The 72,089-nt window shown below is 33.3% G+C and overlaps 1 protein-coding gene across 1 annotated transcript; it reads right to left on the reverse strand.

Moving 5' to 3' along the window:
• Positions 1-5,992: 5,992 nt before the first annotated feature.
• LOC149544303 (protein NRT1/ PTR FAMILY 8.1-like) lies at positions 5,993-26,803 on the reverse strand. Its single transcript, XM_089798776.1, has 5 exons — positions 26,691-26,803; positions 10,038-10,176; positions 9,630-9,847; positions 8,899-9,455; positions 5,993-7,065 (listed from the first exon to the last, which is right to left on the reverse strand). The coding sequence occupies exons 1-5, from the start codon at positions 26,715-26,717 to the stop codon at positions 6,228-6,230; spliced, it is 1,779 nt and encodes a 592-aa protein (XP_089654902.1). The 5' UTR covers positions 26,718-26,803; the 3' UTR covers positions 5,993-6,227.
• Positions 26,804-72,089: the final 45,286 nt, after the last annotated feature.

Raw genomic sequence — 72,089 nt, forward strand, 5'->3', positions numbered from 1 at the left:
CTTGAGAACTCCGTACTCAGCAGATTTCAACTCCTATTAACTTTTCTTAATCTTTTCTTTATCTTTTTCATGCACGTTTATTGAATTATTAAATTACTTTATTTACTTTTTACTTGACTCCTCTTTTAATTAATTTATTTTAATCTCATGCATGCATTATGCAACTCTTATTAAATTCACTTGTTTTATCTTTTTAATTAATTTCTTATATTTTCATCTCATGCATAAATCATACGAACTTAAAACTTTTTCATAAATTAATATATTTTCACTTTCTAATTTACTTTCGAAACTTAAATGATAAAATATTTATTAACTTAAATAATAATAATAATAATTAGCATTTATTTAAAAATGAAATCTAAATATATTGTTATTAAATTAAATAAATATTATCATGTTCTAAATTATTCTTATAACTTTTATCTTCAAATTTAATTCTTTTTATTTAATTAATTTCTAAATTAATTAAATATAATTAAATATTAAAATATCATAATAATTTTCTATTAAATTAAATCATTAATTTAATCTTTTAATTAGATTTAATTAATAGAAAATTCACCAAAGACTCATAAAGTAAAATACAAAAACGCATCATAGAAAAACACATACAAAATTAAAACTAAAGAGTTATAATCACAAATTGACGTCATCTGATGCATTCAGAGGGTACACAATTCGAATACTTGTCATAATTATCTAGGATAAATGGCTTAAAGGTTTGGGATTTGGACAAAATAATTTATCTCCCCTCTCTTACCATTGAGATAATGTGATAAGGTACACTCATCCTGGCAATTCAAGGAAGTCGATACTTAGTACCTGCAACCTGCATAAAATCCATGCATGTACAACACAATATTCTAAGCTAAACAAGCAATGGCAGGAAGTGGTGTATCGTGTAGATCCTGACTAACAGGTGACTACGATTCCCTTCCTTAACCACATCAAAAATGTCATACATAAATAAACAAACACACACACCATACACATACAGTATGAGGTAAGTATCCATAAGAAAACACATAATAATCCATCTAACTAATCATCATCAATAACTGAAAACACTGTAATAATCATCATGCATACCTGAAGTATAGAGTATCAAGTAATCTCATCATATAATCAACTAAATCTAAAACAATATCTGATAATCTAAAAGTAATGCTACTAAACATCAAGCATAAAACTAGCCTAAAAGAGTTTGCAATGATAACAAAAATGTAACTTATGGGCAAGCACTACACTTGGACAAGCAAGAAGAAAAATTGTAATTCTCAATCCATAGCAGAGGTAGAATATGTAGCAGTAGCAGTCAATTGCTCTAACATTGTATGGTTCAAACAACTATTGGGAGGACTGAAGGTAGAGATCAAAGATCCAATTGTCATACATTGTGATAACACTAGTGCAATTAACATATCAAAGAATCTAGTAATGCATTCCAAAACAAATCATATTGCCATAAAATATCATTTCGTAAGAGAATTGGTGCAAGATAAAGAAGTTAGATTGGAATATGTGAATACAAAGGAACATATTGTAGACATATTCACCAAGTCATTACCTAAGGATGCATTTTTGTATCTAAGAGGTAAGCTAGGGGTCATTCCCCTATCTAAAATTCACTAAATAAAGTTTAGTGAATGCATCAACCAAAACCTATTGAAGATCAATTAGTTGGTGCAAAATTGGCAAGGGCATATAGCAGATGAATCAGTACTTAAGGTACATTGGAATTTACAAAGTTATTATCTTTGGCATGTGTTGTCAAAGAGGGAGAAGTTTACTGTCATATCTCTAAGAAATGTTTGAAACTAGAATAAAGTTAGAAACCAGAGAGGGATAAGTCTTCTAAAGATGAAGTATTTTGAAAGAGGGAGAATGTTTTGAATGAACTTGGTAACAAGCATTGCAAACAGAATTCAGTGAAAGGAAGAGCTCATATTGATAGAGAGAGTTCTCAAATCCAAAATCCAAAATTTCATTATGCTATGACATGTTGTATTGCCATCAATGCCAGAGAGGGAGATTGTTGGATACAATTAATTAATTGTGTGTTGTCTTTGATGTTACACAAATGTCATAATCATTATCAATCAGTATATGTCAAGCTTACTCGAGCAGTGAAGACAATTCTCAGTGTCTACCAAGCATTCCTATGTTTGCCCAGTTCATAAGGCAGTGCCTATCGAGTTCACTCAGGCATTGAAGGAAAAGTTGTAGAAAGTGAGTGTTAATCGAGCTTACTCAGGTAATGAAGGAAAGTTGGATGGAACTAGTGCTAACCGAGCTTACTCGGTTGCCAAAGGATTTTCGTAAGTTTGTAGTGTTAACCAAGCTTCTATTGGTTAACAAAGGAAATTGTTTCAAAATTAGTTTCTACTGAGCAATGTCAGTTAACAAAAGATTTTCTTATTTTGTTGTATTAAGCTTAATTGAACTGTCTATTGATTCCAGCCAACTAAGGTGATGAATATTGATTATTGTAAGTTGTATTTAAGCTGACTTGACAAAGTGGAAAGTATAAGTATAAGGTCAAGTTGTGATTTCAAGTGTGTGAAAAAGAGAATATGCAAATTATATTGAAGTGATTGAAGATCTATTGATGAGCAGAGGAAGCGAATTTGAAGGATAAGCAAAAAATCTTTGTGGTGTAGCAAAGCCATATTCGATCAGGAAGGATCAAGTACCAGCCAAAATAGACATCTGAAATCAGCAAATCAGTTGCAGTCAAATTAGGTCATCTCATTGTTACTCTCTAACCATTGTAACAGTGATCTAAACCTCTTAACAAGAGTTGGCTTGATAGCTATTTGAAAATCCTCTAACAGGGTGGCAATTCCATTGAATTGTTCTCAAGACCCCTAACGAGGGCATTCCTAACAAGGTGATTAAATCTTTTAATAAGGTCACACCCAGCAGTGTGTTCTGTAACTTTTAATAGGGTTGGCTCCTAATAGGGCTCACTTCAGAAGAGTGAAAATTAGTAACTAGTTGCTATTGGTGGTTTTTCCCAGATTGGGTTTTCACGTTAAATCCTAGTGTCAAATGTGTTCATGCTATTTCCTTTATGTGTTTGCAACAAAGTTAAAGTAATGGTAATCACAGACAATATCTAATGGTTTATATGTTAATCTTTTATCGAGCTAATCCAATTATTATCAAGTTACAACATTCTATGCGTTTACCGAGCTTTCTTATATTTCCAATAATTGTCGGCTTATGCGATTAAATAACCTGCACAAATAATGATTTATGTTCACAAATCTTAATTGGTTATACATATTGACAGCTTATGTGATTGAATAACCTACACAAATAATGGTTTATGCTCATGAAAAATATATGCATAATTGGCTACAATGGGGATTATTGTTATTAGCTAACCCAATCCATCAAGATTTGGCTTGGAAGGATAGTGATGGTGCAGGCACAGAACATGGTATCCCAAGTTTGGTTATGTTATTATCCGACTAATTAATATTGGTTTAGAATGCAAACCGATTTGAAGTCTCCTTTTTATATGCTTTAAATGTTAGTTTTTTATTTTAAGGAAACTGGTTTCATATCAGTTTAATTGTAAGTAGTTTCAAGTTTTGGAATATGCTTTCAAACATTTTTTTTTGTTTAATAGTTAACTATGAAGAATCAATTATTTAATTCAACTTTTATATGTTTTATTTTTGAGGTTAAATATATAACATAATTGAGATGTGATTTACCTAAAACTATTATTCAGTTATGCTTATTTGATTTTTAAATTGATTACATCTCTTCTACTTTGATTTCACTCTCTATTTAAACTCTAAATCCAAACTCTCTTCTACTTTAGTTTCTATGTGAAATGATTTGTATGACAAAAAAAAAAACAAGTTTAATTTTTATATTTATTTTAATTAATTAATTAATTAATTGTTGATTAGTTTAAATGAACATGTAAAATATTCATTTTATTTTTCTACAATTACTATAATCTATATATATATATATATATATATATATATATATATATATATATATATATATATATATATATATATATATATATATATTGATACATTTATGCATTATTAAAATTTAATTCTAAATTATAATTTAGTGTTTATTTATTGTTTTGAATTTTAAATTTGTTCTTTTATTCACTAGGAAAACTTTAATTTTTGAATTACAAATGATATATTTAAGTTCCTTTTTAGAAATGTTTGAAATTAATCTATTTATTATATGTTATATGTAATTTTAAAATACATATATCTTTACATTAAAATAGTTTATTTTAAAATATAATCATGTTATTTTTTTCTCATGTATCGAGTTCAATGTATACTTTTCTTCTATATTAATGCATGCCGGAAACAATTTAAAAATCTTGTCAAAATAATTTATCTTTAATATTGACAAGAAAAATCATTAATTTTTTTCTTTTTCATTTCTATTGTTTTATTTTCAAAACAAAATCTTCTATTTGGTGAAGAATTTTTAAGTGATCTACAGCTAACAAAAACACAAGGCAGGGACTCCAGCTCAACAGAGCTCTTGTTTAATCGGGTCTCCAGAAAACAACGTCTATGCTGAATAGTAGACTTATCATGTAAGTCCTAAATAATTCAAAGATTTTGTGACTAAAAGCAGTATTGTATAGAATAATTTGAGGTCTAGGTTGGAAACCTGGATGAGTGTCCTCAATACCAGTCAAACAGGCTCCAATGGTAGGTACCACTTTACCTCCCTTTTCCCTATATCTTTGCATTCGTTCGCTTGCTCCATTTCCTTGTTGATCAAATCACTATTCTTCCCATGCCAACAAATTTCAGCATCTTCCCCTTAACTTCAGCTACTCATTTCCTCTTTTTGCCGGCATTTTTAACAACCTCCTCTTTTATCGCTTCATGATTGTGTTTCCTGTTTATAGGACGGAGGGTTTGTGGTTGTGTCTATCGGTTCGTGCATCCCACAGCTGTGTAATTATACTTTGGTAATACTAATTTGTATAATTGTTTCCATTTATCTCAAGTCCTTGGAGATTCGACCGTTATCTTTGCTTTATACTTCATTTGAACTTTTAGCCAGTAATGACTGTTCATTCATAATACCAATTGCTTTTCTGAGTTTTCTCCCTTGTCACTACTACATACTACTAATAGTTATTGTTTCTGTGTAAATAATGTGCTCAGCATAATGCTTCCTGTGATCAAGTCCTCTAGAAGAAATATAAGATTTAGGTATATGTTGTAATAGCAACAACAATGGCTTTCAAGGAAGCAAAGGTGAAAAGTTTATGCTATTAGGAGTAGAGCTCTCATTTTTACAACCAAAAAAATCATGTTGGCGGTCGACCTAGCAGCATGGATTGATGAAAGAGAATACCATGAAGGTGGATTCAGTAGAGGTAATGTTTTCTAGTTCAGTAACAGATTCAGAATATTGAGGTTGTAACAAAGGAAAACAAAGAGGCATTTGAAAGGATCTAAAGGCTTACTATACCTAAGAGAACGGCATAAGAGTGATGGAAGTATAATAAAGCAATGGGGACTTACAAGATGCAAGAGATTGTAAGAAAAGTTATAAATCCTCCTCCACAGATTTTGAATCGTCTTGTTCATTGAGGTGACAAGCTGACAATTTTTTCCTAGTTTTCTAGGTGTTATGGCTGTGGACTTCTATGATCATGGAATTTAATACCTACGTTGAGACAGTATATAATGTAACAAATAGAAGGGCAAAGTGAAGTAAATCAATCAAATTCTCAGTTAACTAAAGCATGAATTCTAGCTGGCTGTGAACATATCCTTTACACATGATCGATATCATTAATTTGCAGACGATGCCTGCATTACATCAGCTTCACACCCAGCCTACCAACATTTCCTGCACACCCCTAGAAAAGAAAGATCTCTTGATAATTCTTACAGTAATTATTTTCATCATGCATTAATATAAAAATGTCAATCAATTACATCTTGACAGAAATTTGAAGGCAGGGAGCTTGTCACCAACAAAATGAAATAAATTATATATTGTCTGCTTACAAGATTACTTTGCCACACTACCAAATATCTCATTGACAATGAGAAGAAGTTCAAAGAAAAGCACTCATAACATATTACAAAGCTTGCTAGACATAAAGGAATAGGATGCTGCATTTGCATTTTAACAACTTTCTATGTACAGTGATTTTACCACACCAGAGTTGGCTGTGCGACTTCTCCTGCAGACCTACCTTATTTTTCAAGCCGTGTTCCTACAGGCATCTTGTATGTGTACCAATGTGAAATGGCAAGATAAATCAGAAAGTTCAGAGCACTGAGGATGGCAAGGAGCCAAAAGAAGTAGTCGATATGCCCATAATTCAAGTTATCGGGAATCCATCCCACTTTTCCATGCTTTGTTGTAGTGTGGGTTACAATTGTAACAAGCAGACTGCTAAGATAATTCCCTAAAGCCACAGTAGTCAGTGAGAGTGCACTACATAAACTTCTCATAGCATCAGGTGCTTGGTCATAGAAAAACTCTAATTGTCCTATAAAGGTGAAAACTTCAGCAGCACCTATTAGGAAATACTGAGGCACCTGCCAAAAAATACTCATGGGTATATTCTCCAGCTTATAGTAGTTGTGTTTTTTGACCATGTCAAGTCTCTTTATCTCAACAACTGCTGCAGCCACCATGGAAAAAATAGAAATGACCAAACCAATCCCCATACGTTGCAGTTGGGTAAAGCCCCTTTGATGCCCAGTAAATTTACGTGCAACTGGAACAATTAGACGATCATAAACTGGAACCCAGAATATGACACTGAGAGTATCAAATATAGATAAGGATGCTGGTGGAATTTTGAAACTACCAATGCTGATATCCATCGTATCTCCCTGTTCCACAAACAATGTACTCATTTGACTGTAGACAGTGGCAAATATGATCCCACTGGCCCAAATTGGAAGTAGGCGGATGATTGCTTTGAACTCCTCGACTTGAGTCACAGTGCAGCGTCTCCATGGACTAATGGAACCTGCTACACTTATATCGTTTCTTGTCTCTGTTGCAGCTTTGTCTAGAAAGCTGCACCAATCAACACTCTATTAGTATCATTCATGACACAAATTGTTGCCAATAGCACAAAATCGCTCTTAATTACTTGGCACTCATAAGATACCAAAGGTTCAGAAAAAATAAAGAAAATAATTCGCAGAAATGCAAGGATGAAATGTTAAATACCATTATTAGATTATGTTGTTCACAATAACTGTCAAATACAGCTAGATTTATTTATGCATTTTCTTGCCCTATTTAAACATTTATCCAGAAAATGCAAAATGCATGGTTTCTATGACAATTATAAAGGTAGAGATGTTTTTTCTGTATTTTGTAACAATCATTGTATCTTCCTGTTTGTCTTTCTTTTAAGCCCCCTTTCTATGGACCCTTCGATTTAGACATTCAACTGATCAATATACGTTTAGAATACTTGTAACGGAAGTATCATGAATTCTTTGGAAAATGAAGAAAACAAGGTTGCTTTGTGGAGAGGGGCATAAGAATGACCTGAATGGGAAGAAGTTCAAGGTATGGCAGACAAGAAGAAATCCAAGACAGGTGCTCTTACTGAGTTACTAAAAGACATACAACTGAGGGATGCCTTCCCCCTAATTTCTGCAATTAATGCACACGTATTGGCTGGTATGATGTGACAGTAAAAGATGAAGGAAAGCTTTTCCTTTGATTGTGAGGATTCCTGTGCAAAACTGAATGCTATGGAAGTACAGTGTATAGATGATTGAACAATGAGAACATTAAACCAAGGCAAGAAGAAGAGAAGAAAAGGTACTAAGCACAATCCTAGTCTTCTGAATGATGATGAGAATGGAGGTCAGTTATCATATTCACCAGCAAAAACAAAGGTGCCAGGTAAAGGGAATCGATGTTTCTAGGAAAGGAAAAGAGCTAATGTTTCTCAATAGAACACAAGAGCTGCAACAGAGGGTTGAGAATCTATTAAATCCTGTCAATAGAGTGTCAATAAATTCTCACAAATTAAATTAGACAATGGCTAATTCCTTTAGAGCCTTGGAGGAGAGGAGCCCCCTATAGGGAAGAACTCCCAATTGAACTGGGTACCAGTGGGTATAGCAAGCTGCTTCTGAATTTTCTTCATTGAATGTTTATGCCTAGTCTCCAGAATTAGGATTTGGTGAGAATAATGAAAACGTTTTAAATACTGAGACAAAAGCATGAGCGGCCACAGGTTTCTGCTTTGTTTGTTTTCAAATTACAGGTGTTCAACAACTCTAGACCTGACCTTGTATTGTTTAGTAGAGGTGTCCATCCCCTCGTGTAAATTTCTTTACAAGTTTTGGTATTCATTCCTTTTTTTTATTGGTAAAATTATCTTGAAATATTAAAATAAAGGAGAATTTCTCATTAATTTAGACAGGATAGTTTCTCAAAATTAATGTTGCATTGAATTGAAACATACCCAGGATAAGAATTTTCCGAAATGAATAAGAAAATATATAGAATAAGTTATCCAACAAAGATGGTAATATTTAGTGGAAAAATAGATGATACTTTGCAATCTCAGAGAGACCCAGTGTAATCCAGGCATGGCCCTCTTTATTATCTCCCTGACAAATATGGGTGGCTACTTCTAAAGTACAATTCCAGCTGTTGACCCCATAAAAGTTTATTTCTCTAAAAAATGCGCTTGAGCTATGAGGTAACTTAGTGTAACTAATCCCAACATCCTTTTTTTGGTAAATAATGTCTGTTATTGACATATGCTGTTAAATCTAAAAAAGAATTTTATAGAAATGATCATTTTTCAAGCAAATACAAGAAATAGACCAACTTCAAGCAAATGAAAAATATTTGAAGGATGTTTCATAATGGTCTTACAGCAATCCATTTGTGTGATTGAGTTTTCGGCTTCCTTCAATGACAGATTCCTTATCTTGAACTTCATAAAGGAGAGACTTATCAGCTGGAACCTTAACATTCCATTTACGAAACGATGCAATTATGACCTGTACAATCCGGGTTAAAGCACTGCCTCCTGGCCTTTGATGTCGATACAGTGTGGTACCTGCAAAGAAGCTAAAAATCGCAATCCCCATAGCTACAGAGGGAACTCCAAAACCCCATCCCCAACCAACATTATCTTGTATCCAAACAAGAACACTGCTAGATATAAGAGCGCCAATGTTTATTGAAAAATAAAACCAATTGAAAAATGAACTCTTTTTCTTCCTTTCGACATCATCCATCTCATCAAATTGATCTGCTCCAAATGATGATACACACGGTTTGATGCCACCAGTTCCTAATGCAATGAGGTAAAGTGACAAGAAGAAAACACCAGTCTGGGAAGTTGATGCATGGCAGTCAACATTTGAATTGGTGCAGGGAGGCTTTAGGGTAGGCACAGATGCAGATAGAGTCAACAACACCATTCCCTGAAAAGAAGAGCATATTCAGATAACATGTATTTCATGTTCTAGATTGCTTCCACGTGTCCATTGTCAAAAATTGTCAAAACGATAAGACTACACAAGTGAAGGTGAAGAAAATGCATATAGTATACAGTTAGGAACTCAATGAACAGATATTCAAAACTACAATTGACTTACAATGAAATAGACAGTAGAGAAAATGGCAATGATCTTATATCGTCCCAAATATGAATCAGCAAGAAAAGCCCCAATCAGAGGTGTAATATAACAAGTTCCAGACCAATTGTTGACAGTTTTGGCCGCAGTAGAATTGCCCTGATGGAAACCCTTTATTAAATAGTTCACCATATTTGTGTTGATCCCATAGTATGCCAATCTCTCACACATTTCATTTCCTGCATCAGAAATAAGTTGTTAACCCCTGATATGCAAGAATCCAATTTCCAATATCTGAAATAACCATGTAATATAAATGCAAAAGTTCTCAGATTTTATAAATCACATCTCGTAAACAAACATCTGGACATATTTAAGCTAAGTATTTAAAAAATATAGTGGTTTTTGATATGATCAACTGAAATGTACCCAAAATAAATGGGCAAGCCTTCCAGTTTCCTGTTTTTTTCTTGAGTGCTGGATTCCCATGAAGATCCACAGAGCCATCCTGAGTATATTCGTCAATTGGATGGACTGCATGGTCCGAACTTTTCTCCCCATTATTAACCTGCAAAAAGGAGATGAATCAAAAACAAGAAGTCCAAAAGGAAGGTAACTGACTATACAATGGTGTTACATGAGCACTTAGAGACGTTGAGATCAGGACACATTTTCAGGACGGGGAGAAAAGGGCTTCAATTTGGGGACAGTAGGGGAATGGAGACGGGGGTGGAGTGGGTGGGCTGCTATAACATACTATACATGTAGTACTTGAAATGCTATTTACCAAATACTTAAAATATAGCAAAGTTGCAACATGAATATCAAAAAGTTCATAAAGAATCAAAATGGCAAACAATGAGTAGCACGATATATAAACAAGTACAGAATCATGTACATCATTCATAAATATGCACATGTAGTGTGTGTGTGTGTGTGGCAGTAACCTTTACGTTAGCCAAGAAACCCCCTTTTTATCACAAGTGTTGCAGCTGCAACTTTTGCTTGCCAAAACCCCCAGCAGTGAGATGGTGGCGCAAAGGCAATGGTGAGGAGACTAGGGAATGCCAAGTCCCCAATGCAGGGACATCCCTGACCTGGGTGCATGGGAGTTTGCGGGGCAGACAAGTCCCCATGTTACACTGCCGGGCATGAATTCAAGAAAAACACCTCCATAAAGGAGGAGGTTGATGCAATAGTAGCCAACAATTCTATTTAGTAAGTGCATAAATCTGTTGGAAATGTGTCTGCAAGTTCTGTTATGAGATATTTGTTGAAGCATTTTACTTATCCTAGGCTTCTACTTAGAGTGTCAACCAAATTCATTTTTTCTTCTTTGCTTTGCAGTTATTGCTAGCTACTAAGTTGCCAGTTCAGATTCTGGTTTGGCTGTGGGTTCGAAATATTTTTGGGCTGGGTTCGGGTTCATTTTAGGTTTGTCTGTACAAGGGTTTTTTTATTTTTAAAAAATATATATATAACATATGCCGCAGAAGTTCATATACCACTATGCTAATATTAAATCAATTAAGAAAAATATCATTTAGTAGCGATAATATCAAGCAAATCTGGTAATTCAGTAAGATAATGGCCAGAAATGCCAGGAAAAGTTAAATAGAGAATAAGGTATGGTATATCGGTTGGATGACTGTAAAAATTGTAAATCAAATAGTGTCTTTTAATTTGGAATTTCTTACTGCTTTCTTACTGCTATACTCTGTTGGCAGATTTTGCTCTATGGATAAACTTGAAATGTCTTTGAACCTTTGTAATTGGTCCTAGAATATTTAGGAGCCTTCTTTTCAAGCAGTGCTTCATGGAATTAGAGCTTAGGTCATTCTCGGTTTGGGAAGAGTCGCATTGTAGGCTGCTGGAGATCATACTCGTTTTAGGTATTTTGCTGCATTAAAGGCCAAAATGGGGTCATTTTAGATTTGTCGCTCCTCAAAAAGCACTTTACTCCAACATTGAAAAATCAACAAAATAATGTCGTTGCCAAGTTCACTATATATATTCATTGAAATTCCGCCCAGGCTCTGCTGATATTTAACACATTTACTACAAATTCCCCCAAAATCGACCAAGGTTCAAAATATTAAATCCGCAGGAAATTTCGCAAGCAATGGACGAATTTGATAAGACTTTGAACTGACTACAAATTTCAGGGAATCGAATGTCGAATTTGAGGATTTTGGAGCAAATCCGGCAACTTAGCCTAGCTATACTATAGTGAATTTAATATCTGAAGAGTCGACGACAGATGATTTGATGAGATTGTTGAAAGACCTATATTACAACATACGACATAGGAGGTGCCTCTCAAAGAATGGTGCTCAAATCTGAAATAGTACACCACTAGAAAGGAAGTCACTTTATATTACCTTCAGGCATATAAATTCAATTAAGATCTCAATTGAAGAAAATTCAGTGGCTACAATCATTTCTTAAAATAATTCAATAATATACCCCTCTTCCATTTCCATTCATTATTTTGATGTTGCTCCAAGCACAGTCAGAGCATCAAATGAGAGAAGACCAGGTCATCACCTCAGCTTTATCGATTTTCCTTTGCATTGGAATTGACAAGAACTTCAAAGGGTTGCTTTATCAGAATGTATATATTAGAAATTTTAGGATGCATATTTTTATTAGTTTGAATATTTAATAGTCAAGATATTTGAAAGTTAAACTATAATTGTCAATTAAACAAACTTATCTTTTCTAAAAATCCTTTTCAGTTTTCGTACTTTCTGGATCAAATTGAACTAAAGCTAAGCATGTTCTTGTTCCTTTTCAGGGGATGTTGTTAACTTTACCTGCATCTGTGCCTAAACTAAAGCTTCTTTGCATTAATTCGAATGTAGATTGCCAAGTGTGAAGAATCAAAATTTAACCACTGGTAACATAGTGCAAATGAGTATAAGAGCTTCTACGGTCAAGTGAAAACTTACATGGATGCAACGTTTGGCTTGGGGATAAGAAGTTATCCATGATTAGATTAAAAAAAGGGTTGCCAAAGTAACAAACACGAAATATTAGAGAAAAAGAGGGATGTTGACATGTTAAGTGATAGATCAAAGGCAACAGCAGATTCTCTTCCACAGAAAAATTATACAAAGCTCCTAGTAGAGCTTATCGCAATTGGTTGGTCCACATTTTCATGTTACTATCTTCTTGACAAGTGAATACCCCCATTCTTTAATGTAAATATAGGCCCACTAGAAAATGCTTTAAAATATAAGGCAAGGAAGGTTGCAAATGCAACCGTTGTTGATTGCATTTATGGCAATGTAAACCTTGTTAGATCACCATATTGGTGGAATTTGGTGATACCAATTGGCAATGCATCTATTGATTGTTTTAATTCTGCATATGAAATGGTGTCATTACAAGAAATCAAGGATACACGGCCCAAAGAAAGTGCCCATAATTTCCAATGAATGGAAAATTGCAAATCTTGACAACTTGTTAATGTCATTGCAATGTCCCCTAAAGGAGTGATTATTTTCATTAAATTGAGATGGGGGAGTAACTGATGCATTGCATTGCTAATATCCTCTATAGTCTAGTGAGATGATAGGCCCCTGAAATTTTATCCAAGTCATCATTGACAGTGCAAAAGTTATATGGCAACTAGTTAGATAGCGGAGGGGTACATATGGACATATTTTGCATATACCATATACTATCGACTACTTCAAATTGTAATTGCAAAAGATTGGCACAAAGATTGACTGGTCACAATAAACTATATGGTAGTTGAGGAGATTCAAATGTTTGGAATTTGGACTAATCATCACACACCACAAGAGGGACATGATTAAAATAAATCGGGATCTGATTCCGAGTGCACCGACCGAGGTGCTATAGTTGCACAACATGCTGAAGTCTTTATAGATTAGGAAGCTTATGCGCATGACATGGGCAATGGAGTGGCATTGCCACTGATTTTGGTTTAAATCTAATAGAACTGATTGCTGCCTATTAGAATGGGATTGTTGTTGCACCAAAAGTCCCATCTGTCAATGCCCAATACAACCACTCAACTTATAGTACATAGGAGGCGATTAAGCCCTTGTTACGAATCCAGAGGGAAGCATGTTGACAATTGGTTAATAGTGATATGTAATTGTTGTCATTAATGGCAACACATGATGTACATGTTCATAGTAAACCTCGGAAATGTAGATACTTAGTGTTTGGTAATCAGACAATTGTCTAAGTATAAAATTTGGTTTATAATACTGTACTGTTTTGTTTATAACACGTTGCAAACGTCATATTATGACAAGTGAAGTTACATGAAGATAGTATAGATGTTGGTGATGATGTGTATAACCTCGGAAGTTTGTATGGACTGTAAGGAACATAGTTAATCTTGTTTTGATGAAGCAAGACAACAGAATTGAAGGAAAGAATTGTTTTGTTTACAAAACAATTACTTGTCCAATTAGGGCCAACATCCTAGATGTTTACTCTAATTTGGAAAAGTGAGTTGTGGTCTTAGCCGACCTAGTAGTATTTTATGTAAAGGCATGGCATTTGTGCAAAGGACTTCTTGCGATAAGGAGTGTGCTTGTGAGATTGAAAAAGAATTATGAATTGCAAATTGTGGTGAGCGAACTCTTGTGAAAGCGATCTATGCAAAGTTTTATATGAGCTATCTAGTGATCCGAGATCAAGTTGAAGATCAAAGATCAGACAAGGAAAGCAAATAATAGTAAATTACTTGTTTGAGCAGTGCGCTCTTCTTGTAGTTGAAATTGCATGTTTGGGTAGTGGTCTCTTCTTGCATGCATTATACCACAACTCCTAACAGAATTGGCATCTCCTAACAGGGATTCAAAGTCTCCTAACAAGGACTCCTTATATTGAATTTTCTCATTGACTCCTAATAGGATCCATCCTCTAACAAGGAACTTATATATCAATATATTATCTAGTGGGTATCATCCCCACCGGGTTTTTCCCTTGGCCAGGGTTTCCCTAGTTAACAAAATATGGTGTTATGAGTTATCTTTGTGCATTGCTATTGTCACTATTCAACATTACTTCATTGCTTTGTTATGCATGGTTAAAGTAAGTAATAATATCCAGTTGGCAACTAAAGTTTGTAGATTAATGATTCACCCCCCCACCCCACTCTCGCTAATCCCTATTTCTAACAATTGGTATCAGAGCTCAGTTACTTTGAAGAGGCTTAACAACTTAAGTAAGATCCCTATGGATATGGAATAGTTGATGAAGAACCTCGAAGAAGCTCTTGAACAGATTGATCTCCTTACTAAAGAAAGAGATAAACTAAAGGACAGATATGAAGACTACAAAGTATATATTGGTCAATTGAAGGAAAAGATTGATCATTTGAAATCAAAGCCTGAATCTACTGAATCTGGAACTAGTGATGATGACTATTCAAAGTTAAAGACAAAGTACAAGATCTTGAAGCATGAGTTGAAGATTACAAATCTGAAGTTGACTTTGAAAAATGACCCTAGCAAAGTTGAATTTGATTTGAAGACTAAAAATGCAAATCTGAGAGCAAGTCTAGCAAAGAAAATATTTAAGTTTGAAACATTGAAATAAGATCATGAAGAACTCCACAAGTTCAATATTATTGTGAAAGGTGAATTAACACAGTGCAAACAATAGCTTGAGAAGCTTTATTCTAATTGAGAAAATCTTGATGATTTAATGTCTATGCAGAGACCTTCTTATGATAAGATTGGTCTTGGTTATCTACTTAACATGTTTGTGAAGAAGCCTAAGATTAGATTAGATTCGAAAGAAAAAGACAAATCTGATGATAAGATTGAATCCAGTCAATCTTCTGAGAAACCTAAAAAAGTTGAGCAAAACAAGGATGAACCAAAGCAAGTGGAGACCCCCAAGGAAACCAGGTATGAATTTAGAGGTAAGTGCTTTTTATGTAATGAAATAGGTCATATAAAAAGAGATTGTACAAACAAGTCATTTAATCATGTTGAGGACTCTTATTGTCATAATTGTCATGGTATGGGTCATAATGCAATTGATTGTAGGAAACCTAAGTATGATAATGATTTAAGGAATAGTAGAATGTCTAGATATACTAACCCTGCAAATAGAAGAAGATCTGATGAAGGGACATCAAGAGAAAGAAGATCTTATGAAGACAAAAGACAGATCGTGTGTTATAAGCGTAACAACTTAGAACACATTGCTCGGAATTGTCATGCACCTGATGACCAGCAGAATCCTAGAAGCAGAGCACCTATATGTTAGTTATGCAATAACTTCGGACACACAACGAGGTACTGCAAAATGGACAGAAACTTTGGAGACAAAAGGAACAATGGAAGAAACTTTGGGATCAGAAGGAATGATAGAAGGAACCAGGAAAGGAACTCCGGAACTAGTAGAGACAATAACGAACAAAGAAACATTGTGAGTGAACTTCGAGAAGAACTTAATGAAGCATTCGTGAAAGGAACTGATATCTGAAAAGAAAAGTTAGATGATGATGAGATAGAAAGATCAAAGTTAGTTGTTGAGTTTGATCCAATTAAGTTGAATTAAGCTTGTTCACAGCATTAGAATTTGAGAACTTCATTTAAAGATCAAATTAAAAGTAGCAAAGTTGGGAAAAGGTGTATCCAGTTATGTTTAAATGGTATCTAAGCTCGCTTGTAATTTGGAGCTCATCTATACAAGTTATGAAGGTATTTAGAGTTACTGGTATTACAGTAAGAATTGATTCTGTAACAGAAAATGAAAAGTATGTTTTTGCAGTGAGTTTCGTGATGCAAAGTCTTGAGGATGATTGTCATGATGGAAGGAGGCTATAGTAAACCTTGGATGGCATTTGAAGATCAGATAAATGAGTTTGAGGAGTTATTTGATTACAGAACATAGTTAACAACTTTTTTACATTTGCTAAGTATGCAATTGATGCAAGTCTCAAGTTGATGGATAAAAGGAGTACAGAATTGATTTTACTTCATTGCAAAAACATTCGAAGCAAAGAGCATTCAAAAGTGACTTGTCAGAGCAATCTTGAAGCAAACCCTATTTTCGAAAAGAGGTATTTTATTGTTTTTCTGCAAATTTGTTTGGTAAAAGATATCGCTGATAAGAATTATGGATATGTCAGTGGTACACAGTTTTGAGAATGAGGATACACCTAAGTTTAAGATAGTTTCTATAAAACCTAATGATGGAAACCCTAACTCTACGTTGTCTATCACTCTGAACAACATAGTTTATCTTGAAGACATAAAAAGTTATTTGAATTGCAAGTTTGAGTCAATTGGTAGTGAATATATGAATAAAGATATGGAACTAGTCTTTAACCACAACATGACAGTGAAGCTTGGATTTGAACATATAAAGGAATTAGACTTGTTTAACTATCATTTCTATCGTGAATTAGATACAGATGAATGGACTCAAATTATATTGAGTAGGATACATGATTGCAAACTGCGGATGCAAGATAATATAGTAGACATTTCTACCAACCTTATTCATGAGGTAACTGGTCTTAGCAAACAAGGCAGTGTACCTATAGGTGAGAAGATGGTCAAGAAGAAAGTGGAAAGTTACACTAAGGCAGTATATAATGGAAAGGCTATGATAATCAGCTCCATCAAGCAATATGATGTGAGATTTCTTGTATAATTATTACTTATTCAGTTTGTGCAAACTTTGTGATGGATGAACTTTCAGCAGGAATTATATATACAACATATAAGATATGTGTTGAGAAAGAGCAAGTAAATCTAAGTAAAATACTGAGGATGCAACTCTTGGAAAACCTTGAAAAGATTAAGAGAACAAAGAGTGGTGTGTTTAGATTCCAATCATTGATAAATCACATATTCTTTCATGTGCTGAAGAGATTTCCTTACTTATCAGTAATAGATATAATGAGTAGTGACAGATGCACTATGGAGAAGATATCAGAGGTATGCAGAAGACACCCTGAAGACAAGATATTAGAGAGTGGAAACCTAATTATGACGACTTTTCAAAATGAGATGAGACAGAGATTTAGGATTTCACCAACAATTGTGGATAGATTCAAGGAGGATATATGTATTCTAGTTGATGCAGATTATACATACATTCAAGCATTGGAACCTCAGGAGACATTTCTTGATCCCTTGAGCTATGAGTTGAGTGATGATGTTGCAATTGGTTACATTGATTTACTGTCAAATTCAGAGAGAGATAAAGTTGAATATAGATTTGGCACGTTTGATGAGATTACATAGCATGCTCATCAAGCAACCTTGGAGAAGGCATCCCACAAGAAATTTGAATCAATCACGAAGAAGGCACTATTAGAGGTCGAAATGACAGAGAATGAATTTGAAGTTGTGAGACAAAATGAAACAAGGTGTACTAAGCATACAACCCTTGTCAGTATTAGTTACTAAGACAACTTCAGGACAAAGCATTCCATATGCAACAATGTCCAATGTTCAGCCCAATAAACAAAAGAGAAAATTAGAAAGACTAGTTGAAGCTGTGTCTACAAAGACCAAGAGAGTCAAACAGATGGCCACATGACTTGGTAAGAGGCAGAAAACATTGTTGACAATTGAGTCAAGTGATGTAGAAGAGGAGGAACAGGAAACCAAGCAAGCATGAAAGGTGACTCCACCTAAGCAAGCAGCAGGAAAAGCTCGACAACAAATGGAAGCCGAAGATTGAGAAGATTAACACAGTGATTGATAATGAGGGAAACTTTGTTCAGATGAACAAGTTTTATGATCTATATAATAATTTTGAGAAGGATCAGATTGATATATCTACTGTGAGACATATCATTGCAAACGATCTAAGTATGAAGGATATCAAAGAAGTAGTGAACTAGAAAGTCTATGAGAGACTCATAGAGAAGAAGACTCCAGCAAGAGAAGAAGACCTTTAACTTTGGAAGCCTATTGGTGCAGGGCACCCTAGGGTTTTTGCTCCGAACCCTAGCAGTTTACTTGAGAGTGATCCGAAAGCAGATCATGGTTAAAAGTTTGTTCTTGTCGAGTTAGTAGTTTTTTTTCTATTTTCCTAACTCCTACCGGTTTCCAAACTACTACCGTAAGATCGGAGTGTAAGTTCAAAAGACTTATGAAGATACGCACATGATGTATCGAGAGATCGGAATGGTAGTTTAAAAAGACTCGTGACGTTATGCGGGTTAGTCATCGCAAAGGCATGAGGACAGTGAGAATACATTGTATAGGCGGAAGGACTAAAGACATCGTCTTACGATGTTACGATATAGGAGTCAAGCATATAAGCAGGTGAAGCTGTTTGAGGAAGTGTTGATGGGCCGCGAACCGTAAGAGCGTAGAACATGTAAGATCGTAACCCTTGGCCTATGAGACTCCCGATCTCACGAAGATAAAAGGAAGTGTAGAAGCGGAAGACATGATATAAAGGGAAGCCGATCTTACGATGTCCAAGGATGCGTAAAGGCGTAAGTGGTCAATCAGTGAACTTGAGATGTTCCGATTCGGCGTAAGCATGTAAAGTGTGTATCGTCGTAAAGGACGTAGGATTGGAAGAACAAAGAAGACTGAGTTCCGCCGTGCCGAAATCTAGTTGAGCATATAATCAGAAGGCAATATGAATTAGAGTCCCGCCATTCCGAAAGGGTGATCCAGCGTATAAGCATAACTATAGACAAGGATGAGTTACAATGCCGCGACCAAGAAGAATAAAAAGGTTGACACATCAGTAAAACATGAAGAAGTTGAAAAGTCAATAACGATGAAATAGAAGAAATGCCATGAAGGAAGGGTAATAGTCCACATTGGCATTCATAGTGATGAACATCGTCGACAATTGCAGAGAGAAATCGAAGAGCCATGGTAGTTAGGAATCTTCGAGTTGGGAAAATGGTTACAAAAAAGAAAAGGCCGATATATATAATCAGAAGAAACTCCATGAAGGGGTTGTTGTGGTTGTTGTTGTTGTTGTTGCTGTTCAATTAGTGAATTGCGGGCTAGCGAAATGAAGTGTTTTCTGAGTTAATGTAATTTTTCCAGTATTCAATAAAGAAGAGTTTTTCTGTGTGCGTTGTGTAATTTCTAGTTATACTCTGTTTGCGAGTAGACTTCTGTAGAGCAGCATTTTGTGTTCTGTTCAGTTCTTGTTTCATGGATACTTTTTGACTTTCATAATCAGTCCCATGGAGTGTGACAGTCAAGAAGTATCCACTGTATATTTTTGTTCTGTGTTTGTGTTCTTGTCTGAGGAGAGGCTAGCCAGATCAGTGACCAAGTCCTAGGCAAGCTTAATGGCCCAGCTAGAGAACTTGTAGGAGGAAGAGATAGAGAGAGAAGAGAAGGATACATGACTGACTTCATTCAGTCATGAAGAGCAGGATAGTGTGAGGATTTGAACTAGTTCGGTGGGTAGGAAACCTAGTAGAGAGGAAGTGTATAAATTCCTCTAGTTTAGGGTCTATAAGTAACCCTAAGAGACTCAAGTGTGAGTCTAGGGGATCCTAAAGAGAGTAGGGTCCAGAGTGAGATTCCTAGAAAAGGGTAGGAGTCTAGAAGAGAGAGGTTTCCTCCCCATCACCTATGTTAAGGACCATTTGCAAGACTGATGATGAAGATGAAATTAAGAGATTGTCAAATAACCTCACTCCATACTTAAGGAATAAGTTGAGGCCATTCTTATTTATGGTTGGTGAGAAGGATAAGTTGAGAAAGGAGACATCAGCAACTATCAGTAAGATGTTCTCTGAGTCACAGGCAACATTACCTCCAGCTCCCAAAACCTCGGAAGTATTAGTAAGTGGTGAAACCATGAAGATTGATCTAACCAATGTTACTCTTAACATTGATGATACCAATCCATTTGGTGGTTCTGAACCAAATGTACCAAATACTGAAGATATTGAGGATAAGTTAAGGCAAATTGAGGAAGAAAAGAGGCTAGAAGAAGCCAAGCAACAATTGCTTGAGGAAGATAAGAAAAGAGAGGAAGATGAAGAGAAGAAAATGATTGCAAAAAAAAAGAAGAAAAAGAAAACAGAGGAAGAAGAGAGGAAAAGATCAGAAGAGAAGAAAGAAAGAGAGGAAAGAGAAAGGAAAGAAGAGGAAGAGAGGAGAACTAAAGAAGTAGCAAAGAAACAAAGGGAGGATGAGACTAAACTATCTAGTTCATATATTCCGCTCTCTCTTGCAAGTTTGGCTACTGATGATGATGATCAAACAAATCTAATCTCATCCCTATCCAAACTCATATAGAAGAATAAAACAGTGAAAAGTATGTAGAAAACTTTAATGCAAGTAACAGATAGACTACACAACACATTGGCGGTTCAGCATATTGAGTCAGATCTCGAACAGAGAGCACAAAGCAGTGCTAAAGTCATTCGATGAAGAATTCACCAACTTGTTGAATGTTGCAGAGGTGAAGGCTCAAATTTCCCATGATGCTAACTTGTTTAGCACCATCTGCCAAAATATCAAGAATGACTTAGTTAATCTTGATATATGCATAAAAGAACTTCGAAAATGTCAACAAGAAGGAAAAGCTTTGTATGTTAAGTGTACCTTATCATACAAACTAACTAAAGACTTGGATAGTCGACTAGGGACAAAGATGAATGAGCTACAGGCTATATCTAGCCGGATCCAACATCCATATAGAAAAGTTGATGATTTTGAGAGTCAAGTTGCCAATGTTCACAACAAGATTAGGAAACTGGAACTTCGGAAAGAGCAGATTTTGAAGATAACATCTGATTTCAAAGAGTCTATTGCTCTAAAACTATCTTTTGTTGAGAAGCAACTAATGGAATGAGTCAAGGCCAAGGACACATATACAAACTTTTTGTATTCAAATATCAATGCAGTTGAGATTGCATCATATGCATTATGTGCAATTCTCACGTCAGTTGAGTCTACCAAAGAGACATGGACCAAAGATATGGACAATTTGAAGAAAATTTTGTATGATTGTATGAAGATTATTTCAGCATAAGGAAGAACAACAGCTTTTGGACAGAATCTTGACATTTTGACCTTTGTCGTTGATGTCAAAGGGGGAGAGATTCATGTGAAAATTGTATACATGTGATTGTTGGGAGAAATACATGAGAAGATTGTAAAAGTGTAAAGTATATTGTAAGGGGGCGCACATGTGTACAGTTGAACAAGTTGTAATAGATGTAATGTTTATTTTGATAGTATGTTTTTGTCACTCAACCAATTTTCCCTATTTTGTTGCCATCAATGCCAAAGGCGGAGATTGTTGACAATTGGCTAATAGTGATATGTAATTGTTGTCATTAATGGCAACACATGATGTACATGTTGACAGGAAACCTTAGAAATAAAGATACTGTTTGGTAATCAGAAAATTGTCTAAGTATAGAATTTGGTTTACAGTAGTGTATTGTTTTTTTATAACATGTTGTAGACATCATATTATAACGAGAAAAGTTACATGGAGATAGTATACATGTTGGCGATGAAGTGTATAACCTCAAAAGTTTGTACAGACTGTACGGAACAGAGTTAATCGTGTTTTGATGAAGCAAGACAGCAAAATTGAAAGAAATTACAAAACAATTACTTGTCCAATTAGGGCTGACATCCTAGATGTTTACTCTAATTTGGAAAAGTGAATTATGGTCTTAGCCGACTAGCAATATTTTATGTAAAGGCATGGTATTTGTGCAAAGGACTTCTTGCGATAAGAAGTGTGCTTGTGAGATTGAAAAGGAATTATGAATTGCGAATTGTGATGAGCAAACTCTTGTGAAAGCGATATATGCGAAGTTTTATATGAGCTATCTGGTGATTTGGATTGAGTTGGAGATTAGAGATCAGACAAGGCAAATAACAGTAAATTACTTGTTTGAGCAGTGGGCTCTTCTTGTAGTTGAAGTTGCATGTTTGTGCAGTGGGCTCTTCTTGCATACATTATACCACAACTCCTAAAAGAGTTGGAATCTCCTAATAGGGATTCAAAGTCTCTTAACAGGGACTCCTTATACTGAATTTGCTCATTGGCTCCTAACAGGGTCCATCCTCTACAAAGTAACTTATATATCAGTATATTATCTAGTGGGTATCATCCCCACCGAAGTTTTCCCTTGGCCAAGGTTTCCCTAGTTAACAAAATATGGTGTTATGAGTTATCTTTGTGCATTGCTATTGTTATTGTTCAGTATTACTTTTTTTTTTTTATGCATGGCTTAAAGTAAGTAATAATATCTAGTTGGCAACTAAAGTTTGTAGATTACTGATTCACACCCCCCTCCCTCAGTAATCCCTATTTCTAACAGAGCACTAAACAAATTTCCAACAATCTCCCCCTCAGTGTTACCTGGGGGTCTTAGGATTCAAACCTATGACCAAGCTTTGATACCACTTGTTAGAATGGGGTTGCCATTGCACCAGAAGACGGATTTGTTGGTGCCTCGATACAACCACTCAACTTATAGTACACAGGAGGCTATTAAGCCCTTGTACAAATCCTGAGGGGAGCGTTGAAAAAATTTCCAACACTGACTTGATGTTATTCTAATATAGTATTTCTAAGGTTGGTACTCAAATCTGAAACACTATGCCACTAGAAAGAAAGTCACTATCTTTTACTTCAAGCTTAGAAATTAAACTATAATCTCAATTGAAAGAAATTATGTGGTTACAATCATTTCTTAGAATAATTCAATAATATTTCCACTCTCCTTGCATTTCATCCATCAATTTGATGTTGCTCCAAAAATAGCCAAAGCATAAAATGAAAGAAGATTAGGTCCTCACCTCAGATTTATCAATTTTCCTTTGCATTGGACTAGAAAAGAACTTTAACGGGCCGCTCTATCAGGATGTATGTAGTACAAGTTTTCTGAGGCCTATTTTTATTAGTTTGAATATTTATATCTCAAGATGTTTTTATGATGAGCAGTTCAATATGAACCTGATGTATCCAGTTTTTAATCTATTCTAATATCAATATCTCAAGATGTTTGGAAGTTGAAATTATAATTAAACAAACAAAGTTTTCCTAGAGATTGTTTTCAGTATTTGTACTTTCTGGATCAATGTGAGCTAAATCTGAAAATGTTCTTGTCCCTTTCAGGGAATGACATTGTTGACTTTATCTGCAGCTGTGCTGAAACTAAAGCCTCTTTGCATCAATTCAAATGTTGCCTGCCATGCACAAACAAGAAAAATCTAACCACTGTTATAGACAGTACAAATGAGAATATGAGCTTGTACAGTAATTAGACACCAAGAAAAGCTTACAAGGATGTGATTTATCGCTTGGGAATTTATCCACAATCAGATGAAAAAGGGGTTTCCAAAGCAACAAATAATGAAATGTATTAGAGAAAAAAAGGATATCGACATGGTAAGTAATATATCAAAGATGGGCACATTCTCTTCCATGATAAAATTATAGAAAGCTCCTAGTAGGGCTTATCGCAATTGATTGACCCACATTTTCATGCCACTATTCTTAAGAAGAGAATACCTCCATCCTTTCATATTAATATAGGACCTGTAGAAAATGCTTTAAAAGATAAGGCAAGGAATTGCAAATGAGAGTGTTGTGCACTGCATTTATGGCAATGTATTTCCTTTCAACTTTCTTAGATTAACATATTGGTGAGGTTTAGAGATAGCAGTTGTAAATGCACCTATTGATTACATAAATCCTGCATATGACATGGTGTCATTGAAAGAAATCACAGATTCATTGCCCAAAGAAAGTGCCTGAATGGAAAAATTGCAAATATAGGCAACATCAATATCATTGCAGTCTCCCTAAAGCAGTGACATTTTTCATGAGAATGTGAGGGGAAGTGAATGATGCAACTGAAATGTGTCCCTAAACCCTGAAAAATATAATCTAATTCTCATAGAAATCTTATTGACATTCAAAAACTAAAGATAATCATAACCCACATCCAATGAAAAGGAGCTCTGAATTGGCAATAGCTTTACGTGTGGCTGAAATCGTGCAAACTTAAAGTATAAGAAGCAACCTTGAAAGAATCAAGTTCTGAAGTTATAGAAGTACCATGTCATTGACTTATTTCTGAAGAGCTCAACTGCCGAAGTTTATATATGGAAGTTTCAAAGTATTGAACCATTTCTTCTCAACATAATCAACAAAAGATGGGTTATTGTCTTTATCCACAGTGCCATTTGCTGCTTAAATAGGGGTTGTTATTGATTCCGCATCTCCTTCTTGTCAGAGATTATGAGACTCTTGTAGTAATGCAGATCACAAGTATGAAGGATTCTCTATGTATCGTTTCTCCTAGTATGTATCCATCATCAAGGAACAAAATAATTACGACAAGGACCAGGTTTCACTAAAATGTCTACCTCATCATGAATATTATAAGTTCGTAAGGAAACACTTTGATAATATAGTTAGTCCTTTTATCCTGGGGTTAACGTAATGGTCTTAAAATTATTTGCCACCGCTTTCAGAAATTCCCAGAAAATTCACTTCTTTTCTCTGCGAAATGTTCTCCAAATGCACACTTCCACTTCCTCCGCATATAAAATAGCCCAATACACTTGCTTTAAGCAGCTTAATTTCACCCTTGCCTTATGCAAAAACTAAAAGATATTATGGTTTCTTTACACCAATATGATTAATCTTACATTACTTACTTTCCTATAGATAATGCATTGACACACCTGTGAAACCTGTTTTTTAAAATGGCATTAAGATTAGTTTGCCCACCGTAGTTAAGCAAAACCTTATGCTGTTTGTTTGCTGCTAACTGAAGCGAAAATGAATAATTTAATAACCAACTGGCATTAGAATCCCTTCAAACATTCAAAGCAGTATAAAAAATTGGATGATTGAGGACAAAATAGACAAAATTAAAACTACTGTAGAATGCTAAAACAATTATACAATGAAAACCTTTATAAAAATATAAATAAAACTTAAGGCTATATTTTTAAAAATAATTCTGATTATAAAGCCAAACTTTGCTTCCAGACGAAAGTAAATTCCAATTGTTTCTTTCATCCCATCAAAACCCCCAGAAATCTTATAAAATTGATTTAAATGCTTGAGTGGCAAAGGACCTTCCATTAATCTGTGTTTCTTTTACAGACAAGTAAGCTCAGAAGCTTAGAACTATATTACAGGAAACTGTATTAAATGCTTCATTTATTGTAACCTAAAGTGAGACATCTAATGTCACACTTTGATTTTCGTCTTCTTAACCCTAAAATATGATGCCTATTGAAAGACTTCTGAAGAATAAAATCCAAGAGCTGTTATTTAAATATTAATCAAAGAGAATTCTTATACAGAGGGCATGAAAAAGGCTAGCAATTTTTTGAAGCTGCAAATACATCTGAATCAGGAAATATTACAAACAATAGACTGTAATTCTCATGATCTTGAAATAGCTAAGGAAGTATTACGAGAAAATACACAATTTAAATTGTAAAGTACTCCAAGAAAATAACCCTCTTTTAAGAAGATGGCTCACATTAATTGTTTTATAGCAAGATTGGAAAACATTTTCCCTAAACAAAGATGATACATTTATCAAATAGAGACCGGCACAAAAGGGAAAAGAAAACATCACCATGAAAGTATTACTTTGAAAATGAAAAGAAATTGAGCAAATAATATTAGTTTTAACTCAGTGCTGCATTACTTCGCATGTATTCAGCCAGGGACAAGCATGGTCTAATAAGACCCGGACACAAAAGAAGCACCTAATATTGTAATTGATAGCCACACCCAAACCAGTAGAAATAGTTATTGCCAAAGGAAAAAAAATTGGATATTGATTCTATTCCACAAGCTTTCAAGCGCACCCAGCTGTTAAATATATTGGATCATAAGCAAACAGAGCAAGAGATCGACTTTTTTTTGTTACAAACAATAAAAATTTAACATCTCTAGTATTACACCAGAAATCATCGAATCCCAAATTCCGTCCATTTCGACCCAACCAAAAAATACAAGAAAGTAATATAAAATCATAACAAAATTGAAGAAATTCTTGTACAGATTTTCATAGAAAAGTCCAATAAAATCTAATAGATCTGGTTAAGCAAATTTCTGTATAATTGTCATTACCCGTAAACTTTTATTATCTTCTTCCATTGGAAAAATTAGCTGGACATGCAGGTAAAAACTGCTTAAAAGAGAGCACTCCACACTGCAAACACCCCGAGAACACTCCGCACTACGATATGAACCACCTGATAATTACTTATTTATTGGCGTAATTAGACGAGGGATTCCGTCAAGTATACAATCCTAATCGTTAACATCGTAACCGTCCACATAAAATTTTAGTGTGTTTTTAATGTAATTTGATACCCGCCAAAACTGGAAGATAAGCATACAGTGTGGGCTTAGAAAATCATTCTTAAAGATTCCCGTCACAGCCGAAAAGCTTTCATAAGTTGACGCGTAATCATCTTTGACGGTGAAAAATTGCGGGCGTAGTCAGCCTCGTTGTCAGACTAAGTAAACTATGGGGACAGCGAAGATACCGGTTATATTATTTTATAATATATAATGAAGCCTGGGAGAAAAACCATGCCTATTATAATTGTTAGAGCGTTTTAAAAATAAAATAAAAATTAGCATGGCATATTACATTGTGGCATGTGCAAAATTATACCAATGAAAAATGTGAACATTTAAGCCGTTATAAGATTTTATAAGCGGAAGAGCTCGTTAGCAAATGTTCAAGTGACACGTGGATTCGTAAGTATGAGATTTTTGTTGTTCCATATAAACTTATATTCTCTTTTTAGTTGTATAATTTTTAACTTGTCCTCATTTTAATCTCTATTATTATTTAGGTATTATATTTTAAATGCATTCTTGTTGTTGTTCCATATTACTTATTGAAAAGGGGCACTTCCAAAGATACATTCAATGGGGACACTTTCAAAGATACACTGAATGTGGACATATTTAAAGATTTGTTGAATGTGAATATATTATTTTTTATTGTAAATTCTATATATGTAATTGTTGTTTAAATATTGTTGAATGTGAATATATTATTTTTTATTGTAAATTCTATATATGTAATTGTTGTTTAAATATTGTTGAATCTTAAAATAATAAATATTATTGAAAGATCTGAAAAGATATTACTATTTATCTAATTGTAAAGAACTAAATAAATAGACTTTATTACAAACTTTTAATAAATAGTTAAAAATATTTTTATTTTTATTTTAAAAAATTTTAATTTAATTATATTACATTTTAAAGAAGGATATAAAACTTGGTCTACTGATGAAGTTGAATGGCTCACAAAGAGCCCAAGATCAGAGATCAGTCTTGCTGAGTGCAAGACTCTGACATCATAAAGGATGAGTCCGGAAGTCTTTGAATCTGAACCCTCCATCAAAAAAATAAAAAATAAATTTTATATAATAAATTAAAAGTATTATTATATACACATAATTCAATAAGAAATACTGTTCACTTGTCTTGCTCTTCTCTTCTTCATAATAAAATATGTAATCTGGTTGAAATATGGAAAAATAAACTCACCCTCGTGTGTACAATAAAATAATGAATACTTAAAAATTTGCTATTTTAAGGTTAAGTCATCATAAGAAATTAGTGAAGGGACTTTTTTTTTTTTCTTCCCTTAAAATGACGGTAACGTTTTTCTGCCAGAGGCGTGTGGCAAAAGAATATTTATATTTTAACAGTATTTACAGATCACAGAATCTCAAATCTAATATATGAAAGTTTTAGGTAGCACATAACGTGGGATTCTGGAATTATTGCAGTGGCCAATGATTATATAGTTGTCGTTTTAATAAAAAAATAAACTTTGTGCGAAAACACGGGAGTTAGTGCGTGTGAATGAGTTCGCCATACTTGAAGTTGAAAGAGAGAGGTTTGAATTTGAAGTTCAGACTACGACATTTTAAAGTGGCAAGCAAGGTGACTTTGAATGGCAAAAGTATGACTCTGCCATTGTAGTCCCCGGTGTATGAAATCGTATTTTATTGCATCATCATTCAATCATCACACGTGTGCACTACGCAATCATTTAATCATCATCCTTTTCCAACACATTTTGGAAACAAGTTTAATATAGGAGTCAGATCTACCATCCTGTTAAAAATGATTTTTATTATTTATTATTTTATTATTTTTGTATGGCTGATATTGTCAATTCTCAAATTTATCATTTTTTATAATACTTTCGATTATAAAATTTATATATTCTTTTATATATTATACTAATTTTATATATAATATTTGTGCCTTTGATTTATACTATTTTTTAAAAATATATTTTCTTTCTTTTTCTTTGTATGTTTTACATTTTTTTATCTTTCTTTTATTGCTTAGTTTAATATTTTTCCTTCTCTTTAATTTTTTTAACTGGCTGCATTTTTTTTGACCTATCATTATCTTATTAACAAGTTCTCTTTTTTAGAAATTCAATAATGGACGGCTCATCTCTCATGAAAATAAATAAAATACGAGTGTGCTTAACTACTGAGTTTTAAGCTCACTCTACTTACAACCTCATTTGCAAAACTTTACCAAGCATTCAATATCACTATCTCTTTTTTCTTTTAAATTGTATACTTCTTTTTTACTTCTAGTTGTTGATCTTTATTTTTGTTTTCCAATTATAGTTTACTTTATTTTATATTCACCTATTAGGAGAGGGGATCTTGTAGTTGAGCACCCTAACTTCGCTTTTTTTTAAATCTTATATGTAAATTTCAAATCGCTCCCTTTTTTTTGACAATAGCTTACTTGGCAAGTCCCCTTCTTATAACTAAGGTTTCAAAGCCACATAATCAAATATGATGCCACATCAACATTCTTTTTGCCAAGGTGTCCAAAACAGTCCCCCAAAGAAAGGAGACCAATCATAGTGCATTAGAGACCCCCATACTTGTGCCACTCATGTGGCATCACACTATTGGTTGTTTTTTGGGAAAAAAAGACATATTTCATTCAAGTATGGGTAGTCATCATTAGCAAATACAACTTAAAAGTTGCAACTATTGGTAAAATCTTGTCAAAAATGTTGGATATTAAATCACCAAGTGTGGATATTAAGTTAACAACTCCTATCACAACTATTAGAATGTGCTCAAGTACTAGAGACTCTCCCCTATCTTCAAAACAAACATAAAAGCTAATAAAAAATATTAATAAAAAACCAAACAAAACCTGAATCTAAGATCTTTCAAAATCATTATATTTAGTAAAAATAAAATACAAGTTATTGAATCTTTTTCTATCATTAGCATTGCATTCTAATCCCTTTCAAATAGTGACCCTTAAACATCACACACTAAGGAAGAAATCAATCTTATTAAAATAAGTCAACATCACACACTAAGGAAAAAATTAATCTTGTAAAAATAAGTTAACTTTGATTATTTAACACTTTTCCTTGAAAATCTAGCTTCGCTTAATGATGTCTCAACCACTTTCGAACAATAAATAAACTTACATAGTTACGAGTAGATATGTTTGAAAACAATTATGCGCACAATGGAGTATGAATGTAAAATGTGCAAGGGATTGCTAGTGATCGTTAGACGGAACCTAAGAACCTTAGATTTAGGGGTTTCTTTTTGTCATGGACTTTTATTTGAACTTTAAATGTCAAATTTGTAGGCTGTAAGTAATGATAATCATAAAACCACGGCAGCAAACGATATTAAATCATTTCCGTTTCCCATTTGATTAAGTAACGCACACTTTCCCAACTTAACAAATGCCGTAACTTACGTCCAAAGGTATGTGTGTTCTCTCAGTCAATACAGCCCAAGTCAAATTCCCCTCTATTGGATATTCATTACGTTATCTATGCAATCACCATATTTTTATCATAATGGTTGAAATATATATATATATAATTTTTTTTATCTTAATAAAAAGCAGGATAGTAATACATCGGCTCAATTCGTTTTTTTTATTGGATTACACTAACTTTCATTCAATAAACTTTCTTTTTAAATTATAAATATTATTATTTAATTTATATAATTCTTTTTTCATAAAAAAGTAATGTTGATATTATTTATATGTTTATATAATTTATATTCCTTGTATAATATTTTGTTGTGTTATCATTTTCAGTTTTTATGTGCACAAGATTGATCTAACAATTATAAACATAATTATATTTTCTAGTATTCAATTTCAAGATACACAAGTCGTATGCTCTATATTCCTAATATCACCACATACATGTATTCACATGGTTTTTGTTATGTAGAACTATTTAATATTAGTCATTTGTATTAATCTCACACCCTCTCATATAAAAAATCATCTCATCCTAGAGACTACAAGGAACATTCATTAAAATGATATTTAGATGGAAGCACTAAAAGGAACATTTAGTTCAATGTTGTCGTATTGAACATATAAATGTTACTTATTTTAAATCCTTTAGGACCCATTTGGTTGCTGGAATGTGATTTCAGAACTAGCATCCAGAATCTTTGATTTGAGATTTTGGAAATTGAAATCTAGGTTTCAATTTTGGGAATCCGATTTGGACCTGTTTGGTTCACCAAGAATTCAATATGAGAATACACATTTGCTCCGTTTGGTTGCACATGAATTGGAGTTGGAATAAACAAGTTTTTATACAGATATTTGCCCTCTTTTCTGTGTGGGGGTTTTTACAGATGATATATATATATATATATATATATATATATATATATATATATATATATATATATATATATATATATATATATATATATATATCAGCCCTTTGTAGGTTTTTATATATATAATATCACCCCTTTGTGGGGGTTTTTACAGAACTTTCACCTGTGGCGCCCATCTCACAATCAACCCTCTATCCCTGATCCGTTCTGAAAACCCTTGCGGCAAAATACCAGACTCATCTTGTGCATTGTCCTTTCGCAAAACCCACAGAAAAGGGCTCCAGCTGTTTTCTAACCCTAGTGCAATTTCTTTGAGTTGTTGCTTCAATTTGACAGCAGTGTTGCCGAAGGAAATGTAAATCATAGAACCTGGTTAGTGTGCATCTAGCCATTGAAGACAACTCTCATCCTTTGCAAACATACTGGTGGATTTTACCCCTGTGATATATATATATATATATATATATATATATATATATATATATATATATATATATATATATAACAACAAATAGCAACTCGAGCGGGAAATGAAATGGCTTCTGGCAGATATCAAAACTCATTGGTTTCAATAAATATCGTATGCCCATTTTATAAAAAATGGAATTAAAACGGGTTTATCGCTAATTCCAACTATTTGGATGCAAAATGAAATCCACGAAATGTAGTATAAATGAGGATACAGAATCCCATTTTTATCAAATTCTAATTTGTGTTTTGCACACCCAAACAGTGGATTGGGAATTTTTTAGAATACGAAATCCTAATTCCGCCTCAAATCCACGATCCAAACGGGCCCTTACATTGTTGTAGAGCCATTGGAGGGTTGTCTATAGTTATTGGAAGGGGTGGTAGGTGGGGGGACATTCCTTAACAATTTTGGTGACCTTAGAAAGATAGTTTTAATACCTCCAATCCCTAAATTAAAGAAAATTGCAAGAATCAATCAAACTAAAGAGAAATTGCACAACTTCTAAGGTCTATATTTATGGTTTAAAGATATTTGTGTCAACAAAAGCATCCTAAATTTTCAAATTTACACCAAATTGGAACACAAACATTATATGCAATATAATGTAAAACATTGATAGAGTGGATTTGAATTTAGATTTTTGACATCAAATTCTAGAATTTTTATCAAAATTATATATCATTAAACCTTAATTGAAGTGTCGTTAACATTCTTTATATTTATACTTCTAAAATAATAACTAACATTTGATGATGATATTATCAATCATACAACTCTAATTTTTTTAATCCAAGTAAATTTATGTTTATGTATATGCATTATATTTTCTTAGCCTGCATTAGAATTAAGGAAATGAAATTTTCCTTTATAGCTTTTGGTGGACCCCTTTGTTCCTATACCATTCAATCATTTTACTTAAGGGTTAATATCTTGCTTGAGTTGGGTTTCTAAACTATATATTTTGGTTGCCTTATCATATTTCAAATCTTTCTAAGGTTTGCATGCTTCTCTAATTTTTTTAATCCAAGTCAATTTATGTTTATGTATATGCATTATATTTTCTTAGCCTACATTATAATTAAGGAAGTGAAATTTTCCTCTATAGATTTTGGTGGACCCCTTTGTTCCTATACCATTCAATCATTTTACTTAAGGGTTAATATCTTGCTTGAGTTGGGTTTCTAAACTATATATTTTGGTTGCCTTATCATATTTTAAATCTTTCTAAGGTTTGCATGCTTCTCATTACTCTTTCATTCTATACATCTCCTTTTTGAAGTTTAATCTTCAATTTTTTACTATTACATTTTCCCTCACACTATCCAACTTTTAACTATATGATTAGGATTTTATTTTCAAAATAGTCCTATATATGCAATTAATATATCTAGTTTTTGTATAGGAAAGTTAATTTATATTTAAACACCTAACATAGTTTCCCTTTATCTAATAGGAATAAGATTTAAATTAATAGTCATTTTAAGATCAACCAAGTTTACAATTAAGATTAAGATCATGATGTCCATATATATAACAAATATTTTGTAATGAGCTTGCTAATTTTGGCTAGTAAAGTAGCTAATATGATTTGCATTGTGCTCATTCATAAGTTATTTGAATTATGGATCTTACAAGTTATTAATATAAAATTTATTCATTTTCTTTGGCTATTTTGTAATGAGCTTGCTAATTTTGGCTAGTAAAGTAACTAATATGATTTGCATTGTGCTCATTCATAAGTTATTTAAATTATGGATCTTACAAGTTATTAATGTATAATTAATTCATATTCTTTGGCTAATTTTTTTAGCTCCTCCACCTTGAGTTTTCGATCAGTGCATAACCTATCATATGCATTCCTCAACTTGAAATCACATATCTCACTGATCTTGCATGTGTAGCATGATCTAACATCATGGATAATTATAACCCTAGGTGGTATGGATGATAGGGCATTGAATGCATCACCCTTTAATACTATCTCAAGATAATCTCTAAACTTTTGTGGTTTGACAACTTCATTAAGAATTAACTGGACATCACTAACCTTTGATGTCTCACCCTTCTCAACTGTACAGCTTGATGTCATTTCTTTGTTTAGCGTTTGAATAAATTGAACTCTAGTTTTTTTAGTATGAACATAACCTTTGAATCACTCCTAATTTTTTGATAGCATGTTGTAAGATCTTTTAACAAATTTCTCAACTTCACTCTTAATTCGCTCTTCTCTTCTCTACTTTAGATCTCGAATGCAAGGTGTTCAAAATGATTGACAAAATTAATTATAAGGGTCAAAAATTTAATTTTAGGGCCTCATAAATGCTTTGTACATATAGTGGATGTATGACAACTCTCTCGGTCTTCACTACAAAACTCAATAATCACTCATCATGTAGTCTTAAACTTGGCTCACATACTTACTTGGTCAATATTAGTAATCCCACTTGGCCACATTACTCATTCATTCTCTAATACTGACACTCGGTCATCTATAGTTGATCAGCTCAGTCTCCACACATTACTCGGTACAAACTTCAAATATGTCCTAATGCATCTGACAATATGTTGATTTGAACTTTTGTACTTTCAATGTTAGGAACTGATGTATGATTTAGCAATTCAAAATATAGTTCCATACATACTGAGGTGGGGCAATCACCTAATCTATTTGATTGGGTGATCACAACTTCCCCATTTGAGTTGTTGCCTTCATCATTTTTCTTCTTCCAAGTTTGATTCATCTAATTTCTCACTTCTTCAGCATTGACCTTTGTCTTTTCATTATTTTCTTCATTATTGTATATTGGTGCTCGGTTCATGCAATCTCTACTTAGGTGATCAAACTTTTAACAGTTGAAACATATTGGACCAAAATTCCTCTAGTTTCCATAGTTTCCACAAAATTGAAAATTGCCCCAAGTATTGTAATCCCAATTTATAGTGTTACCTTGCCTAGTTATGTTTCCATGACCTTTAGATGTCAAATTGCTCTTTGCATTAGATCTACAATCTTGTGCCTTGTGACTATACTTCTAGCATTTATGACAATGACCTTCAAATCTAGATGTAGCTTGTGTCTTATTTATCTTTGATCTACATTCTTGTGCTTGATGCCCATGCTTGTTACAATTGAAGCAATTTCCATTGAATTTAGGCTTAGGATTTTACTTAGTTTAGCTCCTGCGAATTTTTTGTATGTGGCCTAGTTTTCCACAATGGTAGTATGCGAGCTTCTTGCTCTTAGCATTCCTTTGTTCTCCATGCTTTGAACATTCTCCTTGCTTGGCAGATGATATGAACTCGATATAGCCTAATCTAGTAGTGTCACAAGGTCTTCTTTGTGCTTTCAACTATTCATCAAGTTGTCTCATACTCTCACTTGATCTATTAATTCTTTCAATGATCTCCCTTTCAGCTCTCAATTCATATTTAAATTGATTATTCTTAGATCTCATATTTGCAATCTCTTCCACCTTCCTATTAATCTCATGATTGACACTTCATAACTAATTAACCATGCCAAATTAATTGTCATTTAGCCTTTATACATCATTAATCCTCTCTTCAAGACATGTAGTCATCTATCTTTTATCTTCTTCAACTATTACGTTGTTTTTCTTAGCCATTTTCGTTTGTTCAGTAACTTCACATAGCCTTACTGATTGTATTTAATGTTCTCTTTTATGCGCTCTCACTTCTTCATTTGGAATGTTTTTCTTCTCTAATAGATCTACTATTGTTGCTAGTTTCACTAGATCTTCCTTCATCACATAGGTCCTCAATGCTTTCTTCCTTGTATTGTTTGTTATTTTTTCTAAATTGTCATCTCCTTCCTTCTATTCAAGGATTTATTCAATTCCTCCTTTGCAACCTTGACATGTTCATATGCAAGCTGCAAATAAAGCTTTTGATTCTTAATCACCTTCCCCAATTTGTAAGCTTCTATCTCCAAGATCTTTGACTCTCAAGTGTTTAGACTTCTTCCTTAGAGAACTTTGATCTAATAATGTTACCAAATTTTAGTCCTCCCCTTTTCAACTTCTAGCTTGATCATTTTTCATTGCATATATGTTTGAGTCCTTGTCTACGTATCCCCTAGATGGCTCTCTTCTCATCAAACACCCCCAAGGCTTGTCTTTTGGGTCTTTTTGGGTTTTCCATGCTCTGCTTCCCCCAAAACCTCTATGCATGATTCTTTCTTTTTCCTTGCATCAAGGTCTTAGGTGATCTAGGCTTGGGTGGGTTTCTATCTAAGAATCTTCCCAATGAGAAGGAAGCCTATTTTTACTCTGCAATTATCTCCTATAGCTAGCACAGTGTTCCTTTCATATTCTAGTTTGTGTTGTTGAATCCCCATTGTTGGTGCACTCTGTCAAGTAGCATCTCGAAGAGCAAGGTGTTTTGACATCTTCGGGTGCATTTAACGGTTGGTTCATGATGAGAGAATCAAAAGAACAAGGATCCATAGCCATGGAACTCTAACAGTACCAATCTAAAGTTAGAATTTGTTTTCATGTAGAGAAATAAGATTTCATCAATCTGAGTGCTTCCCCTTTGGAAGCGAACATCTTCAAATTCATTTCCAAAGCCATGTTGGGAAGAAGAAAATAATAGCCAGCCAAATCAATAAAATACTTCTATCCTCATAAAACATATGCCTTGATGGTACCTTCCATCTAAAAGGAAAGTATGTAACTTCTATTCTAGAAGATATAAAAATGTGAAAATACTAAATCTGGATGCAAGGTCACTCTTTGGAAATATCGCAAAGTTGTTCCCAATGGAATAGTTTGTGAAGTGCGAGCCTAACTAAAGGAGCTAACTAAAGGAGATAATAGTCCAATCCTTTGAAGTGGAAAATTAATTTTGTGGTTTCTTAAAGGAATGAGCTGAAATACACAGGAAAGCTTTGTGCAAAACGGAAAGTGATAGGGTAGCAAAGGCGCTGAAGAAGTATTGCTTGTGATGCTATCCCAAATCAAAGGAAAATGCAAGCTTATGAAAATGTAAGTTTATGCTTCCTTCCTCAGACATAAAGAATTGTGGTGCAAACCCTTGCTTCAAATTCTAAAGTAAAAAGGGTAGTTTCCATTAAGCCAAAATCAACTGATTTGGTAAGGGAATAATTTTGCTACTATAGGATATTTAAGTGAATGTTATGTTCAACAAATTTATGAATCATGATCTATGGGTAGAAGATAAATGTTTTAGAGAACCATTAAACTATTTAGTTTATTGCAAATCCAACCATTATGAACACTAGTTGTGAGTTATTTCATTCGTTGTTGCACAAACATTCAATTTGTTGAGTCTATATGATCAGATTTTCCTCAAATAGAGTTATGCATGTCATAATGGCTATTTTATCAAAGCAATGTGTATCCTTTGTGAAAGTAGACGTTGATGAAATCAAAACAAGGTGTGATCACTTGATGGGATTGGAGAGTGAGTTAAATAACTATTTTGACATTTCCTTCAAATTTTATGACTTAGGTGATCTGCATAGAAGACTCAATACCCAGCCTATCCATCTAATCACTCAAAAAATGAAAGAGAGTGGATTAGTTGAGGCTATTAGATTTCCCATGGTTGTACAAGTACCATAATTGATAAAAGAATGTATCGAAAGACATAATCCAGAGATAAAGCAAATACTGCTACCTAATCAATCTATTCTTCTTTATGTAAACAAAGAATTGGTACAATCTACATTCAACATCCTAGTAAAGGAAGAGTACTATGATATCAATTTTTCTTCCACTGCATCAATGTTTAATGAGAAGAAGACTCTGAGGAGAGAGGACATGCAAAGAACTTGATTTTTGACACCCCATTCCAAGTAGAGTAAGATGCCAAGGACTCTTTTTAGAACCAATTTAAAGAGGGAAATTGTGGATATATTTGCATTGTTTCTTAAGATGGAAAGGAAAAGAGGAGATTCTAGACTTCATTGGACATCACTTCTTCTTGGGCCAGTTCATTTGTGCTAAAGGATTGTAAATTGACTGGGCTTAAATTATATGTGAAGAGCTTGCCTCCTGGCTTAATTTGACAAAGGCATTCATGCAATTCTTTATGTCTTCATATTTGATATATGCCTTAGCCATGCATCATCTTTGGCCTAGTATTCCTAGTATTGAAGACTACGATGAGAACACCAAGGTGTATGCATTCTACCCTCATCTACAATTGTAAAGGAGTTTCAAGGCATATGTAAAGGTAAATGATGCCTTCAAAATGAGGTTGTTCCAGGAATTGCAAGGGTTCCCTGAGCAAAGATTCTCACCAGAGGCCATATCAGTGGTCAACCAATTTGGATGTTGTTTCATCCAATTTCCATCTTTCTCCTACCTAAGAATTGGTGTATTTGATGGCTTTCCAAAAAGGCTCCTAGATACCCTAAAGATAAGGTAGTTTTGGTTGAATTGTGTAGGCAAAAATTAGAGGTGAATACCTTATGCTCTAATGTGAAGAAGATAGTCGAGATCCCTTTTCCAATAGTGGTAGGACCCTATTCTTTTGCCTCAAGATCTGATGTCCAAAATTTAGTTAAAGCCTTTGAGAGAAAGATTAAATTGATTGATTATGAGGTAATAAGACCCCAATATGACCCTATTGACTTTGTGAAAGATCATCTAAAGCTAGGGTACAGTCATAGGCATGTTTTAGATATTGAAGACTATTGGGCAAGGTGTTATAATGAATACTAAACCAGAGAAAGGTATTGGTCCATATTAAAAATAGATGAAATTAAGTTGTATAATGACATTGTTGATGTTAGTGATCTTGCAAATGATGGCTCCTACATCCATCCCTCAACTTATGAGCAAATTAAGGACACTCCTATAGTGTCAACTCCACCTGAAGGTCCTATTATCGACACAATGGAAGTCCTGATGTGTGGTATCATCAAGAGGACATACAAATGGGTAGAGTGGACTAGAGGTATGAAGAAGAGAACTCAAACTTCAAATTATATTGGTGGAGTAGCTTCTAGTATAGCTCAATCTACTTATGCTACATTAACATCAGTCATACTAGCATAATATATTGGTGGAGGAGGAGACCAACCTACTGAAAAGAATGTTTAAATTACTCCAAGTTGTGGAGGAGGATCTCTGCTAGATACAGGAAAGGTTGGGGATGAAGAGAAAGATAAGGAAAAAGAAAAGGAGAAGGAGAAATCAGTAGCCAAGACCTTCTCCCCTATGCCAATCATCAACCTTGATGGTGACAATAATCCTCTAGATGGCCAAGAGCAATAGGCATCTCAACAAGGTGATACTATAGCCCTCTTTATTACTAAAGTAACTTCTTTCCTTGTGTCCAGCCAAAGCAAGATAACCCCTCTAATTGCAAGGAAGTTATTTGATCCTACAACTTTACAGTTAACACTCAATATCCTTTCAACTGAGTCTTGGTTGGAAGAGACTATTGATTGGAAGAAAAGAAGACATGAGGAAGTTTCTCCATCTAAGGACCTCATTGTGTAAGCAACTTTAGCTGAACCAACATCAAAGAAGGCAAAGAAGAAAAAAACTATAGTAGCATTGGCCATGGATTCCTCTATTGGGCATATGCTAGTGGAGATTGCAAAACCTCAGAAGGAGGGGAAGTTTCACGAGATAACTACTAATGATTTTCATATCAAAATGGTTGATATATGCATTCCAGTGTACAAATCTATTGTCAACATCTGGAAATCAACAAATGAGAAGATTGAGAATAGATTGGAAGAATTCAGATAAGAAAAAGAGGTACTCAAATCCTCAAATATGAAATTAATGAATTACATTAGAGATGCACTTTAATATACCTCTACAAGTACATTTAACCCAAGTTTAGTGGAGAGCATGGTTTTTCTACTTAAGCTATAGTAGGAGAGGCAGTTTAGTCAAATTGGTGATGTCTAGATTAATGAACTGAAAGCCCAAGGTCCCCGTCTCATTGAGAACCTTGGAAATATGCTTGTAGACATTGATAGATTGACAAAAGAAATGTCAAGCCACTAGAATTTAATGCACAAAGCATCATAGAGCCTAATAGAGAAATTGGCCATATTGTAAGAGGTGATTAACATGAAAACTAATTTTGTTATGACCCACAAGATATTCAAAACAAGCCAAGAACCATTTCTTCATTGGAAGCAATCGTTGGAATTCAAAAGTGAGAGCTTAGTTAAGTCTAAGAATGAGCTAAAGGATGTCTATGATTTAGTGAAGAAAGTAATGGACAAGTTATTTGAATATTTAAAGGTTTTGCACACTGAATCATTCATTACCAGTAATGGCCAGTTGGTAGACATTGAACAGATGAAGACTAAGTTCCTGACATTTATTGAAGAGACTATCGATCCATCAAATTTTGAGGTGGCAAAGATTCTAGAACTCTCAGTAGTGGATTGTGTTTTAAAGTGTGTAGCAGAGAAGCTCCAATCAAAGATCTCCAGTGTTGAAGAATTGATAGAAATGCATGACTATTGGATAATTAGAGCTGACAATATTCTCATTCCAAGTGTCCTTGAGTTGAATAGTGTAAGTGATGCAACGAAGCCATATTGAGAAAAGGTCATAACTCCAAAGAAAAATTGATGCTTTGACAAAGGATTATACTCTCCCTACAGAAATATGACAAGTGCCATCGCTTCTCTCTCTCTTACTTTATGATATTGTATCCATATTTGACATTCTCCTTATAGGCTAAATTTTTGTAATGGAGGACTAACGAGTCAATCCTATCATTAGGATCATTCAATGATGCTCTATTGAGTAATCATTAAATGTAACTAGCTCGTTCTAAACGGGACTATACATGTAAATTTTTGAGAAGTAAATAAGATCAACAAAATTTGGATTTGGGAAAACCCCTATAGTTGGGACTACTATGTGAGTTTTGGTGTCCATGTTTTAATTTTTTCGTTCATGTTAGTCTAGTGTTAGTTCTTGTGTGATGCTTGAAATGAATATGGTCTTGATGAAAACTATGGGATTGCAAATAATCTAGGTTTTGTTTCTCTCTATTCAATGGATGTGAGATTTATTCCCCTCATTTTCAATATTACCTCATTTTCTTTGTTCTATACAAGTTAGTGCATGTGCGTTTTCATTATTGTGTGATAAATTCTAGATTTGGTTGATGCAAGCTACATAGTAGGAAACATATAGTTGTTGTGAAGTCTTAGTGTCTTGGGCAATTTGAGTATTGCTTAGTTAGCCAAACATCATCTCCCTATACAATATGCATTGTTAGTTAATCATGCACTGTTGCATTTTACATTTAGTAGATTAGATAGGTTGCATTTAGGTGTTAAAAGAACTTAAAAGTGACTTATGTCTTCATAGCTGTGGAACTCTATGAGTCATTATCCAAAATTCACTTGGATTGTTTTAAGCTTTTTGAAAATATGGTCATACCTCTTCTACTCTCTAGTTAAGAGCATACCCCTAAATCTTTCTGATCTACTAAATACATTATTCATTGCAAATCTTTGCATATAATGGAGTTGTACCTTTCCAATTCAGGGGTCCTTGATAGAACAACTACACTCACCCATTATGTTGTTAACAACTTTGTCTTTCATCACATTAGGCATAATAAGAGTCAGGGCATAAACCAAATCAAGGAAGACAATCTGTTAACCAACAATAATTGGTGATTCTACAGGGGAGATTTTCAGAATCTCTAAATTTTAGCTTTCCCAGTATTGAAAGTTACATGAAAGATAAACTCATATGCATGTTTCTCATTGCATAAAGTATTCTCAGTAAGTCAGACTGTGGCTTCACTAGAACAATTCTAAACTGGGCACTCACACATTTGTTGAGCCCTATCTTTGACCTATGAGGAAAAATGGTACTACCTCATGAAGGCCAAATTCTAGTAATTTAGCCCAACCTTGGTTTCCAAGATGAACAAGAAGACATAATTAACCAGTTGAATATACTTGCTTGGAGAAGCAAAAAATCCATAAATGAACAAGAGGAAACCAACATTGAGTACTAGGAAGGTGTGCTTCAATAGAGAAGGTTGAGACAAGCCTAAAGGTACTGATATGTAAACAAGTTAGTTCACCCTGGATCCCAAGTATACGAGCAGTGTTCATGATCGAGGTCAAATTGATCCAGTATTTGAAGAGCTTAGGAAACTTGATTTTCTCATAGTAGAAGACCTCATGAGAAGAGGAAGAGCCTTATCAAGGGAACTAGTGTTTCAAGGTATTTGTGGGGCTTTGTTTCCACCATCCCATCCTGCTTCCTGGAGACATAGTCAATCCTCTTCCCCTCCTATTTTCCAAACACAAACTCCATCATTTTTTAATGCTCTCACCTTACATAGAGTTGTAGCCCCAATTTCTATTACCTTCCAGCTAGTTCCAATTATTCTTCCTGCATCAATGGCTATACACTGGGGTAATGCTATTGGTCTTCTACACTTTGTTGCTAACAATGATTTACCAAGAGCCTCCCAAAATAATTTTCCCAAGTTCAATGGTGATGGAAAGGTTTTTGTAGATGAACATATTGCTACTTTCTTTGCATCTTGTAGTGTTGTCTCTCCTCAACATGAAGACATAGTTGTGCAGATGTTTGTTGAAACACTAGTTGAAAATGTGGCTAAGTGGTTCCAACATCTTCTTGTTGGATGTATAACAACTTGGGATGACATGAAAAATTGGCTTGAAGCCCACTATAAAAGTACAAAAGATGAGAATACATTATTTTCTTAGCTCACTTAGATTAAGAAGGAGCCAAGTATTCCCATGAGAGGTTTTATTGCAAGGTTCAACAAATTGGTTAACTAAATTCCCACTACAAGTAGGCCAAGTGTGGATAACCAAAATATGTTATTTATTAGTTCTATGCCTCCATATATTAGTTTCCAAATCAAAAGAGTGCATGTGGAAAATCTCCAAGCTACTCAGACTCTAGCCATAGTAGAAGATAATTTGATAGCAGCTGGGAAATGGAAGAGAGACATCCAGAGTGGAGCTTTCACAAGTACTACTACTATCCCTACCAACAATAAAAAATAAATGCTTCAAAATTTTTCAAATGCAATGATTCTCATGAAAAGGAAAATGGGTAAGCCAACCTCTTCATTTCAGCAGCTCTATCAAGATATACCCAAAAAGCAACATAAAAGAAAGGCATTACAATTACCAAATACTCATCAAAAGGCTTTCCATTAAGGAATCTCACAAGAAATAGAGCATGTGCATATTCCACTTAAGAGAAGATCATGATGGCGACTCTTGCCCTTAAATGAATGGATACAAGCAGATGAATACAAGCAACAAGCTAAAAGTGGAATATTTGGAAAGTGAAGATGGTTCTATTCTTGGAAACTTTGGAATATTTTATTTAGAATATGAATTATATTTGGATAGAGGGAGGTAACTATTTTCCACCTTGGATGGAGTACAACTAATCATATCCACAAGAAGCTAGAAGAACAAAGCTTCGACAAATTCCTATTTGGAACATTGCTCCTTCTACTTGACTAGCTATGGCTAGTACTTCTACCCCTTCTACCTCAAAGAAAGAACTATCAAAATCAAATTCAAGTCGTAATCCCGATTCTTCATTTGATATTATTCAGTATTGTAAAGATGCTCATATCCAAGTCTCTCCTCTAGAATAATCAAAGTCTAATCCTGTTGAATTGAAAAAGTAGTTGACTATTGCAGAGGTGAGGCTAGTAACAAAGCTCACCAAAATATCAATGTTGCTATTAATTATAAGATGAGAACTTGTATGTTCTCCTCCTAATGAAGAACCAATCCTACTTTTTTTATTCAATGAAGAAGAATCCTCAACCCTAGCTACATCCCTTGGCTAGAAACCTGACCCCTTCTATGTGTCATTATATGTCAACGGTCACAAGCTAAGTAATTGCATAATTGACTTGGGTGCTTTAGATAATGTCATGCCTTCTACCATTTCTTGTGCCTTAGGCTTAACCTTAACCAAAACCTATGGGCATTGTTATTATATGGATGCAAAATAGGTTCCCCTAGTAGGTCAAGTTAAAGATGCCCAAGTAGCCTTAGCTACAAATCCAACAAAAAGAATGAATTTCACTATCCTAGTGGATGATATCCCTACTAGTTATGGCATGCTACTAAGTAGAAGCTCTTGTAGGGACATGGGAGGAAAAATCAAATTAGCCTTGTCTCATTCTATTATTTTTGTTGGCGACAAAAAGATCAAGCTTGAACTTGAAGAAAAAGCCAAATTTACTATGATAAAATCTAATGATCCCAGGGCTCAAGTTTTGTATCAAGAAATGGAATATGGGAATTATATGGTGTTCACCAATTTTAGTACTCTTCAAGAGGAATCAAATCCTCTTGATGATCAAGGAGTTTGGACCTTAGAATTTGATGGAAGCTATGCGACTGCTAGATTAGGAGTAGGTGTGGTGCTCATTTCCCTAGAAGGAGAATTGACAAAACTAGCATACAAGATGCAATTCAATAACACACAAAAAGAAGAATATGAAGCTCTGCTCTTAGGCATTATTGTTGCAAAGGAAAGGGGAGTGAAGATTCTAAAAGCCTAAGGTGATGTAGAACTAGTAGTGAAGCAATTCTGAGGTCAATACACTGTGAGAAACCCAAGACTGAGGAATTATAGGAATAGAGTCTGGGATAAGATAGAAGATCTTAATGCTTTTTCTATACAAGTTTTTCCAAGGGAACAAAATGTAAGGGTTGATACATTAGTTGCCTCTTCATCCCTTATGTTACCGTACCTAGAATTCAAAGATAAAGAATACAAGGTTGAAGTCCTCTTTAGGCCTAATGTGCTTGATAATACTGAATTATGGCATGTTTTTAACAATGATAAGAAAATCTAGTGCTTTCTAGAAGGAACCAAGCCCTTCACTGACCTATACTTTGAAGGGAGTGTCAACCCCTGACAAGATTTCTCTCTTGACAATAAGAAAGGCTTGGAGCTAGGTGTTGAGCAATTGAAAGGTAAAAAAATGCCTAGACACCTAATCTCTATAGGAAGGTTGTTCAATAGACATGATGCATATATTAGGAGACAAAGAGGTAGGAAATGTGGAAGCTCATATGATTATGAGGGGCTAAATGTAGGCACTGAACTCAAGAGTAAAATGATCAACATTGGTAGTTGTTGTTCAACCAAAGAAAGAATCAGAGCTAAATCACTACTTTCTGAAAATCAAAATGTTTTTGCATGGGGTTATGAAGACCTGAAAACCTTTAGGGGTGATGAATTTAAGAATAAAATCCACCTTAAGCCAAATGCAATTCCTTTTAGGCAAAAGCAATGCAACTACAACCCAATGATTTCAGTTGATGTCTTTAGAGAAATTCATAAAATGTTAGAAGCTAAGATTATCTACCCAATACACCATTCGACATGGATATCTAATGTTGTCCCTATTAGAAAGAAAAGTGGGGAGATACAAATATATGTTGATTTTAGAAATATAAATCAAGCATCTTTGAAAGAAGATTACACTCTCTCAAACATGGATAATTTGCTGTAGACGATGGTAGGTTCTGAAATAATGTCTATGTTAAATTGTTTCTCTGACTTCAATTAGGTTGAAGTACACCCAGACAATCAGTTTAAAATAACTTTCACCATTCCTTGGGGAAATTTCTCTAACAACATATTTCCCTTTAGGCTAATTAATGATAGAGCCACCTTTCAAAGAGCCATGAATTCATCCTTTGTGGATTTAAAGGACAAAATCATTGTTGTCTACCTAGATGACTTGACAATTTTCTCTAAAAGAAGAGAAGATCATTTGAGAGATTTGGAGAAGATATTGAAAAGATATAGGGAACATGGAATCTCCCCCAACCATATGAAATCAATCTTCTGTATGATAGGCTCACATAGTATCTCAAAAAGGCATCAGAATTGAGTACCCTGACCATGTGAAAGCTATACAACAACTCAACCTACCAACAAGCAAAACCAAAGTTAAATCAATCTTTGGTCGAGTAAATTTCTTAAGGAATTTTGTTCCTGACTTTATTGAAATTGCAAAATGCATAATAGACATGATGAAGGGCAGTCAAAATTTTAAGTGGAGTGACTCTGGAAGAAAGGTCTTTGATGAGATTAAAACTTCTATAGCTCATGCTCTTGTCCTAGTTCATCTAGATTATATCAAAGGGTTAATTTTATATTGCTATGCATCAACCCATACATTGTTTGCCATAATCAAACAAGAAAACAAGGAAGGCATCCAAGCACCTATTTCTTTTATGAGAACCCCTCTCCAGGAACATGAATTGAGGTACTCCCAAATGGAGAAACATGCCTATGTTGTAGTCAGAGCCCTTAAGAACTTTAGATTCTATGTTTTGCATTCAAATTTAATTGTTTATGTTCTTGATTTAACAATCAAAAGTATCTTAACTTAGCAAGAAATAGGATGTAATTCAAAAGGAGCCTAGGTAGCCAAATTCCAAGAGTATGACATTGAGCTAAAACCTACAAAGTTGGTCCATGGAAATAATTTTTGCAAAACAATTAAGAAAATCAAGAGGTAAGTGAAGAGGAACAAGTCTCAAGAGTCCTAATGGTAAGCTTGTAGGACCCTTGGTTTTCAAATATTGCTTATTTCATTACTTATGGGGAATGCTCCAATGGACTGACTTATAAGTAGAGGAGAGATCTTAGGATCAATTCTACTAAGTATGTCATTTATGATGATCAATTGTACAAAAGGGTGATTGATGGCATATTCCTTAGATGTGTAGACAAGCCCCAATAGGAGAAACTAAATAATTCCATAATGAAGATAGTGGTGGGCATTAATCTTCTATAGTCACAACATATAAAATTTTGAGGCAATGTTATTACTGGCCAAGTATGTTTAAAGATACCTACAAATGAGTAACCCTTTCACATCACACACTATTAAAATCCCTAATCCTAACCTCTTTTATACAAGTTATTTTTTTTCTTTAAGGTTATAATTAATTACAACATGTCAACCCAAAATTCCTAACAAAATAGGGCAGAATTATGAAGTATGTACAATACTTCCCTGATCAGTCACCACAGACTAACACCTTTCCAATTTAGGGGTCCATGATAGAACACCTACACTAACCTATTATGTTGCTAACAACTGTGTCTTTCACCACATCAGGCATATTAAGAATCAAGGCATAAACCAAATCAAGGAAGACAAAATGTTAACCAACATATAATAATTGTTCTAAATCTAATAGGGAAAGTAAGATTATGGGGTGGGAAGTGGGGTGAATTAGGATCTATAAAACTTCTACTACTTCAAACATGAGTCACATTCATACTTAATTCACCACACACATCTCTAACTTAATCTTAACACATATCTTCATATAACATCATGTAATATAAGATTTAATATCTAATAACATGAATAAAACATATAAGAAATAATCAACACATGACACTAGATATAGTAACACAAAAACCCTCCAAGTTGAAGATAAAACTGTGGTGGGGATGACACCCACAAAATCTTAACTACTATAGGAATAAAGTGTTCCTATTAGGGCTACAAATTTTGATCACTTATAATGATCTATCCTGTGAGAGGTCTTCCCTACTAAGAGCTTACAAGAATGTTAAGTCCACCTTGATTAAAGTATTTTACATCACAATAAAATGAGTAGTTTGTTAGGAGATTTACACAAGTCTTGTTAGGAGCACTATGTTAAGAGATTCACCTGATCCACTAGTTAAAATGTAATTAGTACCATGATCCTTTGGTCTACACTAAATTGTTGATGACAGATCTTCTCTTTCCAATATACAATAACCTCAATGTCATAGATATACTTTTTCTCCTCTCTACACTACTCGGTTGCCTTAGTCCCTAAACCTCTAGTTCACCTTCAACTATGCAATCCTCTCTCTTACAACTTCAAAAACTACAACAACCTAAAATTAGGTCTAAAACTCTCCTTAGATAACCATCTAATGAAGCTTCTAGATCTTGATCAACAATTAGGATTCATTCCTTTTGACATTTGACCTTTCCATTTTTATGATTGGCTAATCCCATAACATAGAGATTAATGATCCACAATTACATGCGTAATTACCTCCATAGTTGACTCCTCGATCATATAAACATACGTCTAACTTGGAAAAATGGTATACCTATGAGTTTGTGCCATTCCAAACTCAAATACAATTTTTTTTAATTAATCATTTTATATAGCTTTTGGAAATTGGCTCTACTTGTTCTAACTTGTTGTCCCTTGGAAAGAATTTGACCCAACTATAAATAATTTTACCTTCTGATTTCTCATCACATGTTACCTCCTAATCACTCGATAACTACTAGAATTCTTGGTGATGCTTGTGCACTCATAAACTATATTTACCTCAGCACCAATTGAACTTCTTCACTTCTCTTTTTAAGAGGGGCCCTATATGATGACTTGGTCATAGTGATCACCAAACAACATTGCCGAGTAAATGAGTAAGTATAGAAGAATGACAAGAATCAACAACATAATGTTCTTTTACTATATGGTAAGGATATTCATGTGAAACTTGAACATGCACACACGTGTGTGTACATGTTTATATGTATGTCTGTAAATATATCTTAAACTTCCTATTTTATCTTTTCTCTCCCATATTATGTTTACACAAATTATTCTTTCAACATTCTTATTTGATGCATTTCCATATGCTCATTTTATCTTCTACACTTGTATAAACTATTAGAGTAATGAGGTATTGTCTTATTAATTAGATCAAAATATTATTAAGTCACTTATTATCTCTATTTTACCTAAGATAAAATTTAGGCATATAATAATAAATCCTTTTATTAATTATTATAATGCAACCTAGCTTAGTTACATTTTAGGGTTTTGATCTCCTTTTATAAGGAATGATCTCTCTTTGTAATTTATAAACATTCATTCATTCAATACAATTACAATTAATATTTTGCACATCAAGAATGTCTCATCTCCTATGGATATTTGAATTCAAGCCTCCACAAATTTGCTTCTCTCTTTCTATGGCAGATGTTTGCATTCAAGCGATCCTTGGGACCTATGGGTCGATATTTCCTCAACTTTTACATGACATTGGAGCTCTAGAATTTAATGCCCTTGTTCTCTTCATGAGCGTTTTGGCCTTGATTTTCAGATCTATATTTTTCTGTAGAGTATTTTGTATTGGATTTGGGGGCCATCATTTACGGTCACTTTGAGGCCAAAAAAACTTCTCCCTTGATCTTAGAGAGCCCCAAAAACCCCCATTTCTATATAAAATTTGTCCATTTTGGACAACATTGTACTCTATGACAAATAATTTAGCCCAACATTGGACAACCCTAGGCACACTCTGAGGTGGCTCTATCTTTTTCCTCTGCATGTGTGTCACCCGTGTGGTCAAGGGGTTTGACATGGACTTCTACACGCAACTCCAACCAAGCATGACCCCTATGCGGTTTGGCAGTTACAATTTGGAGGTTTTTTTTTTAAGGCAATTTCAAGCATCTTTGTCAGTTTATGATATTTTATAGTGGTTTCACATTTTTTGGGTAATTTTTTGGTCTCTCACAGTAGTTTAGAAATTATTTTGGTAGTTTCCAACTTTTTTTGGTGGTACCTCTAACTTGTGCTTCGATACTTTCAACAAAGATTCTGAAGATTATTTTTCTATGGTGGTTTTGACATTTTTCATGCAATAATTATTTGACATTTTTTTAAGCAGTTTCTTGAGGAAACTTGTGTTTTTTGACCTTGCATGATTTTTTTCACCACTTGTTATTAAGGAAACTTGATTTTTTTTTTCGATGCCAACCCATTTCCCAATGAGGTTGATTTATTTTTGGCAAGCTGTTCCCAACACATAAACCTTTTTTGGCAAGCTAGATGTATTTTTTGGCATGCAATTTTTTCTAGTTTTTTTTTGCATTGATGACCATTTGAACATCAAATTTGGGTTTTTCATTTGCTAACATCAACACTAGATCAACATTTCTTCTTTCCCTTCTGGCTCTATTTGGACCTACCTTCAATTTTTTTCTCATATCTCGGGCACACACTCTTCATTTTTCATGAGTTCAAGATATCGCTAGAAAGTTGGTTCTAAGCCCACCATAATTGTATAAGTATTTTTGAATTTTTATACTTTTTTGATTGCATTATTCATTTTCAAAGTTAGGATTTCTATTTTGCACTCTAGAAGACATATCTTGAGCATATGATCTCTTCTTTGGGAAAAGATTATATAATTGGAAACCTTGTTACACGATTTTTCTAGTGATGCTTTTTTTTTATAGAATTTTCTCCAAATATATTCGATTTTATTTTTTGTCATTTTGAACTCTGGTGGATGTCTTGGTTGTTTCACATCTAGGGATCATTTTTATTAAATGGGATGACTTATCTTGGGTTGTACTTCCTATTTTACCAGCCTTATGTTCCTTATGATCTTTGTTGACTTCTTTTGTAGCTTTTTTTGTAAATGCATTGAGATAAAGTGTCACTCTATTACGTTTTAGGATCTTACACATCTTTGTTTTTTGTTGTAACCGCACTACATTATAGTGTCATGGGGGATTTTATGTTGGCCATTTTACCATCTTCCTTTGTCAAGTGAATGTTCCTTCCATGACATTAGCCTCATGATGCACCAATTACACCTGCCTTTATAGGTGTTTGTACTTCTTCTGCACTCTCGATGTTCCTAGTTCTTTATTTTGCAAGATTTTATGCATTTAGATTCTATGTAATTTTCTTACCTCTCAACATTATAGGGGAGTTATGTTGGTTCTAATTCTTTCTTGGTTCGATAGAGTGAGCTATGTATTCATTATTTTTTCTATATACTAGGTGGATGTAGTGGCTAGGTGCCTATGCATTTTGGTGTGAGATGGATCATTTACCATATGTAAACTCTTTCATTCCTATTTTTTGAGGCCATAAAGATATCTTTCATCTTTAATTGATAAAATACTAGGTGGATGTAGTGGCTAGGTGCCTATGCATTTTGGTGTGAGGTGGATCATTTACCATCTGTACACTATTTCATTCTTATTTTTGGAGGCCATAAAGATATCTTTCATCTTTAATTGATAAAATCTTCAAACTTAGTCTTCTATACTTGATCATGTTCTATTCAGTGGAGGTTCTTCATATCAATAGTTTGATAGTGTTTATAGTTTCATGCTTTAGTGGTGTTCTTCATGATCATCCATTTGTTCCTATTTTCTGGGACAATCTCTAGTTTGGATGCTTATGCAGTCCTTCACTAGTCTTTCAAAATTATTTCCATCTCTTCTTGGAGTAGCATTTTTCCCATGTGGTTTTCTCCATTTCTCCACATTATAAAGATTTGGTTGTGATTGGGTACCTCATCATGCCTTGTTGCCAGGACCCAAGTTTTCTTTTAGTAGTAGTTTCTAGGCTTTTAGCTACTCCTTAAGTTTATCTTAAGAGGGGGGTGTTAGAGTAACAAGGTTTTTTCTTATTAATTAAATCACTTTGATTTAATTATTAATTCACTTATTATCTCAATTTTACTTAAGCTAAACTCTAGTTATATAATAATTAATTCTTTTATTAAGTATTATAAGGCAACCTAGGTTAGTTACCTATTAAGGTTTTGATTTTCTTTTATAAGGATTTATTTCTCTTTTTAATTTACAAACATTCATTCATTCAATAAAATTGAATTGTATCTTTTACACATCAAGAATATCTCATCTTCTATGGATATTCAAATTCAAGCCTCCATAAATTTCTTCTCTCTTTCTATGATAGTTGTTTGCATGCAAGTGATTATTGGGTTGAGCTTCCTCAACTTCAATATAGACAACTAAAATAATCCATACCAACTAAATTTGACTTTACATCTATCTTAGTCATTGATAAATAAATAATTGTTATCTATTTAAATTAATTCACCATTTACTTCATCTCTTACCTTTAATTAAATAATTTAAATTTATTTAATTATGTTGATATTATGTAGCTTTAGTCGGATGAATTATATATATATATATATACATATATACATATATGTATATATACATATATACATATATGTATATATACATATATACATATATGTATATATACATATATACATATATGTATATATACATATATACATATATGTATATATACATATATACATATATGTATATATACATATATACATATATGTATATATACATATATACATATATGTATATATACATATATACATATATGTATATATACATATATACATATATGTATATATACATATATACATATATGTATATATGTATATATATACATATATGTATATATGTATATGTATATATATGTATATGTATATGTATATATGTATATGTATATATATATGTATGTACATACATACATACATACATACATACATACATACATACATACATATATATATATATATATATATATATATATATATATATATATATATATATATATATATTCCCTGTCTTTCTCTCTTGCATCTTGATGATGGATCATGTAGTATGATCCAAAACATTGATGCTAAAAATTACTGCACAATCAAGCCCATAAACTATAATGCATTGATATAGATTGTACAAATCTAATAACATTGAAATCATTTATGGTTGTTAAGGGTTGAATCTTGATTAGAGATTGGGCATAAAGAGGTACCTTTTCATATCATTTATAATGCAAATCCAACCCCAAGGAAAGACATCAAAATCGATATATGCTTTGCCCTTTGGAGTTAGGTGACTACAAATATTAGATTCATTTACAAATCATTATTCAATATTTATCTATATTGAATTGTCATATAATACACATTTGCAACAATCCTACTTCATTAACAAATTAATTTTGACTTTAACTCTCAAATCATCCATTTTAATTGATTCATTATTCTTAAAAGAGTTAATTAATTATGACTACATAATCCTCTTTTCTATTTCCTCCAATAAATTAATCAACACCACCCTGAAATCCTTTTCTATTTAATTTTAGCAATCTAATCCATTTACACATATAAGATATAAACTCAACATCATCTAAGTAATGTCTCTACCCCTTATGCTAATACATGTACCTACTCACTCCACTACATGTGTGAGCATGATCTCTCACACATGTGTAGCCACCTTATTTCTTCCACTTGTCCTTCTATAACTAGCATATTTCTTACACATGTTACGTGCTCACACATATGTAAGCATGTGCCTATCTCTTACTTCTATGATTCTTTTTATTAGTATGATTATCTAACACAAACCTCGTCAAAATGATAAGATGCATTGACTATCCATTTAATTTTATTCAATTATAGTTATCGATCAAATTTATGTCCTACCCCTACATTTCTATTAACCAAAATAAATATGACATTGTTTCCTTCATCTAAAGACACACCATTCTCATTTCAAATAATATTTCTCTTTTGAATTCTAAAATCTATTATAACATTCAAGTATTACATTGGTTGGTTTGTAATACATAGTTCAAAATGTTATTCAATCATCATTTGATGAGAAAATAAAGTGGAGCATTAGGTGTGATGAACATTGAGAAACTCAATTAGAGGAATAAGGTAAACAAATGAAACAAATTTCATTATCTCATCTTTATTTGAATGCATCTTCCTTATTTCCTATGATTTCATTTCCCTTAGTTTCCCCTATGATGTCTCTTTTATGTACTTTGCATTGTGCAGATCATTATTCTTTCTTTGTCTTGTATTATTCACTTATTATATTACCTTTTTCATATTGACTTGTTATATCATGATGATTGTGTTGTTTTTCTTATGCTTTAAATAATTTTACACATATGTCATGGAATCCCTTTCTTATGAAATTTACCATACTTAGACCACCCACCTATGCTTTCTTCTGTGAACAACAATTATTTTCTATGGTCCTACATTACTATACCTTGCTTTTATAATATATATTAATATTGAATTTTATTATCTATAACATTATCTTTCTTAGGATTACATGGACAAAAATTATAATTACATACAAAATATAACCAATGTTAGAACAATATAATGCACACATAAGAGAACACAAGACACAAATATTTGATGTGGTTCACCCAATCCCTAGGCTACATCCACCAAGCAACGAGTTTAATATTTTTACTATCTAATGACTAAAACTTGATTAAAATATGCAATCCCTTGCGACTCCATGTCACCACAAGAAACTACTAGATCTCATCATACATAATAAAATCTCCAAAACTAAGACATTTTATATAATCTTTTTGTCACTTACAAAATTAGGGCTAGAATAATTCATCCAATAGGAAAATAGTTGCCGCCACCTTTTAGATTAATAAAGTCATTTGAGGTTTTGAGGACCCTGCCCCTAGAAATGCTTTGTGAGGGTGGCCCCCCTTGAACCCACACTATATTATGATAGGGAACGTAGCTGGTGCTTTGCCCCAAGATCTCACAAGGGGTGCTACCCTTGACCCCATCTTGGGGGTGTTGCCCTCGAACTCTCGTAGAAAAAATTGGGTGAAACCACGCCGAATGAAGTAGGGAAAAAATTAACCTTTGAGTTTGATTAGGCTCCACATAACAACATCTCCCATCATTATGAGACATTGTGTGCATTCCTCCTTTTACATTGTGTTAGCTACATTGAACTATATTACAACCTTAGTGTTACCTAAACATCAAGGGCATTGTGTCCTTCCCATATCCTTTGAGATCCTTTTAAATTATATTCTTAAATTGAGGGAATATTGCTTCCTCATCATTTCTAATTATATTTCCTCAAATACTCTTCTAGAACCACCTCTTTTGAGTGGGACCATCTTTCCTTGCCTAATATTTTTCTATGTGCTTGTTTCTTGTTCTTGAACATTATGAATGCCAAACCCTTTTACATTAGGGGCATCAAACCTTCTTTTCTTGAACCTTGATAGTACATTATATATCCACATTACCACTTTAGGGACTTGACACATTATCTTGACTAATATGCACACATGTTCTTAGATTTCACATTGAATATATATATATATATATATATATATATATATATATATATATATATATATATATATATATATATATATATATATATATATATATATATATATATATATATATATATATATATATATATATATGCACATATCCTTCTAGTGTTCCATATACCTATCAAAGGTTCTTAGCTATTAGGACTATATCATCATTTTAAAGTTTCCTATATAAGGGAAAACATTATGAGAGAAATCCTATAATCTAGCATGTCCTACTTCTTAGCCAATCTAAGATCAACATTTTGAATTTTTTTAAAACATTTATTACTTATAAAAACTAAATTATTAATACTTTAAAGATGATGCAAACTTTTTTTTTTTGACATTTCATTTGTAATTCCAAATGCATATTAAAATAATATTTTATTTATAAAATTTAATGTACATTTAAATAAATTATAATTATTATTAATGGTACTTTTACAAGTGATTTATATTTTATAGAAAATACCCTTTATAATTAACAATATTTTTAATAATGTTTACTCCATGACAAATGACCCTCCATACAAAACAAAATAAAATTATAAATTATTAAACATATATTAATAACATCAATATCTATTATACACATTTGTCTTGTGTGCTAGAAAATGTGACCTGTTGAGAGCATGGGTTAACAAACAAACATTAGTTTAAAACCTTGAAAATGCATCAAACATTCATCAAAATGAAAGGAAGAAACATTAACTAATGCTTGCTTGGTTTTTGCAACCCTAAGAAGCTAACAAACCCAATCTTCTAGCCACCTCTACAGCTCAACAAAGGCACCCATAAGAGGCCTTGTTGGTGTGTTAAGATGGGGGTATGTTTGGTGTACTCTCCCAAACACAACAATAAATGAATCTCTTGAGTGTGTGAGTGCAAGTGTGAATGAAAATGCACTAAGATCCTAAGCTATGTGGGATGAAGAACACTTCAAGAAATGGCCATGGAGAAAGCCAATCTTGAAAGCATTCAATAATGAAGATGATATGCAATAAAGGAAACTAACTAAGAATGTAAGCTATGGAATGGAAATGAAAATGCATGAAGAAAACTAAATGAACAATGCAAGATGTAAACTAAATCAGCTACCAAATGATTAATATGATCCTAAAAATCTCTATGAAAATCAAACTACAATGCAAACTCTTAGCATGAGAACTCAAAACTCAAAATGGCATGGTAACAATGCAAAAATGGGAGATGCAAATGCTTGAGACAAGCCCTCTATTTATAAGCTTGAGGGAGGGCTTGGTGAGGTGGCATCCATGTAGATGCCACATAAGATGACATGCAAGCCATGCAAATGGTCAACAATTCAAAGTTTGCTCACACATGTGTGAGCAAACTTGAGCAGAAGAGTGGGAGACAAGAGTGTGTAGGCGTGCCATCTCACACATGTGTGAGCACACTCTTAGGCTAATGAGGGGGATTAGGGAGAATATTAGGAATGATTAAGTGAGATTAGAGAAGAAGTAGGCTTAAGAGGATGACAATGATGGTTATAGGCTAGGCTCTAGGTTAGGCTTAAGATTAAATTATATGAAATTTAATTTAATCATAGGTTTAGAAGAATTAATAGGATGTGAGGAATTTAAATAAATAAAATTTATTTAAAAAGAGGAATATGGAGGATCATGTGTTAAATTAATTTAACACATTAAGGCTAGGAGTATTTAAATTAAATTTAAATACCTAGGAGAATAAACTCATTTAATTAATTAGTTTAATTAAATAAGTAGATGAATGTGAGAAATATAATTAATTACAATGTCATGAGCAATATTAAAACTAATTAATATAGTTTTTAGGGACGATTTTAAGTGTCTACATGTCTATCATTATTTTTTTAATATATTTTATTATTAATTTCTAATGTGAGATTAGCTATAATTTAGACATGGTTTTAAATTTCTACAACACATACCTTTTTCAATATATGCCAAATGAGTAAGAATATGATTAATAATATATTGTGACTTCATATTGTTATTATCTTGAAGGTAGTAATAAGAGTATCATGGCACAATTTTGATAAAGATTTATTTTATGTTTAATTATTATTTTTAAAAATTATTATAATAAACTTCATATAGATATAAACTATGACACAATATTTTCTTTAGGGCTTCAGGACATTACTAATATTAATATAGTGTAAGTTTTAAAGTTCATAATATTATATTGGTGTAGATTATTATTCTATTTTTATAGATAACATACTTGCATGGTAGAGTCTTATAAATCACTTCTTCATTATTTTTTCTACATAAATTCATAAAACAAAATGAAATTTTTTAACTCATCAATAAACTTTTCAACTATCAACCTTTTTAAAATATATTAATAAAATAATAAAATAAATTAGTAATAATATGATTAATATACACTGGTATAATATTGTCTTCAAGACACTACTAATATTAATTTATTGTAAGATTTAAAATTCACAACATTATATTAGTTTAGATTATTATCCTTTTTTTTTTATAATAAGATACATTTAAAACTATTGTGTTGAACTCTATGACAAACATACTTCTTAGCATATTTTGAATCATGATAGAATCTCATAAATCACAATTTCATAATTTTACCTACATAAACTCATACAACAAAATGACATATTTAAGTAGCAATAATTTTTTCATAAGTATTATAGTTGTCAACTTTTAAATATATTAATAAAATAATAATATTTAATAAAATAATAAATTTGTAAGAGTATGATTGATATAGACTACTAAAATATTATATTTACAACACTACTAGTATTTTAATTTATTGCAAGCTTTAAACTTCACATCATTATATTGGTTTATTTTAATATCTTTTTTTTTTTGTATAATAGGATTAAATCCAAAATTATTTCGTGCTAACTCAATAACTAACATACTTCTCAACATATTTTAAAGCATGGTAGAATCTCATATATTACAATTTCATAATTTACAAAATGACATATTTAAGTCCCCTAAAAACTTCTTAAAATGTTGTAGCTTACTGAATATTGTGGTCATTAACATTTTTTGTATATTAATAGGTATTGTGTCAATGTTAACTTTTATCTTTTTAATTTAAATTTGACAATCATCTACACATTAACTTTGATCTTTTTAAGTTAAATTTAAGAATATAATTTAAAAAATAATTTAATAAACAACATATAAAATATTTATTAAAATTATAATATTTGAAAATATATAAATTAAAATAAAAAAATAAAAAGAATATAAATAATTATAGATGTAATAAATTAAATTTTTATCAATTTCTTTAGATAAACTTATTTAAAATATCCCTATTAATTTTATTATTTATTTAAAGATTCTAACATATGAAATAAAACCCTCTCTTAGCGGGCAACAGCTATCCAGGTAGCCGAATCAACTGCCCGGATGGCCCAGCACTGCATGGAAAGCCGGGCCAATTCCTACCCTGTGCGGATGGCCGTGCAGATGCCCTGCCATGCCTTGACAAGCCTGGGATGAGTACATGGAGTTTGGGGAAGTGGGAGGAAAGTTTATGTTGGGGAAAGTTCACGTTAGGGCACCTTGAGAATCACATCGACTAGACCTTGCAAGGAATTAAAGGAGGCATGTGGCCCCATTTTGTTAGGGAATTCACATGGGAATGAGTGGGAAGAGTTTTAAGGGGATAGCAAGGTAGTGGTTAGATTTGTAGGTTAGTAAGGAATGTGTTAGCTAGTGATGAGCTAGTAATAAAAATTTTGTTGTTTAGGAGATATCAAGTTCTTTTAGTGATTAGTTATAAGTATATGAATACTTTGACCTCCACTATGTTAAGTAAGTGTTAATTAATGGAAATAGGTGTTTAGTAATAATGTTATTATTTGTTCTTAATATATATAATTATACTAAATACTATAGATTGTCTTGATTTTGTTTGCAAATAGGCTTGACAACGAGTTATAATCTATACATTTAGTGTACATGAATATAGTCTTATTATAAAATTCAAGATTATCCTTCCATTACCAAACTAATAGAAAGTTGTTCAAATTCAAAATAAACTTGTAAGTCGGTTATTATGATTGAGTGTGAATGAAGTTGTAAACACTTGGTGTAGTTGGAATTAAGGTAAAATGGTAGTAGCAAGCAGGTTAAGAGATAAAATTGGGTTGTAGGTTAGATAGGTTAATTAAGCTTGGTATGAGATATTTAGAGCTATTATTTCATGTAGATTCATACATGGATTAGTAAGTTTTGTGGATTAGTAGTTGCTAGTAAGATTAAGGTAAGAAAGGTTAGTGGGGAATATATATATTTTAAAGTCAAAAGGATAGATAAATTATGAAGGATAGCAACAATGAACTTTAGTTTTTATGCATTTTTGAGTCATGTCATGTTCCTTTTATTTTAGGACATTGGTACAATTGAATAATTAATAAATAAATACATAATTAATTGAAAAAGCATCAAATAAATAAATAATAATTAATCTTGATTATAATCAAATAGATAATCAATAGTACCTAATCAGTGACGCATTTTGTTGATTGAGATTACTAGGATTTATTTAATAAATATAAAATAACAAATTCATATATAGGTATTAATGGGTGGATAAGTAATAATTAAATTAGTCGGTGACTAGATAATGCTCTATAGTTAGAATATAACCTTATTAATCGAAGGTATAAACTGAGACTCATAGTTAAGAGTAACTGTTTAGTTGATGATAGAATCGTAACTCTCAATTGGATCTTTACATATTACTATATTATCTCATTAAATCATAACTATATGACTTCTTGTTAAGGATTGGTAAATAGTAATTTATTTCAGAATTGGGATAGTGAATAAATGATAAACAATTGGAAATACCTAGTTGTAAAACATCTTCACCCAAGTAACTTTGGAACCATTGTAACAACATCGATGTTGAAATGGTGTTTCCCTATTGTATCCGTATTGTCTCACCTCAAGGATAGGACGCGAATCAATGTTGATAACATCACCTAGCTCTTTTGTCATAACGCAGATTGACAGTTAATGGTAGGGGATAATTTGGCAACACCGTGGAAAAGCTGAAGAACATGACCTCAATAGAAAACAAACTTCATTGCGTCAACTAACTTTTCCATCTCCAAACTCATTGGCCAATTAGTAAAATCTCAACTCCCTTGAGGAAATATAATTGGTTATCCAGACAACTCACCGCTCAATGGAATGTTTAGAACAAGTATAGATCTATACGTAGAAGCTATAGTACACCCAAAATAATAATAATAATAATAAAATTTTGTTTAAGAATTGGTGGATGATAATACATTTGTAGTAGTTTGGAAAATAGATAATTAATGATTAATACTACATATTTAATAAAGAATAATCATTATGGCATAATTAACATACATATAAATCGATGTATTAAGTATCCAATAAAATTAAACTAGTATCCAATATAATTATTTTAGAAAAGTGGTGTTTCGATAACTCTTACTATTTTTTATGATATTTTTTTAATAACTTATTAATACCATTTTATAGAGTTCAAAGTCAATAATATTATCATATTGATTTTATAGTGTTTTAATTAGATATAGTATATTGTAATTAAAAAATTCTAGAAGCACGTATATTAACACTTGAAAAGATGTTGATCTTGAGAAAGAAAAAATATTAAATCATATCAAAAAAATTTAAAAATTATATGACATTTTAGAGGAGAGAGTCTTCTTCAAGAATGTATAATTTTTCTTTTGGTTAGAATAGATTTGTTTTGAAAAATGTTGTGGGAGATGAAAACTATCGATTTCAGGTGACTTGAAATCTGAATCACTATAAAAGAGAAAATTGTTAGGAATAAGGTGTCTCAACCTTGGATAATTCCAATTCTTATTATTTATTTTGTAAATGTATTTTTTGCAAATAATGTAATTAAGTGTGAGTGTACATGTCTAGTTGGCATGTTGATGTGTCACTCCACTTGCATGTGTCAGCATCTTGAATTGTGTGTACGTAGATCATGACTGAAATGGTTATGACGGATTCCTACGATGCATAAGAGCTATCTTTGGAAGATATGATGATGGGTGAAGACATGAAGACATATGGCAATTGATCATTGAGTATTGTACACTCAAGTCTCCATCTAGCACGTGGAAATTTTCTCTGGGTTCCTACTTTTTCAAAGAATGGTAAAACCCTAATATGGTTCTTCTTTGGAAATTTTCCTAAAATGGAAAGCGCATGATATAAGCGACTTTAGGGTTGCAGATAGTAGAAAGTGAAAAGTGTATTGTTGGTAGTATTTTTTTGTGATTGGATTTGTCTTTGGTGTCTTAAAAGAAGTTGCATTGCAAGTGTGTTGTAACCTTTGTGTTGAAGATAATACATTGTGTAGGTTTTGGAGGGGTGGGGTTGTTTTACCGAAAGGTTTTTCCCCACTGGCATATCTTTGTGTTTGTGTTTTCTTTCTCAATCTATTTTTTGTATTCATGGTTGACTGCAATATTGTTGTTTACATAATATCAAATTTGAAATTGAAAGGATTTAACTAGAATTTGCACAATACTTTCCTTAAGGGATTAGTGTAGGAATTTGTTTCAACAGCTCAGTTTCCTTACAAAAATATAGGTCTAAAGCCAATTTCTATTTTTTATTGTTCTAGCTAAATGTGTTATCTATAATATAGTCTAAGATCAAAGGGAAATAAGTTTATTTCCATATAGTTTTGTGGTGGGCACTAGACCCCTAATTTTTAGCAGCTAAAAACTTGTCTTTAGAAATTAGGAAAATATATAAATTGTTATTCCAAATAATTATCAAAAATTATAATCCTAGACTTCATCCATTCCTACACATTTCATTAATTTACTTCATTTTCAATGTCATGCCCAAAATTATAAGGCAAAACACAATTTTTTTCTTCTTCTTATAAATATTACATTACTTACAAGTTCACATAAAGGATAATCCTTAATTAACTTTATTATCTCAAATCAGAAGTTTTGGGTACGCCATAGTTATGAAAGTGTAAGCTATTGTGACCAATGACCTATAGAAGGAAACGGAGCATATCAGGTGAACATTTGCCCTAACATTTATAATGCCAACCCTAGGTACTTTGTTTACTCAAATACAAATTATAAAATATGCTCAATAGTTAATGTCTATCTTGCCTAATTTAACTTGGAACTACTCTCTAGGAAATCTTAAGAAACATATACTTGTTACTGGTTGTCATTGAGTGCCATACAATATATTTATGCACATCTTATAGATCACTAACAACTTAATCAAGTTACTTCAAAACCTTTAATGAAACTTGCTTAATACATCAATTTATATGTATGTTAATTATGCCATAATGATTATTCTTTATTAAATATGTAGTATTAATCATTAATTATTTATTTTCCAAACTACTACAAATGTATTATAATCCATGAATTCTTAAACAAAATTTTATTATTATTATTATTATTTTGGGTGCACTATAGCTTCTACATCTCAAGGTGCCTTGACATGAACTTTCTCCAACATAAAATTTACTCCCACTTTCCCAAAATCCATGTACTCATCCTAGGCTTGTCAGGGCATGGCAGGGCATCCGCACGGCCATCCGGCCTAGCTTTCCACGCGGTCCTAGGGCATCCGGGTAGTAGATTCGGCTACCTAGATAGCCGTTGCCATTAGTGTGGCAGCTAATCATACTCAAATTCACACTGTTAGTGTGGCAGCTAATCATATTCATAATTTTTCATTAATGGACACATTTGACATTTTGATCTTGCTGGATGGAAGAAAGTATGCACATCAATCAATGTAGGGCATGACAAAGGTCCATAGCCCAGAGAGATGAAGTATTTTACACACATTTTTGTTGTCTACATTTCTGCCATATGTCATTCTAAGATGTATGCAGGTAGATTACACTTTTCAACTCAGTGTGTACTGAGCCCCCTTTTTGTGTTGTGTTGCATTTATGTATGTTTTTAGGTGCAGGTGCATCAATTTTTTTAGCGAGTAGCTAAGGATGACTATTGAAGTTACTTCTTAAAACATCATTTAAGGTCCCTATGTTGGAAATTAGTGATTAAGAAATATGTTGTACTTCATTATTGTACTAAACTCTATATGTATTAATATATTAATGGAAACATATTTGGATGATATCATCTTTCATTTTGAGGTTTTCAGATTGAGAGTGATTCAATCTATGTATTTGTACTTGTAATAAGTTGATTTAATAAAAAAAAATTGTTACGTTTATGGTTCTTGTTCTTTTTTTCAAATCTATCAGTTTATGCTTAGTGTAGCATTACATTTGGTATCAGAGCCACGGTTAGAATAACTAGGACTCTTGGGTTATAGGGTTTAACCCGTTATTGATGCGTATTAATAGTTATTCATTTTAGGTAGCTATCATGCCTCCCATCACTAGAGGAACTTGAGGACGCGGCATTCCTGTGGATAATCTTGCTGGCAGAGGTAGAGGCAGGGGTAGGGGCCGTGGTAGAGGTCCTAGGCACCAAAATTTTGCTAGGGATGATCAGTTTGATCAGATTGTTGGGGTTGGAAACAACCAGGATAACTAGGCAGGCCAAGCTATGGTACTTCATAGGATACTGGAACGTCTTGATAATATTGAGGCTAATAACCAGATTCCTGGTGGGGGAGTGAATGCTAGGAGACCTCTTGTGCAGGTTCCTGTAGAGGAAGATCCAGTGGCAAGAGCTTAGCTCAAGGATCTTTCCAAGATGAAAGGGTCGTTATTTTATGGTATAGAACAGGGTACAGCGACAGAAGCTTGGCTATTGAATATTGAGCGATGCTTTGTTTTACATTGTTACTTGAGTAACGTGAAGGTAAGATGGATAGTTATGCATTTGAGGGGATTTGGTTCCTTGTGGTGGGATTAGGAGTTGGAAAAGCTAGGCATTGATATTTCTCTAGTTACTTGGGAGGTCTTTGTAGAGTGATTCAAGGAGAGGTATATGTCTAAATATTGGTGACAGGCCTGTGTAGAGGAGTTCTTTCAAATTATGCAGTCTGGCTCTACAATGGAAGCTTATGAACATAGGTTCTACGAGCTTAAGAAGTTTTCTGGGTGAGCTGAAAATGATAAGGCCATGATACAACACTTCATCAAAGGACTTATGCCCAAGATTGGGGAGGAAGTGAGAACTTTTCGACCTTTAACTATGCAAGAAGCTTCGGAGAGAGCAAAGCTGATTGAGATGAAGTCTGGATATCATGGGGCTTCATAAAAAACCAACATGAATCCACCTACTCCAGATATTAGTAAGAGTCAAAAGCCTCTGCAGAGTAGTGCGAAATCAGGATTTTCAGGCGGGAAATTCAAGAAGAAGAAGTTTGATAAGGACTCCAAGGGTTCAAAACAGCCTAGACCATCTCAACCACCTCAGAGTATGTAGAGTAATAAGCCATCTCCTAATCCTTCTGGTTAGAACATGGGATTTAGGAAATATGTTGAGTGTTTTCATTGTGGACCGATAGGTCATTACCAGTCTCAATGCCCTAATTGGGATAAGATGAAGGTTGGACCTAAGCCAGCTAGGTCTGAAGTGACAATTAGTGATTTTGCCAGGAAACACCATATTTTTGCAACCCTAGATCAGAAGCAGATCGAACACCAGAACACAGTTATTGAAGCTCGGGGTAATACTCAAGTTATGAAAGTATCTATTTTATTTGACTCTAGAGCTACAAACTCATTTATTTCTTCTACTTTAGTTGCAAATAGTGGAATTCTTGTGGTTAGGGCAAGGAACATATGGCAAGTGGAGTTAGCATTAGGATCCAAGGTGAACGTTGATATTGTTGCTCTTGACTGGAAGATTCATATGAAATCTTTCACTACTTCAGTAAACCTTAGGGTTATACCTTTAGGATCGTATGACATAGTTTTGGGAATGGATTGGTTAGAACAACATCAAGCCGTTATGGATTGAAAGGATAAGTCAATCAATTACATTGATGATTTTGGATCAGCTAGGGTTATTGCTGGTATTAGAAGACCCATCTCTTTGCAGACAATTTCTGCCAAGCAATTGGCAAGGTGTACTCGGAAAGGCTATAGTTTGTTTGCCATTTCGGTAAATGATGTAGAAGATTCTTTTGTTAAAGGTTCTTCTCTCGACCATCCAATCTTGCAGAGGTTTTCGGATATTTTTGTTGAGGAGATTCCTAGAATACCTCCAAGAAGAGAAATTGATTTTCGAATCGATTTGGTGCCAGGAACGGAACCAATTTCCAAGACTCCATACAGAATGACAACTCAAGAGCTAGTTGAACTTAAATTCCAGTTGGAGGAGCTTTTGGAGAAAGGTTTAATTCATCCTAGTGTTTCACCATGGGGTGCTCCAGTGATCTTTGTCAAAAAGAAAGACAATTCCTTAAGAATTTGTATCGATTATAGACAATTAAACAAGGTCACTATTAAGAACAAGTATCCTTTGCCTAGAATTGATGACTTGTTTGAACAAGTCAAGGGTGCCCAAGCCTTTTCGAAGATTGATATGAAATTCGGGCTATTGTTGATTGGCCAGCACCTACGAATGTGTCAAAGGTTCGAAGCTTCATGGGCTTAGCAAGCTATTACCACAAATTTGTGTCAAATTTCTCCAGAATAACACATCCTATCACATCTCTTCAGAGAAAAGGGAAGAAGTTTGTGTGGACAGATGAGTGCGAGGTAGCATTTCAAAAACTTAAGGAATGTTTGACCAGTGCACCAATTCTGGCAGTCCCTGATTCAACTAAGGAGTTTGTGGTTTGCATTGATGCATCCTTGGATGGCATAGGGGCACTGTTGATGCAAGAGGGACGTGTTATCACTTATGAGTCTAGAAAGCTAAAGAGTCATGAGGTGAATTACCCTACTAATGATCTCGAACTTGTTGCATTTATGTATGCTTTGATCAAGTGGCGGCATTTTCTTCTAGGTCAATGATTTGAGCTACATTCTTATCATTGAAGCCTTCAGTATCTTTTCACACAACTAGACCTCAACACTAGGAAATGAAGATGGATGGAGTTCCTGTTTGAATACGACTTCAAGATTAAGTATGTGCAAGGGAAGGAGAACGTGGTTGCTGATGCACTTAGCAGAAGGTGACATGAATTATCCTCTTTAATTCTTATAGTGGATCTTAAGGATAAGATTTTACAAAACCTTTTCGCAGATCATTGGTTTCGGGATGTTAAGGCTGTTATGGATAGTGGCAGCGTCTTGGAAGGATGTTTTGAGGGCTATTCAGTAAATCCTGAAGGTTTACTATTGTATAGAGGGAATGTGTACATTCTTGTGTTGGGTGATTTGAGAAATCTGATTATGTTTGAGGCCCACAAAGCACCATATTCAGCTCATCCAGGTGTCAAGAAAATGCATGCTGACCTTAAGCAGCATTATTATTGGCCTGGAATGAAGAGAGACATAGTAGATTTTGTGGCTCGTTGTTTGGAATGTCAGTGGGTAAAGGCTGAACATCAGCACCCTGCGAGATTATTGCAACCACATAGTATTTCAGAATGGAAATGGGATACCATTTCGATAGTTTTTATTACTGGATTTCCTATGATAGCTTGTAGGCATGACGCTATTATGGTGGTAGTGGACTGATTTTTTAAGTTTGCTCACTTTATTCCTGTTAGATCATCCTATAATGCAGCAATAGTTGCCAAGATTTATATGGAACAGATAGTCAAGTTACCCGAAATTCCTAAAAAGATTATTTCTGATAGGGATCCAGTGTTTACTTCTTCTCTTTGGAAATCCATGCAGCGAGAGTTAGGTACTCAGCTAAATTTTAGTTCAGCTTATCACCTAGAGACAGATGGACAAACTGAACGTGTCAACTAGATTTTGGAAGACATGCTTAGGATGTACGTAATGGATAGACAGAATAAATGGGAGGAGTATCTACATTTGGTAGAATTTTCTTATAACAATGGATATCATAGTTCCATAGGTATGGCACCATTTCAAGAATTGTATGGTAGACCTTGTAGGACACCTCTTAGTTGGGATAATTTGGAAGACATGACTCTTTTAGGACCTGATATGTTGCAAGATTTGGAGCAGCAGGTTAAGAGGATCAGAGAGCACCTTATTACTGCTCAAGATAGACAGAAGAAATACACTGATAAGCATAGAATTGACCATCAATTCTTGGTTTGTGATAAAGTGTTTCTTTGGGTAAGACCACGTAAGAGTCCAATTCGTTATGGAAAGGGATCCAAGTTAGCACCACGATTTGTAGGTTCGTTTGAAATTTTGGAACAGATTGGACCTGTTGCCTACAAACTTGCCTTGTCACCGAGTCTTTCATGCATTCATAATGTTTTTCATGTTTCAGTTTTGCGTAAGTATATACCTGATATTGCTCACATGCTTGACTAAAAAAATTTGCAGATTTTGGATGGTCAAATCATGCTAGAACCAGTGCAGATCATGCAAAGCAGAACTATGAGTTTAAGAGGAAGAGAAATAAGGCAGGTAAAGGTCCTATGGGATCCCAATGATGAATTATCTGCTACCTGGGAGGACACTGAAAAGATGAGAGCAACTTATCCGCACTTGTTTGCTGACTTTTAGGAGAAAGTCAAAGCCTAGTGGGGGAGGGTGTCATGCCTGCCCACTACTTCAGTTTTACTACATTTTAAGACTTTGTGGTTATAAGTTCTTTTGGGATGATTATGTTTCTATTTCTGTAGAACTTGGATTTATTAATGTCTTTGAGACATGTGACTGTTGCTGGATAAAACCTTTCTGCTTCAGAATTACTCTATTTTAAGCTTTGATAGAGACATTTATGAATCTGACAAACTTATGATGTATTTAGAATTAATGTTTGATGTTTCTAGTTTTAAATGATATTGTTGTATATTGTCTTCAGGTAGAATATGACTGAAAAACAATACTGAATTTTTTTTAAAAAAATTAAGCTCAGATTTTATGGTTATCGCTTTCATATTTTGTTGAATATCAGCATATTGTTTATGATTATCATGTTTTATATTTGGTGTAATAGTATTAATGATAATATGCCGTATAGTGGATAATTGCAGAACTTAGGTATTATTTAATTTTGATTTATTCATTGGTCTGTGTTGAGATTAATTTAATAATGATTTTTAAGTTATGAGTTCTTGTTTTAGGTATTTTCCTAAACCTCTTTTGGCATATATATATATATATATATATATATATATATATATATATATATATATATATATATATATATATATATATATGCATGTTGTTATGTTAAAGGATCTATATATACACATTAAGTTTATGTTTTAAATCAATTGCTAATTTAAAATGGGGTTAAAAAACCCGCGATGGTTATTATGGATGTGTTTAATATATCATATTTGGAAAAACAAAGTTTTATTAACCTAAAACCCTAAAGGGTTTTGCATACATTATGCTTAAGGTAATATGTTCATTGTTGTTTTTAAACATGGCCAATATTGTGGCGGTGGCTATGAGATGGCCGTATGCACGACATTCTGAGATATGCAGGTTTATTCATTTCATCTTTATGTGGCTTTTATTGCATTAAAGGCCTTGGTCGGCCAGTTTGGTGTGAATGACATTTTTGCTGTGCATAGCAAGAAATTGAGCCATTTTCCTCTGTTTTGATTTACACTTGTTTGTTGTTGCTAGAGTTTCGGCAATATGAGGGGTTTCAGTTGGAAGGAAATTCCTGCATATGAAATCGAGCAAAGGGAAAAATCATTGGGAGTTATATTGCAGTTGGACATTTGGATTCTATTGCTATCCTTCATTGTGGAGATTGTGATCAGTTTGGGGCTTTGGAGTCAAGTTGTATTTCAGACCTTTGAGTTGAGCATTTTTCCATCTACTGAGTTTTTGAGGTGGGTGGGGGGGGGGATCTCTTAAACCCTATCTTAATTCTGTTGTGTATGGAATTGTAGTTTATGAATGTTAAAATTTGGTTTGTATGAAGATTTATATCAATACCCAAGTGTGGGCGTATGCAGAGTTCGACAATGAAGTTGTCGAGTTCTGCATATTTCCATACTCGGATGTGGGTATTTGAAAACATAGTTTGCAGTAGAGAGTTGGTTTCATGTTGTGGAAATGTGTAATGTTATGAGGTTGCAGCTTCCATAGAGCCGAGTTCAGGGTGTTTAAGTTTTCTATATGTGTATTAGTTGATATATGGTTAACATCGACATCAAACTTTAAAGTATATGCAAAGCATGGGAAATTCATTGTTAAGTTTTGTTTGTATTTAGAATTGGGTGTGAGGATGTTGGAATTTACAGATTATTGTGTTGCGCCTAGATGTGTTCTGTATTGTGGTGATGTAATTATATTGTGGGTGTTGGCTTCAGTAAAATCCGAACCCAATGAGAACGATATTTCATGGCTTTTATGGCATTTGAGTTAGTTGAAACCTAAAACGTAGTCTAACTGTCAAACAACTACATTAATTTGAGAATAGACATTTGATCAAATAGTTGTCAAAAATAGTTAGCATGAAACTCGAATTAAGTTGTATTGGCAGTTGTCAGCGTAGTGTTATTGCGAGTTCGTTATGACTGTCAACAGTCGATGCCATGGAAATATTTTGTGTTCGAACTACGTATCATTAGTATTAAGAGATCATATGAAAATTTAAAATTTAGTAATTTGCTGTTAGTAATATCAGTTGTGACATTTTGTCAAATAGTTATGTGGAAACTTGAAACAAGTAGTAACATCTCTGCGAAAGCATAGTTACTTATTATCATATGGAAATTTGTAAAAGGGTTCAAGTTATATTAGCTAATGTTTAATTATTAAACACGTGATCCGGTTTCATTTCAAACTGTATGATAGCTGTAAATAAGATAGTTGATGATTACTTCTTTGGCAAAATAGACATTTAGTTAAATAGTTTGTTTACAATCTTAATTCATAGTTAGATTTCTTTTTGTTAACTTAGGTCTATCATAGTTAATGACAAACTGAATTGTACCAGTGGAATAGCTGAGGTTCTGTGTGAACAGATACTTTGATTTGAATTTACATTTTGAGTTTTGTTCGTTGTCAAGACTGTAGATATCTTATGCGTTTAAATAAGTAGAACTTAAAATTTGGAGTTTGGTATTAAGATAAATGACTGTTTAGCATTAATAATCCAGTTTTATTTGTTTGAAAACATTTTTTTAAAATTAAACAGTGGTTCAAATGAATGCTGTGAGAAACTATTATAAGGTGCAGTATGCCATATTTTATTAATGAATTTGGGTTGGCAGGGGTTGTAATAAATACCATTATATACTGTGGTGAATGGGATTGAGATATCAATCATGGGAAATCATTTGAATGTGAATGTGAATTATTTTTATAATGATGTTTTTTCTTTCCATTATTGAATTGGAGATTGTTCTTAATGAAAAGATGGATTAATGATATATGTTTGATAAGAATTTCATATTGAACAAGAATATCATAAGCATTTTGATTTGTATCTTGGTCATTTCGAAGTTATGTATAGATGGTTTGGTTAGCAGGAAATTAATGTATAGTATGAAGATTCTGTAAGTATCGTTGAGCTGAGATAATAGTTCAATTATATTTGCGTGATCTTGATATTATAGGTTTTATTTCTGATGTTAAAATTATTTATATTTACCTTTGAACTTGGCAGAATAAGATGTGTTACAAATGGATTAAAGGATGTAGTATCATGTTGTATACTGATGTTAGATCTGTTGCATGTACATTCTTTTGTAAATTTGTTTGATGTGTATTTTAAGAATAACTGTGATGAACATATATCGGGGTGGCTGAATTTGGTTTATCCTATTCAATTAATTAATTCAGCGATAACCTTAAAATGAATGGGGTGGGTTAATTACATATAAGAAATAATTGGCCTTACCTATGACTTATACCTATATGGTTATGTACGAAGAACAAGGCATATCTCTATTATGTCATTGACAAGTATAATAGAGAATACCATTATGTGCTGACTATGAGCATACCATACATGGATGCAGAATCTTAGTGCCATAACGATGACACCTCAGTATATATATGATTCATTTATGGGTTATTCTTAGTGCGAGTTTAATTTTGCATTGATAAGTAAATGTTTACTTCTTGCATATTAATTTTGGAACTGCACTATGTTAAGTGGATCAGATATCTGCATTATGGTTATGTATATGTCATTCTAACATGTATGCAGGTAGATTACGCTTTTCAACTCAGTGTGTACTGAACCCCCTTTTTGTGTTGTGTTGCATTTCTGTATGTTTTCAGGTGCATCAAGTTAATTAGCGAGTAACTAAGGATGAGTGTTGAAGTTACTTCTTAAAACAACATTTAGGGTCCCTATGTTGGACATTAGTGATTAAGAAAGATGTTGTACTTCATTATTGTACTAAACTCTATATATATTAACATATTAATGGAAACATATTTAGATGATATCATCTTTCATTTTGAGGTTTTTAGATTGAGAGTGATTCAATCTATGTATTTGTACTTGTAATAAGTTGATTTAATAAAAAAAAATTGTTACGTTTATGGTTCTTGTTCTTTGTTTCAAATCTATTGGTTTATGTTTAGTGTAGCATTACATGCCAAAAACGTGACGGGGAGATCCCGTTTCACTTTTCAACAGATGAAATGGGTTTCCCGTCATGAAACCGCCGTTTCATTCGGTGTTTTAAAAAAATAAAAATGATCTTCATATGGTTTTTTAAATTCAAAATATCATATAGGATCGGTTTCAGTTAAACTGAAGTTTATTGTTATTATTTTAATTCAAAATATCACAAGATTAGTTAGACTGAAGTTTTATTATTATATTATTATATGTTATAGATATTCCTCTTTTTAGGTTGAGTTAACAATTAGGCCCCGTTTGGTTATGGGAATACCGGGTGTGGAATAGGGTTTTTAGCGCCAAAATTGGGTTATGGAAGAAAACGGTGGCGTTTGGTTCATCAAACGCATAACCCAGTTTCGGGTTTCGTCTGCCAATTTCGCTCAAAAATTGGAAGAAATTTCTTTAAAGAAATAGGTGGAAGTTGAAATGAAAACCAGGTTTTGGGTTTTTATGAATGCGTTTGAATAAATCGTCGGGTCCGCCGAATCCGCCTTAGGTTTTTGGAAGAACAAATTGGGTTTTTTGGAAGATGACGGTTGTATTGTTTTCGTGCTCTGTTGTGCGAAGGGGAGGGTTTTTGGTTTGCTGCGTTTGTTGGGCTTGTGGGTTTTCTGTGGCCGTGGTTTGCGAGGGTTTCTGGTTTGTGGGTTTTCTGTGGCTGTGGTTTCCTGTGGCCGTGGCATTTTCTGCGATTTCTCTT

Source organism: Cupressus sempervirens, chromosome 8, assembly GCF_028749045.1.
Source record: "Cupressus sempervirens isolate cs-2001-9-10 chromosome 8, ASM2874904v1, whole genome shotgun sequence".
NCBI classification, from domain to species: domain Eukaryota; kingdom Viridiplantae; phylum Streptophyta; class Pinopsida; order Cupressales; family Cupressaceae; genus Cupressus; species Cupressus sempervirens.

What these genes read in the sequence shown, in the direction of transcription:
- LOC149544303 (XM_089798776.1), bottom strand. Translation starts at nt 26,717, where the DNA reads ATGGAAGAAGATAATAAAAGTTTACGG. An exon ending in GGCTTGCCCATTTATTTTGG is followed by an intron (nt 9,848 to 10,037) that starts GTACATTTCAGT and finishes TTTCTGATGCAG; the next exon opens with GAAATGAAATGTGTGAGAGA. An exon ending in TCTCTACTGTCTATTTCATT is followed by an intron (nt 9,456 to 9,629) that starts GTAAGTCAATTG and finishes TCTTCTTTTCAG; the next exon opens with GGAATGGTGTTGTTGACTCT.